Source organism: Stenella coeruleoalba (assembly GCF_951394435.1).
Source record: "Stenella coeruleoalba genome assembly, chromosome: 19".
NCBI lineage: Eukaryota > Metazoa > Chordata > Mammalia > Artiodactyla > Delphinidae > Stenella > Stenella coeruleoalba.
The window spans coordinates 4,155,069-4,226,757 of record NC_137165.1 but is presented as its reverse complement, the minus strand read 5'-3'; the positions used below and the strand labels follow the sequence as shown (position 1 = coordinate 4,226,757).

General features: G+C 48.5%; 1 protein-coding gene across 1 annotated transcript; it reads left to right on the top strand.

Moving 5' to 3' along the window:
• Nucleotides 1–22,866: 22,866 nt before the first annotated feature.
• On the top strand, nt 22,867–57,501 carry LOC307177096 (heparan sulfate glucosamine 3-O-sulfotransferase 3B1; the record flags this gene model as incomplete). The annotated part of the gene is made up of 2 exons (XM_079903878.1): nt 22,867–23,420; nt 56,883–57,501. The coding sequence occupies 2 exons, from the start codon at nt 22,867–22,869 to the stop codon at nt 57,499–57,501; spliced, it is 1,173 nt and encodes a 390-aa protein (XP_079760004.1).
• Nucleotides 57,502–71,689: the final 14,188 nt, after the last annotated feature.

Sequence of the window (71,689 nt, the reverse complement as noted above, 5' to 3'; positions counted from 1 at the left end):
TTAATTTTTGGCTGCATTGGGTCTTCACTGCTGCATGCATGCTTTCTCTAGTTGGGGCGAGAGGGGGTTACTCTTCGTTGCGGTGCATGGGCTTCTCATTGCGGTGGCTTCTCTTGTTGCGGAGCACGGGCTCTAGGTGTGCGGGCTTCAGTAGTTGTGGCACGTGGGCTCAGTAGTTGTGGCTCGCGGGCGTAGTTGCTCCGTGGCATGTGGGATCTTCCCGGACCAGGGCTCGAACCCGTGTCTCCTGCATTGGCAGGCAGATGCTTAACCACTGCGCCACCAGGGAAGTCCCTCAGTAAGTGCTTTTTGAGTGAATATCCCCATCTGGGCTACGAGAGGCCCCTGTGGTCAGAGGGACAGGGTCTGTTAGCCTGGGATCAAGAAGGAACTGATTCGGAAAGCTGTTTGTAACAGGCGGTTTCGTGAGAGAAAATGGCTTGTAAACCGTCCTTATCCCACTGCTGGGACAGTCCCCGTTCCCACCCCACCCGCAGGACAGTCCGGGGCTGCACCGACCAGAGCCCCCCCCACCCCCCCCCCCCCACTTCCAGACCAGCACCCACAGCTTCGCTTGTTTCCGGAATCTCCCTTCTCTGACTTCAGACCATCCCCCCCACCGTTCCTGCTGTGTCTCCCGGGGCACCTGTCAGTGTGCAGCCTGCAGGTGTTACTCACCTGTCCATGCACCGTCTCCCTGCCCCACCATCAATCCTAAGCCCAGTAAGGCAGAAGCGTCTGCTTCTCATTGCTGGATCCACGGGCACCCAGAATAGAAGGGACTTGGGAGTGACCATGAGGCGGGTGCCCCGTCAGTGAGCAAAGGAATGAGTGGGTGGCTTTAGGGCAGGTGCTGGGGCTGGAGCGACACTTGTCTCGGCTCCACTGGGACCAGCACGGGGTGGGGCGGTGAGTAGGGCACACGCCGCATGTGACTGAATCCAGGGCAGACGCAGCTCTCGACCTGTCTTGTGAAGGAAACAGCCAGGGTCGAGCCAAGATGATGACTATCGTTCCCTCCTGATGTTACTCGGTCTGTTTTCCAAAGTGTGGTACGTTTTCGCTCTTTCCTGTGGCTTCAGGGCTGTCTTGGCTCAACGACTAAGCAGCAAGGAGTTCTTAGTCAGGTTGGCTTCTTGGCCACGATTTTTCTTGCTCTCTCTTTTTGCTTTTTCAAATGCATTAGCAGAGAATCTAGTGTCTAGCTCCATCTTCTTCCTTAATCGTCACCCACCTCCAGCGGGTGAGAGCCAGCCCGTGCATCCAGGTCAGCTTAAAGGAGTGGGGCCCCGACCTGGCGCATAAGCTGGGGGGCTGCCTAGGAAGTGGAAGCCAAGAGGGGGAGGATCCCAAGTGCGAGACGGCAGGTCAGCCAGGCCGGGGGTGAAGATGGAGTGCCAGGGTCTCAGTAAAAGCCAGTGTGTCCTCAGCAGACAGCTCCTACCCGACAGCTCCTCTCTCTAAAGCAAAGCCCAGAATAGAGCTGGGGATGGGCAGGAGGGGGGAGGGGAGGGGAGCAGAGGAAACTTTGGAGGAGACAGAGCAGGGTGCTTTGCTGAGTAACCCTACCCCAAACACCTAAAGAGGGGCCAGGTGACAAGACGAACAATCCTGGGAGCATTAGCTGGGCTAACACAAACACCGCCCTCCACCCTTCCCACCCTCAACAAACAGACAGACACAAACCAAACAAAGCGTCAGTGAGGGGAGAGGCACCTGCCCCTCTGTCATCCGCTGAGCAAGTGACCGTCCACGTGCCGTGAGCCGGGCCTGGTGTGGGACAAAGGGACGAACCCAGCTTCGGCCGCGACCCCCAGGAGCTTACTCTCTGGAGAGTTCTCAGAGAGGGAGTGGAAGGCGCATTCCAGCTTCTTCCCCAAAGTCCTCCGCTTCTAGGTACTTTGGCCACAAAACTAATTGGCCGAGAGGCAACTGCTGAAAAGATAAAATAACAAAAAATAAAAGAGGGACGTTAAAAAGGACATGATGGTACATGAGGAACGAATAACAAAATTAGAAAGACTATTGCAAAATCAAAATATCTGAATACATTTTAAAGGTGTGTAGGGAATTCTCTGGCGCCAGTGGTTGGGACTCCGGGCTCTCATTGCCGAGGGGCCTGTGTTCAATCCCTGGTGGGGGAACTAAGATCACGCAAGCTGTGCAGCATGGCCAAAAATTTAAAAAATAAATAAATAAAATTTTAAAAGATTAAGAAAACTTAAAAGGTGTATAGATTCATGGCAGTACTGTGCAAATAACTTCTTTTATTTTGTGGGTTGGACCTCAGAGCTTGTCTTCCAAGTCCTTCATTCATAGTATTAACTTTTTTTTTTTTTTTTTTGCTTGGTGGTTCATCTCCTCGTTTGGCATCACACTTTTTATGTTTTGCTAAAATCTCCTCCTTCATTAAGAGAGGTATCTGTTTCCAGACGGTGGGGTCCCAGCTTGCACCCGAAGTGTCTCGCGCCGTGAAAGCCTCACCCCACTTGGTGTCCTAGACACAGTGTCACGTGTCCTCTGACCGACGTTCCGACCTCCTACAGGAAACGGGGGTCTAGCTCTGCACCTTCGGGGTCCTCGGCCTCTTTCCCCTCCAATGCAATATGTTTCAAAATAAGAAACCAACTCTGGGGGCAAAGCATCGTCACCCGTCAGCTCCAGAAAGCCATCTATAACGTCACTGGCTGGAGAAAGGCTAGCGCATTTCAGCCGGCTGAGATCAGGCACGGCTCGATCCAGGCGGCAGAATCTCTCTCCACTCGCTGTTGTCACCACTCTTGGCAGGCTCTCTCCCCTTAAGGAGCAGACACCCCTTAAACAATTATTCATTCACAAATACTTGTTTACTACTTACCTCGAGTGAGGTGCTGGGGTGCAGAAGTGAAAAAAACAAACCCCCCTGTCTTCCTGCCTGGGATATCTTGAGAAGAAAACAAAAGCCCCCGGTAACTGGTGGCCTCCTCGGTGGGCCACTGGGCGACTGCAGCCAGCTGCTTGTTCAAACCTAAAGGAAAAGAAAGTGGACATTGAGATGCTGGCCCTGTTTGGCCTGATGTAGGGTTTGTGCTGATTCCTGACCCACTCGGCCTGGTTCACATCGATCAGCCCGCGTGCGGGACGCAGCCGTCCCCTCCCACCATGAAGGTTTGAGGAACTCGGTGAGACGAGAGTGGACAAAGGGGAATTACACTGTATTGGATTGGCCAAAAAGTCTCTTCGAGGTTTTCGTCACACTTTCTGGCAAGCCCCGCGTGAGCTTTTTGGCCACCCCATAGTTTGGTCCTCAGAGAGGCCTTGGGGTCAGGGCCATGAGGAAGTGGGCCCAGGAGAGGCGCTGGGAAAGGGGTCCCAGCAAAGGCAGCGCCCAGCGGCTATGCAGACCCTCAGATGCCACTGCCCATCACCACGATAAGCCTCTCCTGACCGCCTGACACCTGTGGTCCCCGACTCATCGTAAGGAAGGACCTCCTTTATATACAGACCCGGGTGAAGGTCCACTTATTACAAGACCATTAACAAGGTGAAAACCCAGGGCGTTTTACTACCTGCTCTTTACGCCAAGTCAGCCGCACCCCCGGGACTTCCCAGGCCGGCACCCTCTTCAGGGTGGCAGAGCCACCCTCAGAGCTAAGTTAGTTCCTGTCAAGAGCATTTGCCTCAGCACCTTTCTTCTCCAAGTAAAGTGCTTCTTAGAAGACGCTTCCATTTTCTCAGGAATCGTTTAGGGAAAACTTTGGATTAAAGAGCCAGGAATGAGCCAGGCAGGTCCGTTTTCCAGTAGCCCCAACCCTAAGCTTCCGTGGGCATTGGGGTCCCCGTGCTCCCTGGCTCCCCGCCAACCACCCGGCTCCTGCCCAGACACACGGGACAGGAAAGCATCAGCCGCAAGCGGGGCTCCCTCGGAATTGTCCCTGCCCCCCCCATCTAGAAAGGGACACTTGGCATTCTCGCGAGGCATTTTAATGCTAATTTGTTTAGCCCAAAAAGAGGAGCCCAAACAGATGTGGTCCATTTGGCGGGGATGTCGTGCATTTGTTAGTCAGTGCGAAAGCCTCCTTGGCAGGAGGTTAAATATTACCCTGGCTATTCACGAACACTTCATATTTCAAGAAAGGAAGGGAGGCTAAGGCTGCGTCCTATAAATCAGCCTTTCGAAGAGGCAGAAAGAGGCAAACATTTGATAAGTCTATGTCGTCGTGCTCGGAGATCAAAGGCGCTACCGTCTGTACTCACGCATCCGGCGTTCCGGCAGCAGCTCTGACACACCGAGGCTGGGCCGGCTGGGGAGGAAAGGATTAGCCAGTTCTGATCTGTGATCAGCTGGGTCTCGGGAGAAGTAGGAGGGTGTTACGGCCGAGTTCTGGGCTGGCTGCGGCAGGAGAGGCAGAGGGCCACCCCCTTCAGGCTCTCGCTTCGGACGGTGGTGCATCTGCTCCCTGAACCCACTTCACTTGGAGACAAACGTGACCAGGGATAGACCCGCAGCCCCCAGCATCGAAAAGCTGAAAATACCTTGGCTGTTGGGCACAGCAGGAGGCCAGGTGGCCAGCCCCCTCTCCGGAGGGGCTCCCTGGGTCTCAGGCTACTCTCACCACCCTGGGCCACCCCTGGGCCTGTCCCACAGCCCCGTCCCTTTACTTACTCTTGCATCCACTTTGCCTTCCCCCAGCTTCTCTTTTACGCAGGGGTACCATTGGGAGCCCCAAGGAATGTGCTCCAGAAGCCCTGACCCTGGTGCCCATATGGACAAAAGGACAGTGAACACGGATGGACGGACATCTTCATGCAAACACCACGGGTTAGAATTGAGCCACTTGGTTCATCTTCCCCAAGAGCACAGACCAGTGCCCGCCATCTGGTGTATTCAGCTCTCGCCTGTGATCTAGATTTATAGGGTGGCCACTAGGATTTTCCCACCTGATTACTTGAGATCTGATACGGTCCCTTCAGTGATTATAATTCCTGGTTCCCAGATGGATGCGGCTGGAAGGTTGGCTCCATTTCCAGGAGAGTTAAGGGAAGCAGGATGGACCCAGGGCCTCTCGCCCACCTTGAAGTCCAACAGGTGTTCTTGAGCTGCAGGAACGTGAGCAATCTCAGCAGACACGGACAGAAATCTTTTTCTCTTTTTGGACGACACCGGTCACAGCTCCCAGACGCAGACTGAACCGTATCATCGGCTCTCCTGGGTCAACAGCTTGCCGACTGCGGGTCTTGGGACTTTGTCTCCATAACTGCGGGAGCCAATTCCTATCAACCAGCCAACCCCTCAGTCCTCTTGGTCCTGTTCCTCTGGAGAGCCCAGGCTCATCCAGATGGGTTTTGTCAGAACAAACGTGTAAGGATCAAATCTCTGCCCACGCTGACTCAAGCTTTCTCTCCCTTACTTGTCTCTGTTTCTCTGAGGTAGAGGGGGCCGCCCTGTTAATTAACCTTTGTCACCTCACTGAGAAGGGCCCCTCGCAGTTTAGAAAGGCTCAGGGAGATGAGTAGGGCATGTAGACACGAGGCTTTAAAGGATTTTGATAGAGTCTTTATGTAGTTGTGAATGACGTGGTAACTTCTGGGTTTCCTTTTGGGGGGCACCTTTTATATCTTTATATCATACCTACGTGTGACCAGAGCTGCCCAGACAGATGTTGCCTGGGCTGAGAAGTAAAACAAACATATGTATACGTCAGTTTTATGGCCTCTTCCCAAAGCACTGTCTTTGTCTGTGGATTAGCGGCGGCCAACTGGCATTAGATTTAGAAAGACTGATGGTTACTCACAGAGCCTGGCATGGTGCCCTATGTCTAGAGCAGCAAGATTAACGTATTTTAAGGTGTAGGAGTTGAGGCCCTTGCCACCTAGCAAATGGACACATGCCTGTACAATTTTGCAAACTATCTCAGAGGGTCCATGGGTCCCCCTGGTCTCTAATATGGGGAGGTGGCTCTCAACAGATTTCCCCTCTCTCTTTTCAAGTGTCTTAGTCATGCTGACCCATGTCTTATCTCAGGCCAACTGCTTCAGAAATCTCCAAGAGCATATATATTCATTCCCTCCACACACTGATGGAGAAATCATGCATTTAGGAGGCAGACAGATCCGAGTTGGAATTCGGGTCTGCCCCCGGGCAGGGGTCTGTTGCCACCTCTACGAGTTCCCTCTGTGATGCGGCACGATTCCCGCCATTTCCGAAGTTGGCGAGGGAGGCTCGGGGACGGGACTGGAGAAAGTAATTCACGCGCTTTGCTCTGTACTGTGCTGCCCCGCTGAACTGTCTGACGAATGATTTTCCTGAATTGCCCAGCTGCTCTGGCCTCGAGCAGACACAGCCCACGGCTCTGAAGTAGAGCAAGATTGGAAACAGAACGATGACGCTTCCGCGTGTGGGGTACGGGCGTGCGCGCGGTTTGCCCTGCAGGGTGTCTCGCTCTGTCTTCCCACCGCCCCCCTCCTCGCAGGTCCTTTCTGTTTCTGTTTCGACGCCTGAGTTCATCTTCACCCAACAGTGCCTCCTATAGGGGACCCCGGTCTTCTACTCACCCTGCTTCCTCCTGAAATCTGTACTGGGCGTTCAACACGTCGTACTTCTGTCCTCGTTTTTCAAGGGTGAGCGTGTACAGTTCACGGCGTCAAACAGCATCTGCTACAGAACTTGTGTATGGAGGTGAATCGTCGTCCGTTCCACTTTCCTTTCCTCTGCACGTGCCCCTGAGTTCTCCTGGTCCCTCCTTCCTGCAGGAGCTATGACTTAGGGCCAAATCAGCCCTGACTTCCGCCCCATTTGTATCAGCGTCCTAGGGCTGCTGTCACGAGTTGCCACACACCGGGGGGCTTAAAAGCAACAGAGATGTGTTCTCTCGCGGTTCTAAAGGTCTGCAGTCTGAAGGCGGTCGGTATCAAGGGCTGAAATGAGGGTGTCTACAGGAGTAAGCCCCCTCCGAAGCTCCTAGGGGAGAACCCTTCCCTGCTTCCTCCAGCTGCTTGTGGCTCCTGGTGTTCGTTGGTTTATGGCTTCATGACCATCACACTCCAGTCCTTTCTCACACAGCCCTCTCCCGTGTGTGCGTGTGTGTGTGTGTGTGTGTGTGTGTGTGACATCTCCCCCACCCCCGACCTCTCTCCTAGAAGGACATGGACATCCTTAGCCAGATCCCACCCAGATAATCCAGGTTAGCCCACCCATCTCAACATCCTTAACTTAGTCCCATCTTTTGCTATGTAATAGTCACAGCCTCTGGGGAGTAGGGCCTGATATCTTTGGGGGACATTTTTCAATGTTATTATCAGCACCTAAAACTCCAGCCATTCATCTGTTCAATACTTGCCGGATAATCCCTGCCCACAGCCCCTTCCCACGAGAGCTCAGCTCCCCCCGAGACCATCTCAACCCTGTGTTTATCCCTCTTTTTCTCTTCACATCCCCTGCCGTCATCCTCATGGACAACAGCATCCGTTTTTAATGAACTGGTGACTCCCTTTGATCTGACAGCCCTCAGCCTCCCCACCGGCTTGAGCCCCAGCCTCACACCCCACCTCCACCTGCCAGCAGACCTGCGTCCCTAGGTCCCCTGTTCCCTCCACACAGGTCTGCAGCAGGAGCTGGACGGGACACACGGTTGCTCACCTCGAATCTCCGCAGCGGCCCTCTTCCTTTCCCGGTCTCTTTGTGGACAGCCCCATCGGTGTATTTGTTGGTCTGTGTTTCCTAGAGCTGCTGTAACAAATGAGCACAGACTGGGTGGCTTAAAGCGGCGAAGTTTATCCTTTCGCAGCCCTGGAGGTCCCAGCGTGGGCAGGCCTGGCTGGCTCCCGAGCCTCCGGTGGAGGATGGGCCCCTGGCCTCCTTCAGCTTCTGGGGATCCCTCGGCTCGTGGCAGCAAAACTCCAGGCTCTGCCTCTGTCTTCACTGGCCTCTCTTCCGTGTCATCCTCTTCTAAGGACACTTGTCATTGGATTTAGGGCCCGCCCTGATCCAAGATGATCTCAACTCAGAATCCTTACCTTAATTACATCTGTAGAGACCCTTTATTCAAATAGAGTTGCATCACAAATTCCAGGTGGACATACCGTTTGGGAGACCACCACTCAGACCCCTGCACCTCTCCAGCTTCCAAACCTGAAAAACACAGCGTGCTGCCGGGCGCGGGGGCTGCTTGCTGTAGCCAACAAAGGGCCAGGTGATGCGGTCTGGGACTCCTGAGGAAATAACTCACAACTGATGGACCTTGACCAGTGGGGGACAAGAGAAGGAGGAAACCCCCTGCAGTGGTAGATAAACCCCCGTCCCATCCTGTGGACCTCCTTCCACTCTTCTGAAGAAGGCTAGTGAAAAAAAAGATAAAATCAAATAAAAATAAAGAAGGCTAACGAGCCAGCCTGCCTACCTCTTCCAAGCTCTTCTCCAAGTCGCCCACAAAGTACAGCCTCTCCTCTCTCCTTCCCTAGCCTCACTTCCCGTGGCCGCTGGTCTGCACCCTGTGGGCTTGTGCCTCTCCAGTAGATTGTTAGCATGTTGCTGCTCGCCTCAAGCCTTGTTTTCCAGAGGAATGAAGCTGCAACTCTGTACAGCTGTGCCCTGAGTTCCCTTCGAAGGGGCTGGGGTTAGGATGTTAGCTGTGGGCTTTATGTATATAGCCTCTATCATGTTGAAGAAGCTCCTTTCTATTCTTAGTTGATTGTGTGCTTTTTATCATGAAACTATGTGGAATTCTGTCAAATGTTTTTTCTGCATCAATTGAGATGATCACGAGTGTTTTTAAAATTTTTTCCTTCATTATATATATATATATATATATATATATTTAACATCTTCATTGGAGTGTAATTGCTTTACAATGGTGTGTTAGTTTCTGCTATATAACAAAGTGAATCAGCTCTACATATACATATATCCCCACATCTCTTCCCTCTTGCGTCTTCCTCCCTCCCACCCTCCCTATCCCACCCCTCTAGGTGGTCACAAAGCACCGAGCTGATCTCCCTGTGCTATGCGGCTGCTTCCCACTAGCTATCTATTTTACGTTTGGTAGTGTATATATGTCCATGCCACTCTCTCACTTTGTCCCAGCTTACCCTTCCCCCTCCCTGTGTCCTCAAGTCCATTCTCTAGTAGATCTGCGTCTTTATTCCTGTCCTGCCCCTAGGTTCTTCATGACCATTTTTTTTTTTTTTTGGATTCCATATATATGTGTTAGCGTACGGTATTTGTTTTTCTCTTTCTGACTTACTTCACTCTGTATGACAGACTCTAGGTCCATCCACCTCACTACAAATAACTCAATTTCGTTTCTTTTTATGGCTGACTAATATTCCACTGTATATATGTGCCACATCTTCTTTATCCATTCATCTGTCGATGGACACTTAGGTTGCTTCCATGTCCTGGCTATTGTAAATAGAGCTGCAGTGAACATTGTGGTACATGACTCTTTTTGAATTATGGTTTTCTCAGAGTATATGCCCAGCGGTGGGATTGCTGGGTCGTATGGTAGTTCTATCTTTAGTTTTCCTTCATTATATCAATGGAATGTGTTACACTGATTAATTTTCATATTTTGAACCACGCTTGCATTTCAGGAATAAATGCTGCTTGGTCATGGTGTATAATCCTTTCAATATACTGCTAAATTCACTTGCTGTTATTTTATTGAGGATTTTTGCATCAGTATTAATAAGGGATAATTTCACTGCATCCTGTACATTTTGGTGTTTTTTTTTCATTTGTTTCAAGGTATCTTTAAGTTTCCCTTATGATTTAACCTTTGACCCAGTGGTTGTTGAGAATGTACTGTTTAATTTCTACATATTTGTGAAATTTCCTATTTTGCTTCTACCGTTGATTTCTAGTTTCATTCCATTGTGTCCAGAAAAGATACTTTGCATGAATTCAGTCTTTTAAAATTTATTAAGATTTGTTTTGTGACCTAACATACAGTCTATCCTAAGAATGTTCCACATGCTCTTGAGAAAAATGTGTATTCTGCTGCTGTTGAGTAGGGTATTCTGTATGTCTATTAAGTCCAGTTGGTTTATATTGTTGTTCAAATCCTCTATTTCCATATTTATTGATCATCTGTCTGATGATTCTATCCATTATTGAAAGTGGGGTATTGAAGTCTCCAACTATCACTATATAACCCTCTTTACTTCTGTTGATATTTGCTTTATAAATTTTGGGGGGAGGGTGTCTGTTGTTCAATGCACATATGATTTTAATTGTTATATCATCTTGATGAATTGACCCTTTTATCAATATATAATGTCCTCCTTTGTCTCTTATAACAGTTTTTAAACTTAAAGTCTGTTTTGTCTGATGGTAGTATATCACTATCTCTTTTGGTTTAGCTATTTGCATAGAATATCTTCATTCTTTCACTGTCAACTCATTTGTGTCTTTAGATCTAAAGTGAGGCTCTTCTGGACAACACATAGTTGGATAACGTTTTCTTTATCCACTCTGCCAATATCTGCTTTTTGAAGGTCTAATCCATTTACATTTAATGTAATTACTTATAAGGAAGGACATCTGCCATTTTGCTATTTGTGTTCTGTATGTCTTATAGATTTTTTGGTCCCTCACTTCCTCCATTGCTACCTTCTTTTATGTTTAGTTGATTTTTTCATAGTGACACACTTTGATTTCCTTCTTACTTACTTTTGTGTATATTTATAGATCTTTTCTTCATGGTTACTATGATACATTTAAAATCTTAAAGTTATAACAATCTAATTTTAATTGCTATCAACTTAACTTCAGTAGCACACACTCTGCTCTTATACAGCTCCTTACCCACCTCTTTAATGTTGTTGTTGTTACAAACTACATCTTTATACACTGTGTGTCCAACATCATATTACTTTGATTTTTATGCCTTTGTCTTTTAAAACATGTAGAAGATAACAATAATACTGGCTCCTATATTTGCCCATGTATTTACTTTTATCAAAGATCTTTATTTGTTTATCCAGCTTTAAGTGGCTCTCCAGCATCCTCTCATTTCAACCTGAAAGAGTCCCTTTATTATTTCTTGTAGGGCAAGCCTGAATTCACCAAAACAAACTTTCTCTGGAATTACCCAATGGGATCTAATTGCTTGAATCATTACTTAGGTAGTACCTGTGTTTATACTCAGGAGTCCTTGAGGCCAAAGACAGATGGAAGGTCATGAAATGCTGCCTTCAAAGGTCAATAATTCCTTCCTGGATGGGGCAAAGGCTCACCAAGGTCTCTTCTGGATCTCTGCTCCTCTGGTGCCAAGTCTGTGCAGGAATCATTCAGGCTTCCTCGGTTGCTTTAGGAAATAACTATTTGTTTCTGAGCCACCAGATAGGAGGCCTGGAGAGGGGGAAGAGATTCCTTGTGTACAGCTGTCTCAGTTTCCAACCGAATTCCCCCTGTGTATCCATGTATTAAATTAATCTGTCCTTTTCACTTGTATAATGAATAGATACCTTTATAATATCTACACTTAAAGCTATCAAGATGGTCCTGGAGATTGTGAGCGGTATGAAGGCATGGACTGCATTTCTGTTACTAGCACAGGGCCTAGCCACAGGGGTAGCTCAAGAAAGGACAAATAAATGCATGAATAGATGTGAATCAGCGAAGGCTTTGAGCTAGTGAAAAATCCAGAAACTCACTTACTTTATAATCTAGGGGCTCCAAAGCAGACCACAGACTGACATTACAGAGTATTTAAGTGGCCATTAAGTAAGCTATTACTCTAATGCAGTAACCCAACGTGCTTAATTACTTTAATTACTTTGAGCAGCAAGAATTCGTTGGCCACCGACTATCAGTCTGGGACGGTGCCTGGCGCCAGGGCAGGGTTGGAGGAGGGTTTACACGAAGTGGGAGAGTTGGTGTATGGATGGTGATGTGTATAAATAGGGAAACATGAGCCATGCGCAAGCGGTCTGGGCGTCTCCCCAAAGGCGGCTGGATTGGGAGGCTCTTGCGTGGTGGGGAGGGAGGCAGTGGGAATCAAGCTCTGTCTGGCCCCTTTTGCTGCGGTTTAGATGACCTTCGCTTTGCTGAAAATCAGTGCTCGCGTCTGTAAACAAGAGTCAGAAGTCCTCTTGCTCTCAGGAGCTCTCTGGAAGGAACAGGGGTTTGTAAAGGTCAGAGGTTGGCAGTTGGATTTCCTCCGTCTGAACTACCTGTGTTTGGCTCAGATATTAATGACCCCCAAGGCTGTTCTTAAATTTTATCTCAAACATGTAACTTTTAAAATCTCCTCACATATAAAATGCAGGCAATTTCACATAAAGATCCAGTTTTCTAGCTTTGCTGGGAAAAATCGGGAGATCTGGCAACAGCGACCCACTAGCCCAGAGTGGCGTCTGCTGCTTTCCTGTTCACTCAGCCTCTCAGTCCTTTCTAACCTGGCCAGGCTTGGTCTAAACTATCGGCCAAGTTTCAGGACGGGTATCTGAACAGGAGGGGTTCACGTGATTCTCATGAGGGAATGCCAGTGGGGTTGGAGGGCGGGAGAGTGCTCCCTAGTGAGTTAGATCAGAACATCTGAGTGTGTTTTCAGCCCCAGAGGTTCCGAAGGTGCCCTCTCTCCGCTTCTTCATCTGAGAATCACGGGCCATCATGAGCTACAGGACAGAGGAGAGCAGTGGGGCAAGGGAGAGGGCTGTGACAGTCATTTATTTACGTGTGATGAAGAGAGCTAGCATCCCTTTAATGCCAGCACGGGTCTGGCATTGCTCTCAGCCCTGACAGCATTACCAACCCATTTTACAGACGGAAACTGAGGCACAGAGACATTAGTAACTTTTCAAAGAGCCCTAGGATGGCAGGTGACAGAACCAGACAGCCTTGTCCAGATGAAATCAGAGTTGAGTGAGGTGGACACAACCAAGAACCACGGAAAGTCTTCGAGTGGAAGAGTGACAGGTAGAAATCAGTGTCGGTGAGCGCAGTTAATCAAGGTGGGCAGAGCAGAGCCTGCAGGTTAAACACTCATTGAACAGATGGTCAAACAATTTCCACAAAGAGCTTTTACTCCAGAACAGTGTGTTACTTTCAGCATACTGGTAACCTCCTCGGGACACAGTCTTAGGGAAACCAAGTAAGAGGCAGCTCTGGGTTTTAAAACCCAACCTCATTTTTTAGGTAGATTCACCTTTGTGCTGTTGCACCTTTCAGATGGATACGGGATTGAAAGTGTGATACTGGCCCCTGGAATTTTGAGAGGTGGGCAGACCGCTATGGAGACAAAGCCCACCTTCAATGTCATAACTAATTGTCATGGGTGGCCAGTGGAAGTCAGCATCACTATTTTATACTCATACTCTTACTTCACAAAAAGTACCAGGCGTTCCTATTTCAAACGGGTTTCCCAAAGGCTCAAAGTTAAGAAATTCATCAAGCGCTAATGGAAGTCAACAGGAAACCCATCTTCTTCCTAAGGCCAGTTTTTCCAGTAATGCACTTAGCAAAGCCAGGGAAATGGCCGGTGGCGTTTATGACAACGGGAAACTCACTTATCTGTTACTTCAGCCTCTTTGTGGACTGTTGGGAATCGGAGATGAGGAATAGGTTATGGAGGTGATCTCCAGAGGGAGAAAGTGAAAAGTGGAAAAGAAGGGTCGGATATGGAAGAGGAGAAAGCGTCCATAGTGAAGTGGATGTGACATTAGAGTCCACACGACACTGTACTCAGTTACTTCCCGCCACTTGAAGAGGGACCGGTTTAAAATACCTGAGAGCTGTACACAGACCTTTGCGAGATAAGTTATAAGAAGCACTGGTGCCCCCAGATACCTCTGAAGATTTTCTCTTCAATTAAAACAGGATTCCTCTCTAGCCAATAAGTAAGGAGGGTCTGGTTCAAAGGCTCTCAGGCTGCCACCTGCTACTTCAAAAGCGCTTTCAATCCCCTGAGCAATTGACTATAGGACATTTGCACTCCTGGGTGCCGTTTCTACCATTTTCTAGACATGCTGTCTCTCTCTTTTTTTTTTTTTTTTTTTTTTTGCGGTACGCGGGCCTCTCACTGTCGTGGCCTCTCCCGTTGCGGAGCACAGGCTCCGGACGCGCAGGCCCAGCGGCCATGGCTCACGGGCCCAGTCGCTCTGCGGCATGTGGGATCCTCCCGGACCGGGGCACGAACCCGTGTCCCCTGCATCGGCAGGCGACTCTCAACCACTCGCCCCCAGGGCAGCCCCATGCTGTCTCTCTCTGCCTGAAGGAAGGAGCAGTCTGTGAAGGTGGGCTTCAGTACAGACCTGATGCATATCTGTCAGCCTTTATGGCTGTGATGGTAGAAGTGGGACAAAAAAAAAAAAAAGTCCTATTTTGATGGCTGAAAAATACAGATAGGTCAGGATTTTAAGGGCATTGATAAGGAATCTGGATTTGGGTTCTACGTTTAATATTAAACGTTGAAGTGACTGAAAATTCCCCATCTGTGTTGCGGCAGGTACTCTGCCATCCTATAAACAGGGCCTATAAACTACAAAAAGGTTATCCTAGAAACGTGTAAAAGTACTCTAAAGCACGCTAATTATTAGAGAAATGCAAATTAAAAAGAAAAAAACACAGTGAGCTCACCCATTAGGATGGCCGCTATCAGAAAAAATAAAATAACAAGTGTTGACAAGGGTGTGGAAAAAGTGGAACTCTTGTGCCCTGCTGGTAGGAATGTAAAATGGAATAGCTGCCATGGAACACGGGGTGGCGGTTCCTCAAAAAGTGAAACGAGAGAATTACCGTAGGATCCAGGAATTCCTCTTCTGGGTAGATATCCAGAAAAATTGATAGGAGAGTCTTGAAGAAATACGGGTACACCCTTGCTCGTAGCAGCATCATTCATAATAGCCCAAAGGTGGAAGCAACTCCACTGTCCATTGATGGATAAACAGATAAACAAAATGTGGTTTATACAATGGAATATTATCCATCCTTAAAAAGGAAAGAAATTCTGACACATGGTACAACATGGATGACCCTTGAAGACATAATCTGAGTTAAATAAGCCAGACACCAAAGGTCAAATACTATATGATTCTGCTTAAATAGGTACCTACAGTAGTCAAATTCACAGAAAGACAAAGTAGAATGGTGGTTGCCAGGGGCCGGGGAGGGGGAAGAGGGAGTCATTATTTAATGGGAGCAGAGTTTCGGTTTTGCAAGATGAAACGATTTCAGGAGATCGGCTGCATAGCAGTGTCAATGTAGCTGACACTACTGAACTGTACATTAGGAAATGGTTAAGATGTAAAGCTTACCTTATGTATTTTTACCACAATTCAAAATAAAAAGAGAACAAAACAAAAAAAAATACCCTAAGGCAATCTGCTCCAAGGGTTCCATAAAGTGTATCTATTTTCTCTTCCCAAAACAATGGGAATTTGCTGAAATTTTCACCAATAACACCTAGCACCTTTGTAGAAATAACCTCATTCTCACTGAGGTGGAATTTAATCATTGCCAAACTTGTACAATGTGTCAGGCACGTTATTAGACACCTTATATGCATTTTAATTCAGTCCTTACAGACTAATTCATTTATTCAACAAATACACATTGAAAGCCTACCCGGGGCCCAATGCCAGGTGTTCAGTGATAAACAAAGCAAGTATGTTCCTAGCCAAGGGCGGTGGGGTGTACAGTGATACAGTGAATGAACAAACAAAATAACGACAACAGTTATAAATTACTGAAAGTGCTGGGAAGAAACAAAGTGGAGCTGGGCTCGAAGAAGACCTACTTTTGATAAAATGATCAGACAAGGGCTCTGAAGGTGTGATATTTAAACCGAAAACTAAGGATTAGTAGGAGCCCAGTCATGCAAAAAGGAGGGAAAGAGCCAGTATAAGGAGAGGAATCGGCGTGCGCAAAGGGCACGTGATGGACGTGGGAGGGGGGACTTGGGATATTGAAGAAGTTGATAAAGGCCGGTGTGGCTGGGCTGTCATGGTCATTGGAGTGTAGAACAAGGTGAGCTGGAAGGTCAGCAGAGCTGCAGCAGATGGGGTTTGTAAGCTGCGGTAAAGGGTGAGGGTTTGATATGCGTGTTGGGGAAACGCTGGTGGCTTGTGAGCAGTGTCAAGGAAGACCCAATGGTCACCCCAATCTAACGCCGCTTAGACCTCATGGAAAATTCAGACAGAAGCATGTCCACTGGATTTGACCTCCGGGGGAAGCAGGGTGTCTTCGTCAGCTCGAGCTGCCGTGACAAAATCCTATACGCTGGTTGGCTTCAACGACAGACATTGTTTTCTCACCATCCTGGAACTGTGAGAGTTCTGGAACAGGCCGGGAAGTCCAAGATCAAGATGACGGGCGATTCAGTGGCTGGTGAAGATTCTCTCCCTGCCTTGCAGACGGCCACCTGCTGCCATGTCCCCACTTGGTGGGAGTGGGGGTGGGAAGGAGGAAAGGGGGAGTGTGTGTGAGCCCTCTGATGTCTGTTCTTCTTGACAACATGAAATAAAGTATACACTAGTTAATTTTTTTTTAACTTGGAAAGGGTGAAAGCAAATATAAGTGTGTTAATTATTTCTCAAAGCAAGGAGTCAATAAATACTGTCTAGAAGTAAGATATGTAGTTTAGAAAGTTATTTTATTTTCTTCTTAACTTTAGCAGAATCTTTTAGGAAACTGTACTCCCAGGGATAAAGAGACATTTATTACTTCAATAATTCCTTCATTTTCAAATGGAAGTTATCTATAGTTAGCATTTTTAAAAACTCACACACACACACACACACACACACACACACACACACACACTGACATGGAATGATCACCCATATCATGGCATTACTATTTACTTAATGCTCCCATTTGAAAAAAAAAGACACAGTAATATATACTCGTTTACTTGTATTTGCATAAAATGTTTAGCAACAGTGGTTGCCTTTGGAGAGAGAAACTGGAGGATCTGGGTTAGAGAGTCATACTCTACTCTGTATTTCTTACAGATTTTTCAGTGTATGCATAAGCTGTTCATTGTTTAAAAAAAAAAAGATGGGACTTCTCTGGTGGTCCAGTGGGTAAGACTCCGTGTTCCCAATGCAGGGGGCCCAGGTTCCATCCCTGGTCAGGTAACTAGATCCCACATGCATGCCACAACTAAGAGTTCACATGCCGCAACTAAGACCTGATGCAACCGAATAAATAAATATTTTTAGAAAAGAATAACTGGCATTATAAAGTATATACACACTGTGTGTATACATATATAGGAGTGTGTTTGGATACTGATTTGAACCATACCATAGGGAGGGAGGGACACAGGTCAGGTCGGGTTCCTGGGCGATGCCCTTGGGACCAACACCTGTAGAAGGAAGAGGAGGGGGAAGGCTTGGGCAGGGGCTGATCCCAGCTGTGACACGGGCCCCTCGTCCTCTGCCAACTGGGCAGGAAGCCCTCAGAAATGCCGGGAGCCTGCTGGGACGACCAGGCCTTTTCTCCCTGCTCCGTCATTGGATGGGGCCCTCCTGGAAAGGGGCGTGACTTCCGGCCCTCAGTCTGGAGGTGCTGACAGCTGGAGGCCGTGTGCTGACAGCACTCCCGCAGCTGGGGCAACACGTCCTTCACTAACGGGGTCTGGCTGGCACATCCGTGTCCACACCGCAGAGACTGGTGTCAGGGACAAGGAGACGGGAGGGGAGAAGGGCTGAGGTCCAGAGCAGTACTGGGGGTCACTGTGTGTCAGGCTGGCCCGCAGCTTCTTCCACTGCAACGAGAGGGAAGAAGGAGGGGTAGGAAGGAGTTGGGTGAGTGCTAATGTGCGTGGATGTCTGGTGGTAGGAAGGTGTAGACAATCCCCGTCAGCATCTACGTTCTCAAAGAGGCTTTGAGAAATGCTGGAGGGATCAAAGGTAAGAAACGCTGTCTCAGGAGCTGGGGAAGTGGGCCTCCTGGGGACATTTAGGAGAGTTGCGCCCTTCTGTGCCCGTGGAAGGCTGTGGTGGGGAAGTTGAAGCAGGACCAACCATCCCTAAGGCACCATCTCTTCCCGCAACTCAGCAGCTCAGGCCCAGAAGGTTGAAGGCAGGATTGGCCTTGCATTTCCACGGCCAGGAGAGCTTAGGGGAGGAAGAGGGGGCTGAAGGCTTCTGTAGGAGAGGAGCTCAGGCTCAGAAGAGGTGTGGACCTTATTCAAAGTCACACAGCCGGTAAGTGGTTGGGAACCAGATGAGAGAAAGTAATGCAGCCCTGGCGTACCAAAGTCAGGGTCCTGGCAGGAAAGACAGGGCACACTCCCACTGGGTAATGTGGCAGCTACTTAAAAGATGCTGGAGGGGAGAACACAGGGAGGGCATGTGCCTTGACGCTGGAAAGGGGAGGTGTCGTCACCCCCCTAGGCCCGCAGAGGCCAGGCGGACAGCCATTCCAGAACCTGGTGACAGCAAGGCTGTGTGGGAGGACTTCCCAGCAGGAGCTGTGTCTTGCCGGACAGGAAGCCACCAGCCTCTGATGACCCAGCGGAGAGGGATCCTGGGGCATAAATACCTGTTCTGCAGTCTCCCCACCACGCCCTGCCCCTTGGCCGAGGGCCAGGGAAGCTGTGGGCCCAGAGCAGGGGGCCACGAGGGCCAGGGAGCCGGAATCAGCACACGACCTTGACTCCTCTGGACACCAGCCACCAAAGCAATCTGGGCACCAAACTTCTTTTATCCATAAGACAAGAGCCATCATCCCTCTTCTGTGATGTGCAGAGGGCTCCTCTTAGACGGCCACGCGCCTGCGACGTCGCGAGGCGATGTGTCCAACTAAGCCCGGTGGGCACACGGTCCCCGAGGTGCAGCTGGAGCGCAGCCTGGGAAAGGGTTTCCTCTCGGCGGAGCCCTCAGGCCACGCGGTGTCAGATCCCGCGTCTGCCTGGCCAGCCTGAGCTGCGGGCCCGGGCAAAGGCCCGCCTCTGGCCGGCAGCTCCCCGCAAGGAGAGGGTGGGTCCGGGGCGCGCCGGGGACAGGTTCCCTCCTCTGGGCGCTAGGGCGCCGCGACCCTCTCCCCACCGCCGCAGCCGTCGGAGCGACCCCTGCGGGCGGGCATCTGGGCGCAGTGGGGCACAGGGCGGAGCGAGCCTGCAGTCGCCAACCCGGGGCCCGCCTCGCTGCGGAGTCGTGGCGGGGGGACACGGGTTTCGGTGACGGGAACCGGGCTCCGGGCCAACAGCTCAGGCAGCCCAGGAAGTGCGACCCTTGCGGCGGGCAGCTGGGGGGCCGGCCCCCGGGGGAGCTGGAGGGTCGGTGGGCGGAGCGGCGGGGGCTCGAGCCCAGAACCAGAGAACCTTCAGGCGTAAGAGATCTTGGGCATCTTTCGGCTCAAGTATCCTACTCTACAGGCGGGGAATTTTAGGGCCAGAGAGTGACCCGACGGGGGTCGTGGGCAGCAGGACCTGGGGGAAGAGGGACAGGAGGTGGCCCGTGAGGCGGCCTGTGCGTTTCTGAGGGAGAGGGGCTGCCTGCCACGTTAACCCGACGGAGGCCCGAGGCGAGCACCCCATTAGGTAAGCGCAACAAGCCAACCGAAAGAAAACATAAACCCTACAGTTGTGCTCAAATTCAATTCGCTCCTCTGCAGGTTTCTCGAGGGCAAAACTTCTGAATAAGTTTATCCAAGGGAACCCTTTCTCCGGGTCTGGGTGGCCGCGTTGTGCTGACGGCCAGGCTCGGGCGTGGGGCACCCCTGACTGCTGAGCCATGATTGGGGGCAGAGGCTCCAGCTGGGTTCACGGTCAGCCTCGCCACCAACACCACACAGGCTGGCCTCGGGTTGCGCCTCCGCAGAACCTGCGGCGGCCCCCACGCCTGGAGATTTCGGGGCGCGTCTCTGGGCTCCAGAGCGCAGCGAGCGGACCAGGCGAGTGGGCGGAAGGGACAGAGCGCGGGGTCACTGTGCAGGTCCGCTCCGCCCGCCCCGCCCCGCCTCGCCCCACGTAACGGTCCGCCGGGCGCTGCTCACTGCCGAATCACCGTGCGCGTGAGGCCGCGGAGCCCAGCTCTGCGCGCTGCCGATTGCTGGGCGGTCGGGGCCGAACGCGCTCGGGTGGCCTCGGCGGCGACTTGGCCTGGGGAGCGCTGGGCTCCGCGGAACTCTCCGGGCAATTTCTGATGCCCATGCCTTTGCTTCCTCTCTCTCCTTCCTTTCACCCCCGGAAAAAGAAGTCCTAAATATAGCCGGCGGACTCGCTCACTCTTTTTTCTTTTACACTGGACTTTACTAACCCGTAGGACAGACACCATTTTTGTTAGGATTATCAAAAAAACAAAAAAATTTAAACCATGGCATTCACACCCAACCAGGCCTGAAGTTAGCCATGTGGGAGCTACAATTCGCCTGAACACGCACAAATCATAAACCACTATTCCCCTCCCCCCAAATCCACAGAAGTCCACAAACTCTAAGCCGCCTCAGGATAGGAGGGACTTCATTTCCCCCCGAAATAATGTGAATTTGAAGAAACCCTTCGGAGACACTAACATTTTCCCTGTCGCTTAAAAAAAAAAAAAAGTCCGTCTAAGCTAACGCTCAGAAATATATTCTCATGTTTTAGAAGTTTAAAATAAACTTATAATAAGTTAATGTAATTAAAAAACTAACGGTAGATAAATCACTTCCGAAGAAGGAGAGGGGAAAAGAGGACTGGAAAGAAAATTTCCCTGAGAATATAAAAGGAGGAGGAAATCCTCCTCCTAAATTATTTTCCCCTCAGCCATTCTATAAGAAGATGTCTTGGGCTTGAGAGTTACCAGGGGGTCGCGCAGAGCACAGCTGGGCGCGGGGGCCCGGTGGGGGGCCGCAGGGTCACCCAAACCCTCCCGGGTCGCCGCCCCCTCTCTCGATCAGAGATGCTCATGGCCTACGGGCTTCCTCTGTGTGCTCCCGACGGAGGGGAGCCGGGCCCGGGGCGGGACTGCGGGACTCGGGACACTACCTCGAGAGGGGACAGCGAGGGGACAGCGCAGCAGGGTGCCCGGGGCTTGGTGGTTCCGCCGCCCGCGCGGACCGGGAAGGTAGCGGGGGCAGCGCTCAGCCGGGAGCCGCGCGGGGGTCGGGATCGGAAGGAACATTCTGTCCCGGAACCGCGCGGGGCCAGGCGTGGGAGGCCCGCTGGCCCCTCCGGGTCGCCGGCATCCAGAACTTCCTGAGTGACACCGGGGTGACTGGAGCACCCGAGCTTCCAACCGGAACGCGGGGCAAGAATGCAGCAGAGTTCGGTCCCCGCCCCGACCGGGAGGGTCACTTTGCGGAGGAAAACCCGGGAGACAGGCTTGGAGTGGACTTGAGGTGCAACTCGGGGATCGATTTGCTCCGAGTTGACGTTTGACTTAGAAAAAAACATCGATGGTAAAAAAAAACCACCACCTAATAATTCGTGTAACAGGTCAGCAAACCGAACCGTCTCCTAAATGAAGGCGAATGTTGGCTTTGATATTTATTCATGGGAAGGGAGAACATTTTCTTCACCTAACGTCCTCAACACCCTCATATCCGGACAAAACTTTCTACACGTGACTTTCACACTCACTTTTGACCAGGAAAATTTCCCCCAGCCTTTAACTCCTTGTTAATTTCTCCCTTCTTTCTCGCGACTTTTTTTTCCTCAGCACTTTCGGAAGCGAGGAAAGAATTTTTCCTGAGGATGGTTTACACCGACCCCAGTTAACCGGCAGCTGGAGAGAGATCAACTCCTGGCAAAGAATAAGTAGGAAAGACTTAGGGCTTCCCTGGTGGCGCAGTGGTTGAGAGTCCGCCAGCCGATGCAGGGGACACGGATTCGTGCCCCGGTCCGGGAAGATCCCACATGCCGCGGAGCGGCTTAGCCCGTGAGCCATGGCCGCTGAGCCTGCGCGTCCGGAGCCTGTGCTCCGCAACGGGAGAGGCCACAACAGTGAGAGGCCCGCGTACCGCAAAAAAAAAAAAAAAAAAGTTTGACAGCGATTTCCACTTAAACTTCCTAAACCGGTGCCAGTCCCGGAAGGGCCCCCCCCTCCGAATCCCGGCGTGGGGTGGGCGGGCATCTCCGGCCTGACTCTCGCTCCTCCACCGCCCTCCCTATTTCTAACACACGCACACACGACGATCCCGCCCGCGAAACATCTGGATGGGGACTCGCGTCCCCACACAGGGACAACTGCAGCCAAGGCTGGCTCCTGGGGAGCAAGTGCGGAAGTGCGCGCGGGAGCCGGGGCGCAGCGCTAGGTCTCTCCAGCATCCTTCCTTCCAGCTGCTCCTGTCACCAGCCCCCTGGCTCCGCCCCTCGGAGCCCGCCCCTTGTCTCAGCCAATAGCAACCTCCGACTGCTCTCCACTGCTCCAAACCCTTTCCACACCCCCACGTTCCGTGAGCCGGTTGGCTGTCGAACCCTCAGCGGAGCGGCTGGATTTGCATGGTGCTCCGTGTTTCTGGTAGGTGGAGCGACCCGTCACTCCCGGTGGCCGGGCCCGCCCACTCTGCCTGGGTCCCCGGCTCTCTTCCTGCGCAGTTCTACTTCGCAGCCTCCGCGGGGAAGCGCCGGGGCAGCAGTCAAGGCTCGGTTCGCAGGACCGCGGGAAGGCAGCCCCGGCGAGCGGCCGTGCAGCGCGCACCGTTTGGAGGGGCCCGGGCGCGCGAGTGAGGCGCTCTGCTGGCCCCGAGCGCGGCGTCGCAGCCCCCGACCAGCAGTTGCCGCCACCCGACTTTCGTTCCAGTTGCGGCTCCTCCGGGCAGCATGTCAAAAGCCGCCGCCGCTACAGCTGCCGCCGCCACCTGGGGAAGAGCAGCAGCAGCAGCGGCGGCCGCGGGCGCGCGGGGGCAATAAGCCGAACCACTCGGCGTACAGGGTACTCTCTCCGCGCTCACGGCTCCGGCGGGACCCGCGCCATGTGCTGAGCCATGCTCCTCGCCGCGCCCGCGGGCAGCGCATGGGGCAGCGCCTGAGCGGCAGCCGATCCTGCCTCGATGTCCCCGGCCGGCTTCTGCCGCAGCCGCCGCCGCCCCCGCCAGCGGTGAGAAGGAAGCTCGCGCTGCTCTTCGCCATGCTCTGCATCTGGCTCTACATGTTCCTGTACTCGTGCTCCGGCTCGTGCGCCGCCGCGCCCGGGTTGCTGCTGCTGGGCTCGGGGTCCCGCGCCGCCCTCGCCCCGCCGGCCCTGGCCTCAGGTCGCGACGGACCTCCCTCGAGGCTGCCGTTCCCGGCGGCGCCAGCCACCCAGTTGGCTCCTGGCGGGGAGACGGCCGAGGGCGCCGCGAGCCAGGAAGAGCAGAGTCCCGAGGCGCCGGACTCCCCCAGCCCCATCTCTAGCTTCTTCAGCGGGTCGGGCAGCAAGCAGCTGCCGCAGGCCATCATCATCGGCGTGAAGAAGGGCGGCACGCGGGCGCTGCTCGAGTTCCTGCGCGTGCACCCCGACGTGCGCGCCGTGGGCGCCGAGCCCCACTTCTTCGACCGCAGCTACGACAAGGGCCTCGCCTGGTACCGGTGAGTTTCCCCGGCAGGGCCAGGGCTGGGGCCTGGGGCGCCAGCCGCGATCCCGACGGGCAGAGGAGGGAGACGTGGCATGTGCTGGTGGAAGTGACAAGGGTACAGCTTCGGACCACCGGGGTCCGGGAGGGGCCGAGCAACGACCGCGCGGTGCTGGCCCGCAGCGCGGTACGTACGGGGTGCGCTGGGCTCCGCTCTCACCACAGTCCGGAGAAACTTCTCGAGGAGCTCTGGGGGCTCAGCGGCCCACGGTGCCCAAAGATTAATCGGGCGATCTCTCCTAAAAGAAGGAGGGCAGTGACTGCGACGGTGTTCATGGGAGCGCGCGACCCTCTAACTGTGGCCGCGGCCCAGACGAATCCAGCCAGCGTCGCTCGCATTTTATTTTTCCTCTCGGATCCGGGACGGTCTGCGCCCCGCCGGTCGCCGTCTCCGCCCCAGACCAACTTCTAGAGCAGCTTCTGCTGCCCAGATGGGGATGGGGTGAGAGCAACGCCGTCCTGCGGAGGCCAAGGGGAGTCTGTTCACCTTCCGAAGGGGGTCAGACCGGCTTGCGGCCGGGCAGCCTGGGCTCCGGAGGGTGAGCCAGCGGGCGCGTGGCGCGTGGAGCGGTGCTGGTCCCTGTCGGGCAAAGGCGCGCACTGCAGCCGGCGGGAGGCGCGCGGCTTTGAAGGCTTAGCGGCGCCTGGGGCTCGGCCCTCCCGTTTCCGCCTCCCAGGCCGGGGTGCTGAGAGAGCCAGGGCAGGGAGGCGTGTCTCCGCGGGCCCTTGACACTAAAGGGTGCAAAGAATATTCGGGGCCCATTGATTGAGAAATGCGGGTTGCCCAGAGGTCGGGGCTTCTGTAAAGTCGGTTCTCTGGTCGGGTTGTGGGTTCGGTTCCAAAGGGACAGCGGCCCCTCGGGGTCATAATCACGACCCCTGCTCAAGGCTTCCCGCAGTCTTTGGGGTGAGCTGTGGGGTCGCTCGAGTTTCCGGTGAGGCGCGGGTGGGCCCGCGGTCCAGACTCGGGCCTTGGGAAATCCCGTCGCCAACCAGGGGCCAGGCCACCGGCCCCCACCCCTTCTCCCCGGTCACCATCTCCGAGCCCCGCAAACGTGACTTCCTCTAGCCCCCGGCACCCCTCCAGGCCCAGTTAGCCTCCAAGAGGGTGGAGACTTCGGAAAACAAAAGGGGAGAGTCGAACCAAACCCCATTCCCTGACCGTAGCCCCTCTTTGGGGACCGGGAGAGCTTGGAGGATAAAAGGGGGCTGACCGAGCGGATTAAAACCGCTCTCTTCCCAGCCTCGCCCTCCCCCTCCCTTTTGTCCTAATGTTTTTATTATTGTCAGGAGTTGCCCAAGTCTCGAGGTTTAGCCAGCTGTGACAGTCACCCTTCCCACTGTCCCCGGGCCCTCGACACCGGTTGTTGCGAATTCGAGCTCTGGAGCCCGAGCCTGGGTCCACGTCCCGGCCCTGGCAGCTGGCTTGTCGTGCGGGCCTCACTGCTCTCACCTGTGCAATGGGCGGCCCGGTTCTCCGACGCGCGGGTCAGGTGCCTGCCTGGCTGGCAGATGGGGGCCTCTCTAATTGCCAGCTATTGTCATCGATCGTATTGTTGTCATTTCTGCCACCACCAATCCTCCTCCTCGGATGGCGATGCCGGGGGCCGGGACGTCAGGCTGTAACTAGCGCCCGTCCAGGTAGAACCCACCGGAGGCCGGAGGCAGCCGGGGATTTTCTGAGATCAGACGTAGTGGGGGCCGGCCTGGGAGGAACTGGCAGGAAAAGAACTGAATCCTTAATGTCGGGCGGTTCTAGAAGCACCTGGGTTGGGCAGTGGAAGTCACCACAAGCAGATTCGCGCAGTCTCTTAGGCGGCCGCCCTCCACCTGCCACGTTCCTTCTGATCGACTCAACAACGCAGAATAAAGAACGGAGTCGCCCTGGAAAGGCTGGCGGCGCGCCTGCAGCGGGGAGCGCAGCCCGGGAGCTTCGGGCGGGCGGGACCGGCGCCCGGGGCCGCTCGCATCGCGGCCCGCGAGGCGGCTGGGCTTGGGGGGCGCTGGGGCTTGGCCGGGCCGCGGGGAGCGGGAAGTGCATCCTCCTCCCGAGCCGCCTCCCTACCCTGATGATCCGGACTGTCTGGGCCCGGAGGCCCAGGGCCCGCGGCGATGACCCCGCGGAGCTCGCGGCTGGAGGAGCGAACTGCAGACGCAGCGGCTCGCCCGCAGAGCTGCGATCCCGGGCTGCTCCAGCCGCGCCGGGCGTGGCCGCAGGGTTAGTGGTTTTTTGTTTTCGTTTTTGTTTTAAGGAAAAAAGAATCTTTTCAATGCCATCTGCTTAATTACAACTTTTAAAATAATTTAGAATATTCTGGATGTCTGGGCAAATGTGTGGACTTAATTATTTTGAAGGCGGCCGTTTTAACTGGAAAAACAGACACACCGGAGAAGAAGCCTGACCCAGAAGGCTTTTCCTAAAATCCGGTGTCTAGGGAGCACCCTTCGCCCTCCTCCTTCCTCCCCCCCCTCCCCAGAGTTCAGTCTGCGGGGCCCAGCCCAGCTGCTCGCCAGAGGTGCGCTGCTCGGCTTCATCTGTGCAATCAGGCAGCAGATTGGAGAAGGGTATAAATAGTAATTAGTCAGAGTTGCAGTTCAGAAACAAGTAGTTAAAGCAAGTCCTCGACGCTAGAAAATAGGAGACAGGAGAGACATCTTGAAGGCGTTAAACAACTACGGGCACGGATGGTTGAATCCAAGGGTCAGCGTCGTCGTCGGCTGGAGAATGAGATCTTGCCTATGTCTGAACGAGTGATTAGTAAATTTCATCGACTTACACAGCCCGGCTCCGGGCCTAACCAGTAACCCAGGGCCTGGGCGGATTTGCTTGAAGTCTCCCCAGTTGATTGTAGTTCCTTCCACGTGGCAGAACTAGACGCCATCAGCCCCAAAGGGACGTATCGCGGTGGGATGGAGCCTATCGTGGTGGCCACGCGGAGCTGACCCGCCACTGGCCAGAGGGTGGGCGGTTTGCCGCTGCCTTCCCCCGCTGCAAAAATCAGACGGTCCACCTGGAACCCGAGTTTGTTTTAGTCTGGGACGAAAACTCTTCCGGGTTTACTTTTCCAGTTCATCATCCAGCTCACTCTTGAATCAGGCCTCCCAAACTGAGCAGGTACTTACGAGGACCCCACGGAGTGGCTTATGAGGACTTCCGTTTAAACTGGCCCTTACCTTCTGTTGCAGGGGGTGATGGTGTCTGAGAAACGACAAACAGGTTCAGGAGAACCTCACACATACCAAGATGGAGAAACACCCACCCGGTACATTTAGGCATTCAACATTGATTTAAACTCTGAATGGTCTAAAATGAAGTATATACATTTCTTTAATAAGTTTCTCTTTTTGATTTGGCTTAAGTTTGGTAGATTTTCACAAATTTAATGACCTCAGTTTGAGATTTACTTTAGCCAAATATTGTGGAATTACTATTTTTTTGTATAGAAATATTCCTTAGACTTTACAGTGGCAGAAACTCCTTTCCCGCCTTGACTCTCCTTTCCATTTTTGGTTGTACAAACTAAGCTGACACTTTAATGCTGTGGCCACATGAAAAAAAGGTGCTGTGTGTGTGTGTGTGTGTGTGTGTGTGTGTGTGTGTGTGGTTTAATCATCTTGGTAGCTAACACTTACTGAGTGTTTTCTCTATGTGCCAGGCACTGTTTCAAGTTTTACAGGATTAGCAGATTTAATCCTCATTACCATCCTGTGAAGTAGGTACTTTTACAGATGAAGAAGCACAGGCCCAGAGAGGTTAAGCTACTGGCCCAGGATCTCACAGCTAGAAAGTGGCAAAGCTGATACACCAACCCAGGCAGTCCTGCTCCAGAGGTCACTCTGGGCCATTCTCCCTTGCTTAAATGACAGAACGTGATGTTGGTCATAAATGATGAATTCAAAACTGAGTTGTTGGGGTTTCTTTGTTTTTGGGGTTTTTTTTTTTTTTTGAGTTTTCTATTGCACCTCCAGTGACCTCAGTGAAGGTTGCTCACTTTGTCATTTACTTTAAAAGAAGACCAGCTCCAGAACAGGATAGTGAGGGCATCCAAAGTTAGTTTATAACCAGAGTGAGGATAATTACATCACTGTGGCAGTTTCCTTTCTCTGCCTGCACAGGACAGTGAGAATCAATGGAGTCATTAAAATGACAAAAATATCCTCAAGTATAAAGGCTGAGAAAACATGGCAAGGGTCCCCACCGAGAGGAAATTTATTCTCTTCTATGTGTCCTTTTTAAGGCTGGGAGACATGGGAGAATACAGGGTTAAATGAGATGTTCCAAAAGCTCTTGGAATGAATTTATTCATTTAAAAAAGTACAGTGCTTCAAATCAAGACTGAAAACTTGTATTTATTAACCAGAAGACAATTACAAAAATTACAACTAACACTTGGATAGAGCTCTTTAGAATTAGAATCTGAAACCCAGTGACTTTAGAAATCTCTGTCTCAAAAGAGAACTTTCCCTACATTTTAAATTTAACAAATGCTGAGAAAACTAATTTCTCCCCTCTTTTCCTACTCTATTTCTAAAAACTTGGTGGCAAAGACTGTTTCAGTCTTCCCTAAGGGAAATTTAAGATAAGATCTGATTGGGGATAATCCTTTTTGAAGTAATTGCATTTTTTCAGTCCAGGAGTTTAAATCAAGTATGCAGCTCACTTCAGGCTGCTGGGTGAAGATCAAAAATCTACATTTATATGCAACAATTTGAAATACAAACCATCATGTTACAAAGCTGTCAAGATTTATTAGCAAGACAGTGTAGCATGTGTTGGACTCTGTTTTCAATTAGGCACCTAAATTAGACCATAAAATGGTTGATTAATCTTTTACAAGTTGAGGGGAAAATATAACATAAATTAACCTAATCATAAGTGTTTTCCCAGATGCTCTGAGTTAATAAAATCGTCAATATTAAATAGCAACCTATTTGTTTTAGGTGAATAAAACGCTGAAGTGCATGAATTAAATTACACTTATCTTCCAGATGATATGCTATTATTGAACAGGTCTCTAAAAATCAGGTTGCAGCCCATGTCTTAAAAATATATATATCAAAATAGAATACTGCAATTTGACTAAGCTACTAAACTAGATTTTGTTTTTTTAATGGAGCCTGATTATTGAAAATTTACAATTTAATATAGACTAATATTTATAAAGGATATTTTTCCCAGCTAAAGTTGTATTACTTGCCATTTTAAAGTGAGCTGTCACAGCTTCTGTTTTTTTCTGGTTTGGTGTGTTTATTTTTTGTCTGAAGAAAAGCTTTGAGATAGTTTGAAAAATCAATATGTCCCAAAAACCTCATTTCAAATATCTATGCTGATGTACCTTTTGGTTGAAAACGTTGTAGAACGTAAGGTTTTCTGATTATATAAGATAAGCCTTTGAATCACTAAAATTATTTAGAATTAAAAGCACACCAGGAATTTAAAAAAAAAAAAAAAAGATTCACCAGTTGGTTATTGTTATGAATCAGGGAAGTGGCATTTATTTAAAGCTTCAGGACTGAAATACGTGACGAAGGCTGCCTGCTCACCGCTTTCTATGTCAGTAGTTTTTCAATACTTTATGCTCTCAATTCTATGAACATGGAAATTAAGTTGATTGACAGAAACACAAAAAGTCCACTCTAAAGGCACAGCATAATGAGTGCTGCCTTTGCTGTGAATAGACTTAGTTTCCAGATAGGGTGCTACCTCTCTCTTTTAACAGTCAGTGATTTCAGACAGTAAGGGAAATTTCAGTGCTAGGCTGTCGGGATAGTCAGGAATCCCAGCAAAATGAATTCCCCAAGTATGTGGCATATTTTCAAGGGTAATGAGTACAATATGCTACCTACCTCAAATGAAAACATTTACCATGACTGAAAAGAAATAAGATACTGATATCTTTGAAAACTATTCGGGAGTAGAGCATGAAACATTAAAAAAATATATATTTAAAAGATTACCTTGTTAGAGCTCTCCTGTTCCTCTCAAACTATACCTAAATAAAACTAACATCAAATAAAACTGGTATTAGCATATATTCCTTTCTGATTTTAGATTTGGGGAAAAGTTTAGGATGCGAGGAGCAATTACTAGCCTACTAATATGATAATAAATACTTTTCATTCCAGCCAAGAGACTGTGTGAAAATACTGCTAGTGCTAATAATATCCCCGATTAATTTTCTCTGTACATAGATAAGGGTGACATTGGTTTCCTTTATATTATATCTGAAAGTATTCCTTTAAATATACATCTGTGACTTGAAAAATATTAAAAATAGCCTAAGTTACTGGGGCATTAAGAAAATGTGCTTCATTTTGTCATGGATGAAGCATTTTAAAATAGCAAAGTTGGAATGCAGTTTGTTGCCTCCCAAAGAGAGCTGCTTTTAAAAATTACGAGTCCAGATCTGGGGAGAGGGAGCTGGTATAAAGAGTACTGCCAGCAAGGCATTCATATTTTCTACCTGCATTTTAAAAGTATGTATGTGTGTATACACATACGTATTCACTGTGACTTTAAATTGATACATTTGTTACAGAACAGAGAAACTCTTGGCATAAAATATTTTTGCCCCTAAGTACCTATAGCAAATGTGTTAAAATAAGGCTCTGGTTTTGTAAATTGCGTTTCAGCCCAAGCTAGACTGTTTTGTGCCAAGGGGTCACTTTTAAACCCCTTTGACTAGATTGTGAATGATTCCATGTGCGTTCAGCAAGCAACTTGGGGGCATATGATTCAGAATCCCTGTTTTTTCCCCGGATCTTTGCCCCACAATACTTAACAGGGTTACACTTACTTAGAAACCCACAAAATGCTGAAAGATGGTTCTGGGCAATACGAAGCTTGGGGCAACAAATGGAGAGTGAAAAAAAACCGCACGTACATAGTGGGAAGAGAAGTAGAAGAAGCAGATTTTTCACGCACACTCGATTTAATGAATGGGGGCAGGAGGGAGGCACTGGTGACAGAAGTGTCCAACATGGCCCAGCAGGCGCGACGGGCCACGTGTCTGCTCTCTGGCAGCCAGAGGGGCGTCCGCGCGGACTCCCGGCTCTGTAAGGGTGGGCGACGCGCAGCCGAGGGCGCGGGACGTGCTCCGCGGCGGGCATGCCTCGGGGACCAGTCAGCACGGCCCCTGGGTCGCGTGGGACCCCCGCATCTGGTCCGAGGAGGCAGATGGCGGTGCCGCCTCGTGTCGGGGGCGGGGCCAGCGGCCTGGCTGCCCCTCCGCGCCGCGGGTCGCCAGCCGCGACCACGTGACCAGCCGAGCCCCCGCGCTCCCGCCTCACCTGTTGGGCGCAGCTGGGCCTAGCATCCCGCGCTCGCAGAGGGTGATGCCGGCGGTCCCGGCCCCGCGCTGATTGGCCCTAGCAGCTGTTAGGAGACCAATGGCAGCCCGTCTGCATGATGGCCCCGCCCAGAGGGGCGGGCAGAGGGGCGCGCCCCGCCGGGGCCAGGCCCGGCTTCCCAGCTGCTGCGCATCCTGTCCGGGAGGCGAGCGGATGCTGAAACGCTCTCCAAGGCCGGCTTATCTGCTGATCTCTGTGTCTCTTCTCTGAACATTTGCCTCTGTTGGGTGGAGCAGTGAGGACGGAGTCAGACTTCCCCGTCCCTGCAACCGTGGCGTCGGACGTGGGTCTGAATGAATGAATTCTTCAGAGCCGGACTTGGAAGCTTTGTCTTTTTAGGGCCATAGTTTGGGCGCGGAAGAGGGTGGGGTCGGTTTTCAACCGGCACGTTTCTTTTCTTTCTCCCCCTCCGCCCCTTAGCCCCCCTCCTCACCTTTTTCTCTTTTGGGGAAAGAAATATATAATCCTCAATTCACCCACTTCTATAAAGGGTACTTAAAATGCGATTCAGCAAATTCAATAGATAACCAAAAATAAGTTAGTTCCCATAATGTGACCCGTTAAGTGACGGGATGAAGAGAAAAAGTGGGAAAGAGTCCGACGGATCGGAGAGGAGGGAAAGGAAAAGCAAATAATTCTCAGCCCCCTTCCGATTCCTGAATCTCCGCTCGACTGAGACCAGGGGCCCGTCCCTCCGCAGCCCACCCCCGCTGCTCCCCTAGGGCCCTCGAAGACACGCACTCCCGGGGCGCCCGCCCTCCTTCCCTCTGCCCCTACCCAGAGTGGTAACGCATGGCTCCCCGGGCAACCTGGAAGCCGCCTTTCTGCTCCCCCAGCTTGGGGGAGGGGGCACTGACCAGCTGACCCTCCCCTAGTGCTGTCCAGGCAGAATCCCAGCTCGAAAATGCCTCTTCTCGGGGTGGGCTTTACAGGGTGGCGTTGAGAATTCTGCTGTGTATTTGGATGAGGCAGCCTTGTCCTCCGGAAGTTTTTTCGGAGGTGCAGGAGATGACCTGTCTTAAAAGGGCAGGAAGCTCACTTAAGATATTGCTTATTGCTGCAGGAGATGTTGAAGAAATGCAGGATTTGGTCCACATGTTCATTAAAGTAGTCTCCCTGGAGGAGAAGACACACCCAGCCAACAATTAGAGAACAGTAACCTCCAGATCACTCCCGGTGCCTGCCGCACCCCCCAGCGGGAAGGCGTCTCCCTCCCCATCCTCCCCTCTGGCTGGAAACCCGTCCTGGCTCAGCCCAACCATTCCTCTCACGCGTGCTGGTCCTTGGGTCCCTGATGCCCTCCATCTGACTGTTCCAGCCTCCAGACAGTATATGTTGGTGCTGCCAGTTAACACAGATACACAAAGAAATAAACATCCTGTCCCACCGAAGAGCTTTTACAGATAGATGCCCAAATGTGTGTGGTAGAGGGTAGGAGAGCAAGGTAGAGAGGTCTCATCACTTTGTCATTGATTTGAAATACTTGATGGAGGAAGGGAAAGGTGACCATTTGAAGTCTCTTTCTGTAGTCGAAGTCATTCTTATAAGTCGTGTTGACCTTTTTTTTTTTTAACCTATTCCAGCAAGGATTTGTTGAGCACTTAGCTTTTAAAAATATATAGAGTTTATTTTTTTAGAGCACTTTTAGATTCACAGCAAAATCGAAAAGACAGAGTTCCCATATACGTCCTGCTTCTCACAGATACGGCTTCCCTGCTCTCAACCTAAAGCCCCAGAGCCACACACTTGTTTTTGTCTTTTTGATGAACCTGATGAACCTTTCTGATGAACCCATTGATGAACCTGCACTGCTCATCACTGTCGTCCAAAATCCATAGTTTACATCAGGGTTCACGCTTGATGCTACACATTTTATGGCTTTTGACGAATATATAATGACACGTATCCATCATTATAGTGTCATACAGAAAGTATCATTGCCCTAAAAATGCCCTGTTTGAGCATTTACTTTTAGCAAGGGCTCTCCCGGGCAGCACTTGAGGTCCCAAGGAGGTTCAAGAGATGTGAACTTGTCCTTGAGGTGCCCCGTTAGTCGGTGAACTATACAGGCTTCAAAGAGGTCTCAAAGCAAGCTCGGCATTGGCTAAAAATAACCATTAGTCCTCCTGAACCACGATTACATCTAAAAACCATTTTAAGGAGATGAGAGTACGTGTGATAAAATATTCAATAGTCAAAATTAAGAAATGTGATTTTGTATTTTATTTTCCGGGAACCTTCCAGAGAGAGCTAAGGAGAAGAAGGAAGGAGAGGGAATGTCAGTCACTAGGTGATGTAATAGGAAAAAAGATATCTCCGCCTTAGCGATTGAGGCCTGTTGTGTGCAGGCCAGTGGCCAGCGTGCATTTCATCTTAGCAGTGATACTTCCTGTGTGATTTTCCACATTCTGCAGAGGAGGAAAGGGGACCTCACAGAGATGGCCAAGGTCATACAGCTGTATCTGTAGGTGACTTAGCGTCCTGAACCCAGTGCCTCCCTGAGGGCCCTTCAAACTCTACGACATGGAGCTTCTCTCCGTGGCTGAAATGTGACAAGATGTTCCTTCCGGACCAGTTTAAGCCATGTCTTTTGTTGTTTCTTTCCTCCCCTCAAACACAGACTTTTCCATATAAAATATCCCCAAGATTATGTTTTTTTCTCTCTTTTTCTGTCCCAACTTACACTCACTCTCTGCCCCGTCTCTGTTGCAAGGATGTCTGCATTGAGGCTGGTAGTTTTCATGCCCGTCACCCCTGCACCGACCCGGGGCTCTGGCATCATCCCTGGAGCCCTTCCTCGCGCGATGAGATCTGTATATTTGATGCCCCTTTTCTGACCTCAGCTCCCTCCAGCTCCTCGTCTGCCAGCCCATCTCTCCTCTCACCTGTCCCTGGAAGCCGCCCTGCCATGAGCAGGGCACTCAGATTCTTAGTTCTCAAGATGATACCGAAACCTTCTCCACTCACTTCATATGGTCTCTTCATCTGCTGTGTCATCTGACACCCTAAACACCCTCTCCCCCCACTGTGCAGACACCCACTTTGGTAGTGTCCACAGCAGCTTGCAGGAGAAGGTCTTATCCCAGAGCAGCCCTGGCCCACTGAGTTCCTACCCTCGCCCAGAACTCGGACCTTATAGCTCGCCAGCCCTGCTGGTCACCAGCCCTGACCCATGCCAGGAGCCCCGTGTGCTCTGGTCCTTATGAATGATGTCCTCTAACTTCAGGCATTGGTTAACATGTCTCTCCACACACAGGGGGAAACTCCAGAGAAATCGCAGCATCTGTAGGACTTCCACTGGTTCAATCACCTGTCCATGTGGCCTTAATTTCTACTTTGCCCAAGACTTCCCTCCATCATTTCCAGGAAGTGCTGTATTCTGTCTTTTCTATATTATTTGAAGAAAATACAGACATCATATTATTTTACCTATATATCTGGCCTATATATATTTTTTTTAGTAAAATTTTATTCACTTGCCTATAAAAAAGTATACCAGTCAGAAGTGTGCACCCTGATGAAGTTTCACAGCCTGCATCCCCATGTAACAGGCGTTCCAGAGTCCCCAGAGCCACGCCTAAGATCCCTTCTAAATACCGTCCCTGTCCCAAGGATAACCACTGTCCTACCTTTTACTACCATGGATTGGTTTGCCTGTTGTTGGACTTAATATAAATGAAATCCTTGACTGAATATTTTTAGGGTGTTAAAAACATGCAAATTTATTGCCAATATTGACAGATTTGCAGATTTCAGATACAAATCAGATTTTCTGGGTTTTTCTTAATTTGTGTTTTGTATTGGAGTATAGTTGATTAACAATGTTGTGTTAGTTTCAGGCATACGGCAAAGTGATTCAGTTATATACGTGTATCTATTCTTTTTAAAAATTCTTTTCCCATTTAAGTTATTACAGAGTATTGAACAGAGTTCCCTGTGCTCTATAGTAGGTCCTTGGATTTTAAATATAGCAGGGTGTACCTGTGAATCCCAAACTCCCTAACTATCCCTCCTCCCTGCCACCCACCGCCACCCCGATTTTCTTTTTTTGATAAGGGATCTGACAGTTCTAGGCCCGCCTTTCTCATGGCAGCAGCTGGCTGGAGCTGGAGAACAGCTGTGTCTGTGACCGGAGACATCTTCTCTTCCTTGGACACAGTTTCCACTGTTCCTTATTGTCTCACACTTGGCCTGCTTCGCTCATTTGTCACCTGCCTGGTCCAGCTCAATGCCGGACAGTGGGGAGCTACAACCTGTCCCCCCTTCCTTCAGGTATGTGCTGTTTCAGGCTTGAATTTCCTCATGGACACTCTCATCCGATGCTGGCATTAGCCTTTTTTCTACTTAGTTTTCATTTTACACCTCTGTAGGGATCCTGGGAGAGGATGCGCGGAGGTCTGTTGGCTGGGTGCCCGTTAGAATCAGAATCACCATCATCAATGATTTTTAATGGCTGCTTCTCCCATTTAAAATTTTTTTTAGTTCTTTAACAGACTCTCCTTCCTTGTGGCCTCTTGTCGGCAACCCTTAGGGTCAGCTCCTTGCTATGGACATTCTGTGACCTCGAGCAAGTCACTTTATCTCTTTGGTGTCAACACCCATACTGATCTATCCCCTGCCCAGTGAGTTCCTTGATCAGGGCCTTGGATTTCGTAGCCACGTCAAAGGACTTATAATAGCTTTAAACACATACTCTCAGGCCTTATCTTTATCTCCTCGAGGACCCTTGGCAGGTGGTCCACAGATCACACTTTGAGAAGCACTGCCTCAAGTTTCTTCAGTGAAAGAAAGTTCTGAAAGGTTAATAGGTGATGTAGAAAAAATGGTTCCATGTTAGCACAGTAAAGGCCCTGATAAGTACTGTAACCAAAGAAAAACCCCCAAATCTGTTTAATTATGTTGAACCTAGCGTTTCCCCCGAGTACAGAATCCTCTTTTCATTCAGTGCCAACTGATAACCTGAGGAGGGGTGTTTGTCGAATGCCGGTGTGGGGCACGTTATCAGAACAGGTCTCCAAGGTCACTTGCAGTTCAAGAGTTTGACCCCTGACCCTGGGCTCTGTCTGTCCACCTTTACCCCTTGGAACAGGCTGCCCCTTCTTTTTTTTTTGGCCGCTCGGCACGTGGAATCTTAGTTCCCGGACTAGGGATTGAATCCTCGTCCCCTGCAGTGGAAGTGCAGAGTCTTAACCACTGGACCACCAGGGAAGTCCCAGCCACCCCTTCTTATTGGGAGTTAGATTCCATACTTGTGCCACTGGGACATCATCTCAAATGTATTGTGTCTGCACCCCCTTTGCTCCTGGGATGATGGGTGAGAATTTCAAGCTGGGTCTTGCTACAAGCTTCTTTAGCTGGGTTTCCAGCAGGCTAATTGCTGGTTCAGCTTTCCAAGAAGATTATTATGTCTCTTTTCAAAAGTAAGCGCTCGTCACTGTGCTGTTTATACGGAGCAGGATGTCTGATGATGCTGGATAAAGGGGCAAAGCTGTTTTGCACCCTGCCTGGTCCAGGGTCGCCCCTGTGGTCCGCATGCGTGTTATCATCACACCAGGCTGACTGCTTGCCCTGCACGGGATCCTGAGAAGTAACAGCAGGGCCACGAAGAAACATTGGCAGCCTTGAGCTGCAAACAAAGCCAGTCGCTTTTTTCTTTTCTTAAACATGCATTTCCCCCTCTTTGTGTCGGGGCCAAGGGGGGACACTTAAAAGTGTTCTTTAGTTTTACAGCACCGGAAACGAAGGAAACTTTCAGATTAGGTGTCGCTGGGAAAGGAGATGAGTGGAACCTTTTACAGAGAGAGATGGGGGATTAGTTTACCTGTTTGTACAAAACTTAAGTTACAGGAGGATCTGGATTTCCCCTCCACGCACTCTGCTTGCTCGAGCGATCTTGTTATCTCCAGACACACTTAGCAAGGACCCTTCCTCGTATTTGGCGAAATCCGAACTCCTGTTTGTGCGGCCCTCTCACCTCGCTTCTGGGTCTAGGGGTGTGTCTGGCTAAGGTGTTTCCCACGATCTGGAGGTGAACAGTTTCACACCAGAGTGGGGTCCTGGATGGTGTCCTCTCGACTAGTTTTTCATTCTTATCACACTTCCTCTCCTATAAAGTTACGTAGCTTTTACCAGGACACTTAATACCCACCTTCTCTTCCTACGGGGCCTGTGAACATCAGGCAGTAACGACGCAGACTTCTCGCCAAGTCGTGACCAGAGCGTCTAGATGGCGGTCCTAATGGGATACCGTGGAGTCTACCGTTCCTTCCTCCATGATTTAATTTCATCCACCAGACAGTCTGGAACAACTAGGATGGGCCAAGCAGTATGAAAGCACTTGGGAGAATCAGATGTTAACCCGTTATCAGACGCCAGAGAGAGCTCACGATCTTCCTCAAGGGGCCATAGTGAGAGATAATATAGAACAAAGTGAGAAATACCATGGGAGCAGAGGAGAGGTCACTGTTGAGCTGGGCTTTGACGTATGGATAGGAGTTGGCTGGCTGATTGTCCCAGAAAGCTGATGAAAGGATTCAGGGCAGAGCAGCTCTGTGGGAAAGGCCCAGAGCAAGGCCTGGCCAAGTGATGGGGACATGCGGGGGGATGGGGAGAGGGCCCAGGAGGGCAGCTCGGAGGTGGAATGTTATGTTGAGGATGGGTCTTCAGCTCACTGGAAGATTTTTGGGGCAGCAGAGCCTCCCATACTGAAGAAATTCAGACGTGACATGAATTATGCATTTGAATCATATGAATGTATTTTTGAGGAAAAGGAAATGCTTCAGTCTTTCCAAGGCAGAGAAAGCAAGAAAATGTATAGATGGTTTTCTGGGGTGATCAACACCCAGCCCCACTGCATGGTTTCTATGAGGCTCTTGGAATTCCAGGACAAGCATGTGTCCCCATGGTGCTCAGGAGAAGGGACAGGCCACGCCTCCTCACTCGTGACAGAGCCCACACACCCCTCTTCCCTGTTGTCTCTCTGGGTGACTTGAATGACTGTCCCACAGGGCTCTGGGGGAAAGAGGGCCCTTCTTCCCAGGTCCCAACTGGGCTGGTAAGGACCAAATGGCCACAGCCTGCAGGCAGGGCCGCCCACCTCCTCCTCGGGTCCCTAGTTCTGCTGGGGGTCGGGGAGAGCCCTGTCATTCCTCTGGGGGGGGGGGACTTCTGAGCGAGCATAGGAAGCCAGGGGAGAGAGATGCCACGTGGCCCCCACTGCCTGGGGCTGACCCTGGCTGCTGTCTGAGAACCCTGGGCAAGTTGAGAGAAGCACACTGGGTTCCTGGTTGCCAGCATCCCCAGAGCGGTTTAGTTTTAGTCCCATCACTCACCGCGGAGGAACTCAGTTAAGCTTGGGAGCCTCCCGTGTTAGCTTATAGAAGAGGTGGCACTTACTGATCAGTCCCGGCTTAGAACTGCGTCTCCCTTGGATCCAGGGGCTGCTTCTGTTTAGAAGAAACAGATCCGAGAGGCCGAGGGGTGAGCTCAGGAGAGCCCGACTAAGGGCTCCTGGTTAGGGGGCTGCCAGTGTGAGCGGGGGTGGGCCCTGTGCACTGGCCCTGTCTCTCCCCATCTGTCCCCTCTGGTGGAACGTTCTGTCACTCACATTTCTAGGGTTGTCTTCTTCCAGTCCCAGCTGGAAACAGAAGCACGGAACAGGCTCATGGTTTTTTGTGTTCTGTTAAAGGAGCATTTGCCAGGGAGAAATGTGTACCAGCTTCTTCGAGCCTTCAGCTTGCATTCATTTGAAGGCCTCTGATCAAAGCCACCTCATCTTACCCCAGATGGTGTCTTTGGGAGATGTTGGTTGGGGGGGATGGGAAGTGCAAGGGCATGGCACCTATGGGCGTGTGTCCTCTGTGGTTGCTCAGGCACCAGCTGTGTTGGGGGACGGGTCCCAGGAGCTGGAGCTGTGGACCCAGCACTAGTGGACCCAGCGTTCTGGGCTGCAGGTAAAGATGCTCCCCACGTGACTGCATCATTCAGGTTCAGCGGTGTGCTTGGGTTAGTCAGTCCCACTTATTTTTATTGCACGTGACCGCCGTAGAGAATTTTCCAGCTGCTGGTTGCTTGCCAGTTACATTCTAATTTAGATTTGGTGCTGTTTTGTCTTCATAGTAAAATCCTTTGTCTTTTCTCTACTCAGTGGAGTCTATCAAGAGGATAACCTGGGGGAAACAGACATTATGGACACCCCTGGGGATTGTGTCCATTGGAAACCAGCAGTGGGGACAGAGAATTGGGGACGAATCCAGTTGATTCCACTCAGCTCGTGGTGTCCCTGGATTACAATGGCCAATGATGTCAGTTTTGCTTCTTATAGTTACATATTGATTTTGTCAATTAATTGAGCAGCTACTCTGTGCCAGGCTCTGGGGATGCAGAGATTTATTCATTTCACGATTATTATTGAGTGCCTATTTTATGAACACTGATCCTGCCCTCCTGACACTGACATTCTACTAGGGAGATGGGCAGGAGACTGATACACAAACAAACTAATGAAAATAGAAGTTCTCCTGCAGTGATCAGAACCACAAAGAGGAATAAAACAGACAGAGGGGATGGAGAGTTGTGGGAGAGAGGGTGATGGGAGAAAAGGGCTATTTTAGGGCTTTTTAAAGAGGTGATGTTGGGTAGAGACCGGAAGGAAGAGAAAGGGCATCTGGGGGGCCCAGGGATGGGATCACGTCTCTGTGAGAAGTCACTGTGATCAGAGATCAAAGAAAGAGGGCAGGTTAGGGGCAGAGAAGAAGCTGTCTGTGTTCTTAGTGTGTTCTTAGTGTAAAGGGGTGCCAGTTGGGGGTTCCGTAAATGAGGGCGGGGACAGGGCCTGGCCTACACCATGGATATTGACTACAGAGCTCGTGAGTAAAGCGGGGGTTGAGATGGCTAAATAAAGTTGTGCGGTGCGTGATACAGGCAAAAAGAGAAGGATGCTCAAGGCAAAGAAATATTGCAGAGGAAGGAGCGATTAAATCTGTCGAAGTGGGGAAGGATCTTTCCTGGAAAGGTTTCAGAGAAGAGGTAACGCAGAACAAGGTTTTGACGGATGAATAGAAGTTCGTGTACAGACCATGTGAGGAAAGGGGAGTCTTCTTGCCAGAAGGAACACATGTGAAAAGCCAAGGAGGTTTATGTGAAAAAGTGTCGTGGACGCAGGGAAGGACCAGCAGGGGAGAAAGGAAGGCAAGTGGGACAGCGTCAGGGGGACTGAGGGCTTTGGTGAGTGAGCCTTTAACATCATGACTTCAAAGGATAACTAGTATGGTTCATTATGCATCTTTCCTCTCTCTCTCTCAAGCATTTCAACTTGGAAGTGGTATTTACGAAGTGCCACTGACTAGTGTGAAATAGGAATTGCTTTTGCTGGTGATCAGAGAATATGCCCCACCCCCCAGAAAAACAGGCAAAGGCTGGGATCCTCTTGGGATGTGCTCGGGGACCCACATCCTCTAAGCTGGGTGCTTTCTGCTTGCCTGGATGGAGCCCGTCATCAGGGTAGAGCCCAATGCCGTGTAATTAGAAATTCCACTTCTCAGCTCGAGGACCTGCGCAGCAACAGCCCCTCGGATGCTGGGTTCCCACAACCTTAGAAGCTGCTCGGGGCTTGGCTGCCACAGCCAACTGGCAAGCCTGGTGATTGCAAGGTGGTTTTGCAAGCACACACCTGTTCTGAAGGTGCGGGTAGGGCCTGCTGCCTCCTCACTGGAACGTATGCCTCTGCACAGACCATCCGCAGGGATGCCGGGTGCACATGAGTGTTTATCCCCTGCCCCCATTCCCTCTCTTCACCCTCCCCCTTCCTTTCTTTCTAATCTGAACATTTCTTACTGTCTCTTTCTGAATGCCACATTTCTTACCATTCCCTCTCTTCACCCCCCCCCTTTCTTTCTTTCTAATCTGAACATTTCTTACTCTGTCTCTTTCTGAATGCCACATTTCTTACCATTCCCTCTCTTCACCCCCCCCTTTCTTTCTTTCTAATCTGAACATTTCTTACTCTGTCTCTTTCTGAATGCCACATTTCTTACCATTTTGTCTCGTGAGGCCACCTCTCTGGCTGTTTTACTAGGAGTGACCCCAGTGGACTGTGCTTTTCTCTGAAAGCCAGAACCAGGAAAGTCTCACCCCGTGGGCTGCGTTGTGCTTCTTACCGGTTCAGAAGAGCCACTGCACAGAAGGGCCCAGCTTGGAGGATGGAAGGATGCTGCGTGACGGGGTGGGGTTTGGTGGTGGAGTTTTACCCCAGGATCGCGCATCAGATATTTTCCACTTGACGTTCCTGGTTTACAGCCAGGCTAATTTAATTTCCAGCTGACGGGCGACTCCCCGCATGATGGTAATCTCAAATAGTTAATGGGCTAGAACAGGAGGCAGCCTATCGTGTTGATTCTTGGGGGCTCTGCTCGGCGGCTTCCCAAGACTTATTTATCAGCCTGTTTTTCTTGGTTGGAGTGGATTGTCCCGCCTGGCACAGCTTTCGTGTCTCACTGCTTCTAACGATGGATTGAGTCATGACTTCTGCCCTCTGGACGTTTAGAACCAGCTCGCTTTGCCTTCTACACACCTGGTTTGTTGAAAGGGAAGAAGGAGGGCAGAGCGGGTATAGCCTCGGGTCAGCTCCTCTGTCCGAGATACCTGAAAACACCTTGTGAGAAATTTTGATTCTTTCCATGGCCTCAGCAGGGTGGTAACAAAGCCTTTTGGGCGAGCCGTATAGAGCCGCCCTGGTCTGTGATGTTGGTCCTATAGGATGGGAGGGCGAGTGCTTTTTCTCCTGCAGGACACTGGAGTTTCGAGAGATTTCTTTACGAGACAGATACTGTTGAAAAAAATCAGGGCTAGGGCTTCCCTGGTGACGCAGTGGTTGGGAGTCCGCCTGCCGATGCGGGGGACGCGGGTTTGTGCCCCGGTCTGGGAAGATCCCACAGATCATTTGTTTCGGTTGGGTTGGGTGAAAAATGAACTCCTAAAATAAAGGCTAAAGGGCAGAAGTGCAGGGAACCAGTGAGACATTTAGCTTTCACTTTCTAAATTCTCTCTCTCCATATATATATGTTTATATATATATTTATGTTTATTCCATTATAATTTTTACCCTTATAATTCCCCATTTATTTATTTATTTATTTATTTATTTATTTATTTATTTATTCGGTACGCGGGCCTCTCACTGTTGCGGCCTCTCCCGTTGCGGAGCACAGGCTCCGGACGCGCAGGCTCAGCGGCCATGGCTCACGGGCCCAGCCGCTCCGCGGCATGTGGGATCTTCCCGGACCGGCGCACGAACCCGTGTCCCCCGCATCGGCAGGCGGACTCTCAACCACTGCGCCACCAGGGAAGCCCCTATTTTTTTTTTTTTTTTTGTCTGAAAAAGAGGGGAGATGGACGCCTCTTTAGAAAGGGGGTAGGATAACAGATGGGTCAGATGGGTCTGGGGACATGGTTGCTGTATTTGAGCATTTTAATCCTGGAGGTTCTTAGAACTGCTGAGAGCCGGGATGAACGTGACGTTGGGAGTTGAACCTTCTGAAGCCCGAGTCCTTGCTTTGTCGTGGCTGGATACTTGGGGCAACTCCATCTAACCGCCCTCAGCCTCACTCTCCTGGCTCTAAAGTGGAGCAGACGCCCCACGGAGAGCCTGGGCGCCCAGTCCTTTCTGGTGGATGAGGTGCCGCGCGCGGGTCTTAGAGTTGACCTCATAACGGCCAAGGGAGAGAGAGACGCATCTTCTGATCACAAGGAGGCCTAGTCACTCTTGCCTGGAGGCAGACTGGCTTCCCTGTTGAGCATCACAGTGGGCCGTGTCTTTGTGGCTTTACAGGACCACGTGCAGACCACTGTCATGCCAGCTCATCATATCGATGTCACTAAAACACAGAGGCGTATCCCATTTGAAGGTAGTTCAGGCAAAGCTTTGGGGGGGTGAGCGAAGCTTGGGGGTCCTAACTGTGATGCTGACCTCACAGGTGGATGGAGAACACGTGTCCACCGTGCTGAGTACGCTGACTGCCTAACACACCACCTCGTCTGGGCTTCTGATGGTCGAGCAGCTGGCTGGTGGCTGGCGCCTTGCTGACGAGCCTTCTCGGGGCTCTCCACCTGGGCCCGTGGATGGCCCCCACGGGTCTGTAATCCCCCTGAACCTGGGTACTGAGGCTCATATGCGTGTCACACACGTGCACTCCAGCACCCAGCTCTTTTCCCAAATTCTCTGTAACCCCTAAAAGTGGAAGTGCCCTGCTGTGAGGACGCAGCTCTGGGACTTGCAGCCTGTCAGTGAGGGTAACATTCTGACATGATCATTAACAAGCCCCATTTCTGTTCTGAGTAAGAGGAAAACCCTCTCTCTTCAGAGGAAGCAGGGCCCTGGGAAAGGGGGTCCTTCCTTGGACAGACACTGTTCGTCTCGTAAAGAAATCTCTTGGAATTCCAGATTCATGGGGACAGCTTAAGGAGATGCAGTATATATGCAGTGGAATATTACTCAGCCACGAAGAAGAAGGAAATCCCGCCATTTGCGGCAACATGGATGGACCAGAGGGCGTTATGCTGAGTGAAGTAAGTCAGAGAGAGAAAGACAAATACTTATGGTATCACTTATATGTGGAATCTAAAAAATAAAACAAACTAGTGAGTATAACAAAACAGAAGCAGACACAGAGAACAAACTAGTGGTTCCCAGTGGGGGGGGGGGAGGGGCAAGCTACTATGGAGAAGGGGATGAAGAGGTACAAGCTACTATGTATAAAATAATCTACAAGGATACACTGTACAACACAGGAAATCTAGCCAATATTTTTTTTTTTTTTTTTGCTGTACGCGGGCCCCTCACTGTCGTGGCCTCTCCCGTTGCGGAGCACAGGCTCCGGACGCGCAGGCTCAGCGGCCATGGCTCACGGGCACAGCCGCTCCGCGGCATGTGGGATCTTCCCGGACCGGGGCATGAACCCGTGTCCCCTGCATCGGCAGGCGGACTCTCAACCACTGCGCCACCAGGGAAGCCCTAGCCAATATTTTATAATAACTTTAAGTGGAGTATAATCTATGAAAATACTGAATCACTATGTTGTACACCTATAACTTATATAATATTATAAATCAACTATACTTCCATTTTAAAAAAAAAGGAAAAGAATAAAAGAAGATGGTTGGGGCATCAGCTCTGGGCACCTTTATACAGTGAGTTGATTCCACGCCTCTTTTTGTTAGCTGGTCGTCCTACCTGCTTCCACGTGAGAAGTTAATCGATGTGCACTCAGCCAGCCCAGGGAAACAATGTCTTTGAAGGGGTTGGGGGGTTGATTAATTTCCCAAACGTGCTAATGGGCAGCCGAGAGAGTGTCTCTTGTTCTCTCCTTTAGTGGGTGTTTGCTCACGGGCTTAGTGCTGCGTGTTCCCAGCCCGGGATTTGGAAGTGAATTCATTTGGGAAAGTAGCAGCTTAAAGGTCTTTATTTGGTTTTGTGGGTGAATGGAGAACAGCGCTGAGCATCTCAGGGAGAGGTGGCCATTGTTCGCGGCCCCCGGCCTCCGGCTGGCCTCCCAGGAAAGCTACCCCACCCCAGGCTGACCTGCCTGGACCCAGAAAACCTTTTCTAGCTTAGAAACTGGGGTGATGCTCACCTGCTCTCCATTTCTGCTTTTTACATACGGACACAAAAACCTAAACCCTCATTTGTTTATAACGTTTCTGGGATGAACACCGACCTTGTGTTCTGAGTCTCACCCCAAACACTGTGTGGGAAGCTACAGTTTCTGTGGGTGAACTCAGAACGCAGAAGGACTCCACCCTCAGTACATCTTGCTTAAAAACTGAAGGTCTTTCCTCGTCTCAAACCTGTTACCAACATTTCTTTTTTCCTTCCGTCTGCGTGTCTTCGAATCAGCCGTTCTGTGGTTTTCACCCCAACACCGCTTTCCCACTCAGATCTGTGGAACTGCATTTATTGTGTATCTGCCCTTCTTGAACACATACTCCAGGTGGCTTGTGAATGATACCGAAAGAGCCACAAACACATAAAATGTGAGAGTAAGACAGGAGAATCGATAGCGGGGCCATAAAATGGAGCCAGGAACTGGCCTGAGAAATGTCTCTCAAATGACAGTGGACATGACCCTCAGCTCCATGACAGCCTTCACAGGCAGACACGCCTCAGTTACACAAATCACTCAAACAAGCTGTTTGCTCAAAAGAAAGTATGGCTGTTCTTGGTACTAAGTTGGGGACGGGGTTATATATAGAGGATGCTGTGGGGTAACAGCCACTGGTGTGGATAGCACTCTTATTTTTTTTTTTAATTTATTTTACTGAAGTATAGTTGATGTACAATGCTCTGTTAATTTCTGCGGTATAGCAAAGTGACTCAGTTGTACATATCTATACATTCTTTTTCATATTCTTTTCTACTATGGTTTATCACAGGATATGGAATATAGGTCCCTGTGCTCTACAGTAGGACCTTGTTTTTTATCCATTCTATATATAGTAGTTTGCATCTGCTAATCCCAACCTCCCACTCCATCCCCCCCCCTTGGCAACCACAAATCTGTTCTCTATGTCTGTGAGTCTGTTTCTGTTTCGTAGATAAGTTCATTTGTGTCATATTTCAGAGTCCACAGATTAGTGATATCTTATGGTATTTGTCTTTCTTTCTGCCTTACTTCACTTAGTATGATAATCTCTAGGTCCATCCATGTTGCTGCAAATGACTTTTTTTATGGCCAAGTCCATTGTCTATTATGTACCACATCTTCTTTTGGATAGCACTCGTAAAAAGCACATGGCTAATCCAGCCTTTTTGGTAAAGGGTAATTTTCTAAAAGCAAAAGGTAAAATCAGGACTCTCATCCAGTTATAATGTTAAGGTTTATATTTCTTTAATGAGCACGTTAAGGATTTTATTTTACTTATTATTGGGTTGGCCAGAAAGTTGGTTCGGGTTTTTCCATACGATGTTACAGAAAAAACGGAATGAACTTTTTGGCCGACCCAATATTAGTGAGAACCAGACAGATGTTACCATTGGTCCAAAGGAAGTCAAAAGAACTTAAGTTTCCTTGACATAAAGGAGCATTGAGATGAATTACAAATAGGTGGAATCTGGCTTTTTCCATGTAGTGGGAGGTGGAAAAGGAAACCCACAGAAGTTCCACCAGAAAGCACTTATTTGCATGCCAATGGTCCAGACTTACATTGCCTTTTGCTATGTTGTTGCCTATAATTTACAGAGTTGCAGAATATCTCAAAGGCAATAAAATGGCTAGCTCCAGATAACACACGGCACAGTTTTCCACTGGAGATATCCAGTAATCTTTTCTGCCTATTCCAAATGTCTTTACATCTTCTTGTATCAGTCCTCAGTAGCCTCATGGAATTTATCACCAGCTAAAAGCCCAGATCTGTTTAAAATATGCTGCTAGGAAGCACAGTCTCCCCCACTCCTGATACGTCTTGAAGCCACTCACCTCCCACGTTTGATGTGGCTTCTCATTGCCTCAAATCCAAATTCTGTCTGGCGTTTGTTCGTTTATTCATTTACCCTTCATTCATCTAAGAGCCATATATTTTGGCCACAGTGCAAATAAGGCAGAGCCCAGTCCTCAACCCCCTCGAAGTCTATAATAGCAGCTAGAGAAAGGTTATGCTAACGTTTGTGCATGTGCGCGCGCACACGCATATGTGTATTTGCAGGGAGGGTGGTGGTCCTAAGAGGGGAGCAGAATTGCTAGCCCAGCCTGGGGAAGGAATGAGTGCCATAGGAATGTACTAGAAGGAGGAGGGCTCTGCTTGCCCATGGCTGGGGTGAAGGGTGAAAAAGGAAGGTAGGGGACATAGCATGTCCTTAGGGAAAAGCAGGGAGACACCTGGGCAGGGAGCTTGAATGTCATGTTGAACATCGTGAGAGCAGAGGGGAAAGGGGACCACTCCAGCCTGCTTTCCAATCTTTCTTGCCTTATTTCTCACCATTCCACAAACAAACTTCAGTCCAAGCCCAATGTTTTAATCTCTGTCTTATGTTCTTACACTCGGGTATCTTCTGTTCTTGATATCTTCACTTCCACCCGCCCTTGGGACCAGCTCAAGGAAGCTTTAGATGTCCCAAAGGACACGATGTCTGGGTGCTTCTTTTCCACATTTCAATGTAATATGTATTGGCAAACTTCCTGGATGTGGAATTTCTCTCTAAATACACAGCAAGCCCCTGGAGGGCAAGAATCATCCCCGTGAATGATAGCTACGTGCCATTTCACTGATTCCTTAACCATCCGTGAGAGAGACTATGTCCACATTCCTGGTCCGTTTTCTTTTTCAGACCCAGGGGAGAGACATGTGGGGTATCTCACCCCACCATCATTTGATGAATGCAAATGAATTTTAATAATGTAAGCAAAATAATAAGTAAAATGACAATGAATAGACATCAGCTCATTAGAGTCATTTCTTTTTTCTTACTGTTGTTAAAGCGACCACTTACCATTTTGAGAGAAAGTGGTTTATTACCGGCCCCAAGAGGTGGTGCATCTAAAGTTCGAAAGTAAGAGGCGCCCATGGCTGGCTTCTGTTCCACAGGTGACATAAGGAACTTGTTCTTTGCTGTAGCTCAGCACTCAAGGTCAAGACCTTCTTTATGTGTACGGCCTCGTAATGTAAATGTGTCACCTAATATAATGGGCAGGATGATACATAAATGTTGCTCTAGAATTAACTCCTTTGAGCATTGGGATCCTGAGATGCTCACCATTTTCAAACCTGGTCCACATGGTAATTTATGATCCCAGATTGCCCCCAGTTCTCTTTACATATTTGCATTGTGACCTCTAGTCATTGGCTTTAAGCACTGCTCGTTCACTTCCTTTCATTCATTCGTTTATGTGTTCATCCAGCAGATTATTTTCCAGTGCTTCCTATGCTGGGTGTTTTGCCGGGTTTTGTTCTTGTATTTCTTTTGAAGATAAAAATCTTTACAATTCACCGTCCCTATAAATACAAAACAAAACATGGCGGGCCATAAGAGTCAACCAAACATTTTGTTCTTAGAAATCGTCATTAGGGCTTAAAAATAGTTACAGGGTTAGTTTTTCACTGGGGCTAATGCAGGGTAAAAGGCTAATCTTGCTTGTAATTCTTAGCAGCCCTCTCACTACCCATTTGGTTATTTGATCTCCCTGGCGCTTACAGTTTTGTTCCCTTGTGCGAGTTGTGGAGTCGGGGGGAGGGAACGCCTTGTCTCAAGCACAGAAGAATCGCTGGAAATTTTAAGACTCACCGTCTATCAGGAAGTTCTCATAGAATTTGAACAATCTTGATGAGACGTGCTCAAGTAATACAGAACACTTGAGCAGAGCTTCAGCCGCCAAGACTTTCCATCTGTCCTATCTTTGGACACGAAACACACAAGCAAGTTGGACTTTATATAGTAATCTGTTACAGATGCACTGAGTTTTTATTTAAAAAATGGTGACCTGTGATAATGAATGGATGCGACTTTCTCCTCCTGAAAACTGGCTCTGGAAAGCTTCCGTACTTCACAAGCTGAGAATCCCCAAAAGAGTAGGAGAGAGGGCACTTTGATGGGTGTCTTTATTTTATTTTTTAAATAATTTTATTTATTTATTTTGGCTGCGTTGGGTCTTCGTTGCTGCGCACGGGCTTTCTCTAGTTGTGGTGAGCGCGGGCTACTCTTCCTTGTGGTGCGCGGGCTTCTCATCGTAGTGGCTTCTCTTGTTGCAGAGCACGGGCTCTAGCTGCGCGGGCTTCAGTAGTTGTGGCACGCAGGCTCAGTAGTTGTCGTTCGCAGGCTCCAGAGTGCAGTCTCAGTAGTTGTGGCGCACGGGCTTAGTTGCTACGCGGCATGTGGGATCTTCCCGGACCAGGGCTTGAACCTGTGTCCCCTGCATTGGGAGGCGGATTCTTAACCACTGCACCACCGGGGAAGTCCTGATGGGTGTCTTCAGAGTTTCCATCGGCCTTGCCATGTCACTTCCTTTCTCTAGACACCTTCCGATCAGCTTCAAGCACTAGGTCAGACCAACTGGGAAGAAATAATTGCTACTGATTATCGGCGTGCAAATAAGAAACTGAAGGGTTTTCTTTGTCGGCAGTGTCTCCAGGTTTATACACTCCCAAGGATGTTCTCTAGAAAGCACCTCTTTTCTTCTCTAAAATGTTCTCGAGCTATTTAAAGCCTGTGATAAGGGAAGTTTTTTTGCTCTCGTTTCCCTTCAGTTTAGCTTAACTCAAACTTACATCTGGGGTTTTTATTGACCTAATTTACTTTATACTTTATATCAACTTTTCAGTTGATAACCATAAAGTAGAGTTCTCTTTGTAAAGTAGAAGGGGAACAGGGAGAGGGATGGGGCCATTGTCTTGGACTTAAGTCGAGGATTGACTGGGATTTCTCTCTCATCTCAAACTCCTACTGTCCCTGCAGTCAGGAGGCGGGAAGGTAATGGATTATATCAACTCTTCATTCTGTGAATCTGGTTTCCGCAGTTGGGTTGTTTCTTTTCAGCAGCCAGGGATGGACCCCTGCCCCTAAACGGGCTGTTTTACTTCAGGTAAACCTCATTTTCTGCCATGGAAAGAAAGTAAGAAAGAAAGAGAGAGAGAGAGAGAAGGAGGAAGGAAGGAAGGAGAGAAGGAAAGAAGGAAAGAGATAAAGAAGGAAGGAAGCAAAGAGAGAGAGAGAGAGAAAGAAAGAACCCTCCAAAGTAGGATGCGTTCAATGAAACACTGCCTCATTTCCTGCTCCCCTTTGGCTTGGATCATCACATCCGTTCAGTGATGTCAACCCAAGAAGGGGAGTTTGGTTTTTCTTGGTCTCCAAGGTCCTACCAGGGAACTAAGAAGGAAGGTCCAAACATGGGATCCTTCCTAGCACAAGTGAAGAATTTCAGGAAACGGAGACTCTTTCAAATATTTGTTTTACAGGAGACTTTGAATTTAAGAACCAATGTGGAATTTCTTTTTCCTTAGCAATATTTCCCTAGAAATATCCCTACTATTTAGAGCCATAAGTCAAAGGAGATAATAAAGAGGGGACATAAGTGGGGTTCATTCCACCTTACCCATAGGAAGGGTTTTGCTGCTTTAAGAGCTTATTCACATATGAACTACATTTGAATCTCATTTTTTTTTTAAAGCAGGACAAATACCTCCATTTTACAAATGCAGAGAGACAGCTCAGAGATGTTAGGCAACTTGCCTGAAGACACACAGCCTGACCTTGAACCCTACTTTCCTTTCTATTCCACCAGGCACCAGGTTGCCTAACGAGTGAGTGCCTAGTTTTAGGACACCCCTGACATTGACTTCCACCTGACTTGCACTCTTGGGGTTGATCTGTACCCCCAAGGTACACTTTGAAGTACACTTTGTACCAATTCAATGATCGAATATTTATATAGGTTCTCCTTTACCAACTTGTGCCAACCTATGGCTGGCTGGAGGAGCAGGGGGTGGCATGAGGGTGGGGAGGAAGAGATGGAGATTGTAAGGGTCCCCGTACAGAATTTTAGAGCCTAAGAACCCCCTTTTAAACCAATCCATTATTTTTTTAATATTTATTTTGTTTATTATTTTTTTATTTTTTGGCTGCGTCAGGTCTTAGTTGTGATATGCAGGCTCTTTCTTGTGGCGCGCGGTCGCCTCTCTAGTTGTGGGCCGCAGAGCGCGTGGGCTCTGTAGTTTTTAGCACTCGGGCTCTCTGGTTGAGGCGTGAGAGCTCAGTAGTTGTGGCGCATGGGCTCAGTTGCCTCGTGGCACGTGGGATCTTAGTTCCCCGACCAGGGATCGAACCCCTGTCCCCTGCATTGGAATGTGGATTCTTTACCACTGCACCACCAGGGAAGTCCCCCAGTCCATTAATTTTTATACACAGGAAACTGAGCCCAAAGCTTTGAGTGCCTCGTCCGAGGTCTTAGGCTCTTGTCAGTGGCAGGGCAGGAACCAGAGCCCAGGGCTTCGTGTGCCCAGTGCCCACTGGGCTTTCGCTGGGCCAGGAAGTCCCTCCCCTTGCCCTGGGAGAAGCGGGGGTGGGTGGGGTGGGGGTGGGGGTGGGGGTGGGGGTGGGGGGGCGGTGCTTCCCTGGTGGGGAAGTGATTTTCATCCACGCTGTGTTGACGGGCGGTGTGGAATGGCTCAGAAGCTCTGGAGTAAGGGTCTGTTTACAAACATTTGCACCTCGTTGCCCAGGGCACAGGGTAGGCAGACTTTCTTGGGATGAAGCAGGGAGCTGGGAGAGGATTTACCGGAGCCTGTGACACACACCAGTCAGTGTAACAGCCTGAGGGCTGGCCCTTTGTTGCCTGGGAGGTAACCCAGGCAGAGCTGGGGCTCCCACCGCCCCAGGGAAAAGGAGCCGGTTCCAGACGGGAAGCCCGCACTGATGAGAGTTCATCTCTGATGAGCAGGTCAGGTCTGCACAGAGAAGAATTTGCCGAAGCAGGAAGGAGCAGAGCTGCTTCAGCGGCAGCCTTTCCGCCTCTGCATCTGGTGCCCTACTCTCCCCTTTCTGGGTCCCCTGCTCTGCCCTGTCTGCCCAATGGCAGGGCTGATTTTACTTTTACTTTCGAGAGAGTGTGCTTCCCGGAAAACTTTTTTCTATTGATGAAAAAAATTTTTTTCTTTTTCTTTTTTTTTTCAGGAAACGGGACACAGATTACTCTGATTTCACATGATTTGTGCCCGCACACAGTGAGGTCCGATAAACACGAGCAACGCCCCACAGAGCGCAGACACAAAAGGCTATTAGCTTTTAATTGAAACCCTCCCTCCACCCCCCCCAGCCCCCCAGCCCCTTCGAGGAACAGGAACTCAGGCCTTTGTGAAGCAGGGTCTATAACAGAGGACTCTGCCAAAATGAAAGGAATCTTGAGTTGACCCAGAGGAGTGAGATGCTCTTTTGAGCCCCACCCCCTTATGGCATTCAAAGGCTTTTCATTTTCTGAGCAGTATTGAAATTCTAGGACAATGGAGGCCAAATCCTTGCAGTGGGGTTGGGGGCTGGGCAGGGAGAAAGGAGAGAGGGTTGGCCAAGGAGGGGACCCGGGGGAGTCCATCCTTTGTTATTTTTCTTCTTTCCTACCCATTACCTTAAAAAAAGAAAGAAAAAAAAAGAAAGAAAGAAAGTAAAAAGACCCAGTAAACTTTATAATGAATAATGACATCACTTCCGGGAGCCCAGCTGCTCCTGGGGACCAGAGAGACACGGAGAGCAACAGACTATTTACAATTTCATTTTAAATTATTTGAAACCCTCCCAGAGGAGTTCTTTGATATGCAAACATCTCACCCAAATGGAGATAATTATTTATGGAGATGTGGCCCTTTGAAGGGGAGCTCCGATCTGGTGGGCTCAGAGACTTCCTACAAAGGAAGAAGGTTCCAGATAAGAAGGGGCTGAGCTGATCCCCATCTTCCTCCCTCCCCCCCCCACTCCTCCCCTGGGAAGAAAACTGCTTTAAAGAAGAAACTTCCCAGGGTTACAACTTACAGCTCGAGTTGCAAGTCTCAGGAGCTGCCGGTGTCTCCTTGTCCACAGTCAAGTTTACAGGAAGAGTTCCTTTCTCATCCCTGGGTGTCTCATCTTTCTGTCGGGATGGAAGCTACAAGGCTGGACCTTTGTCTTTGCCCCCCTCCCCTCCCCCTGAAGTCCACTGTAATTTATAAGGTCACAAGGTAGAAAGGCACCGCCCCGGGGGAGAGTTTGGGGTGGATGTTCAGGGCTGGTAGATGGGACTTCAGAAGAGGTGACAGCCGTGTGGCATCGGTGGTATCATGGTGAGCACGGCCGCCTTCAGAAGAGGTGACACCAGCTTCCCGCACACTTGTCACTACAGAAACCCCTCTGATTAGGTCTCTAATGACCCTGGGGACTCCAGAGCACCCGCTAGCTTCTGGGGACATGTGCCCTCTCCTCGCCCCCGACCCTGCCAGTGTCTGTCACCTCCGGGACTGTCGGCAGCTTTGCAGTTTGCTCCTTGGCAATGTCCCCTCCCTGTGACCCCCCAGCTACCCTTCTGCCCTTTTCAAGTTAGCCAACTGAGCGCTTCCCCGGCCTCTGTGATGGGGAGATTGACGCACTCAGCTAACCTCAGCCTGACTGCCTTCCTTGGGGACCAGGCAGGGTGGGCCAGGCCTCTGGAGGAGGAAAGGATGAGGGAGGGGCTTGGGCAGCCGAGCAGTCAGATCCCAGGAACCCAAGGGCATCCTTTCATAAAAGAAGACTTGTTATTTTTTGTTCGTTGTCTGAGTTTTTCTGGCATGTATTTTCCAGGCAGGAAGTTGGCTGTTTAGTCCCTGATCTTGCCTGTCACAGGTTAAGATGTGCTACCTTTGACAGCCCTCAGTGTTCCCTGGGAGGAAAGGGTTTTCTTTTTTCCCGAGTGGTCACAGGTGCCGTGATCCCAGCATCCCAGGGAGAGCCCTCGACTGGAGCTGCAGAGGAAGGTGAGGGTTAGGAAAGGACCCCGGTGAGCGTGCTGCACCTGCACTTGAGGCCCGGGCTGAGGGTGCAAGGGTGTGCGACCCCGTTCTTCCCAAGGAGGAAACCATCCTTCACAGACAGGAAGCCAAGGAGAGAAGGGATCGCAGCGTGGTCGGGGTTGCTGTTTTTTTTTTTTAAAAGCAGATTTTATTTATTTATTTTTTAGAACAGTTTTAGGGTCACAGCAAAATCAAGCAGAAAGATCAAAGTTCCAGAAACCGAGCACTGGCGCGTGAATTTGGGGTTCAACCACATTCCTATAGGTCTCCTGCTCCCCGCGAAGCACAGCCTTCCCCCATCAGAGTGGTCCACTGGTTACGATGAGCTTACACTGACACATCAGTCATCATCGCCCCAAGTCCATAGTTTACATACAGCAGGGCCCACCCTTGGAGATGTCCGTTCTGTGGGCTTGACAAACGCATAATGACACGTATCCGTCATGACGGTATCACTCGGTATTTTCACTGCCCTAAAAATCTTCTGTGCTCTACCTGTTCAGCCCCACCTCTCCCTGCATCTCTGGGGATCCCAGCGTTTTTGAGTTTTGTTGCTGATACTTGCGGGTTTATCAGCTGCTCAAAAAACAGGGGGCGGGCATCCTTATTCCCCATGTGGATTTCGGACTGTGGAGGTTTATTTATTTAGTTGTTTCCAGGGTGGGGAGGAGAGGTGTAACCTTCCTAGAAATCCTGATTCTTCTGTGTGTAAAGGTTTCTCCTGGCTGCTCTGTTGTTTTTTGAATTCTCAGGGGCCAGACGTGGGCTTTGGGAGCAGCTAAAAGTGATGCAGCCTTTCGGCTTCCTGGCCGGTTACCAACCTGACCCCACAGTGGGATCGTCCTCAGAGCAGTTTGTCAGAAGGCGACCTCCTCTTCGGTGCTAATTCACAGACCAGGAGGCTGAGGCCTGGAAAGGCAGGCATGTGGCCAGGGATGTTCACCCTCATGAAAACTTGTAGCTTCTTTTTTTTTTTTTAAGCAACAGTAAATAGATCTGTGATGTCAAAATGTCTAAGTCTCTATTGACCATTTTCTCTTTTCAATCAAGATTTTCCTCCCAAGGGTATCCAAACAAGGATTTGGGCAGCCTCGGGCTATTTGTAAGGGGATTTGCCTTGTGGAAGGTGCTTGCTTTAAGCTCTTCGTTGGAAAGGGGCAGCACAAGGGGAAGATTTGGGAGTGATAGAACCGGTGATGCTGGTTGTTAAAGATTTCTATGTATGTGTCCGAAGTCATGCAACTGGACACCAAGAATGATTGTTCACTGTATGTAGGTTAACAAGTAGATCTTTAGAATTAAGAAAAAAGATTGCTGTTGGAGGTCAGGAAACGTGTGGGTATTTTTTTTTTTATTGGGGTAAAGTTGATTCGCGACATTGCGTTAGTTTCAGGTTACAGCACAGTGACTCGCTTATACATATATCTGTATCTGTCTATCTATATTCTTTTTCAGATTCTTTTCCCTTATAGGTTATTACAAAATATTGAGTAGAGTTCCCTGTGCTCTGCACTAGGTCCTTGTTGGTTATCTATTTTATTTACAATAGTGTGCATAGGTGGGGTATTTCTGTAACCAAGCAAGAGGTCATTCTCCCCCAGGAGAGGGAAACAGGGGACCGGATGTTTCCCTGACTCTTCCTAGTTTTGCTCAATCCAAGGGGGAGATGGGCCCACCCCAACCCAATGTGGCTTGCCGCTTGTCCCCTCTCTGAAGTTCAAGTTCATTGACTTCCATCATCTGCTTTGTGTCAATGTCTTGGCCTCTGTTCGGCTGTAGTGCATTGGGTTACATCCATTTCAATAACCTTCCTCTTTGTTGTTGTGTAATTTGCCAGTTCAAACAGTAAGTTCACTTGCTGGACCCTGGGAGGAGGCGTGCCACCTGAAGAAAGAAAAGAGGCAGAAAAAGAAAATTAAGGCAACCTTTGCTACTGGAGAACATCAGAATTATAAGGCTTTTAGAACTTCTCTGGTTCATTCAAAGTTCCTACGCGTTTAGACCCTCTGAAGACAGACCCCAAACCCACTCCATCTGCCCTGGCCCTGGAGAACTTGGCGGGTCGGGTTTCCCTCAGTCATAACGGTATAGCACTTGGATTCTGAATATTAAACCCTTTCTTGTAGATTCAGTCTAGGTACAAATGGCTGAACACTGGAAACAGCTCGGACTTGATCAAACTCGATCTGCTTTTGAGTGAAATGCAAAATAAGTTGCGAGCCGGGCCCCTCTGTAATCCTTCATCACGTTAGCCTGATGACACGGCTACGTTTGTCTAAGTGGTTAATGGGCAAAGTGGGTCAATCCAGCTTTAGCTTAAGCCGGGGGCAGCTGCAGGGCTGCAAGGCAGTCCTTCGGGGAGAAGCATTCTTCCTCTAACTAGCTGTGAAGGAGGAGCCCGTTGCCCTTTCTGCCTCTTGCAATAGAGTTTATATCATCATTTCCATAAATGTCTCCCTAGAGGGATTTTGGTCTCAGTAGATTAGGGATGGCTTGAAGCTGGAAGTTCAGAATGTCCTACTGAGAGGTAGATATTTGGTCAAAAATGATGTGGAAATTGTCTTTTTTCCAATTTCTGGGCCCAGGTTGGAATCAATCAGAAATCTCTATCCCGTAGCAAATGGAAGATTGTACATCTGTGACCGCTACTTAGTGTCCGATTAGGTAACACATCGCCTTCCGATGTACACACACCAACGTGTACACATGCATGTTCAGCATGGTCCTACTGTGTGCTATAAACTGTGTACTGAACACGGTCCTAATGATCATAATAATGGAGTAGTAGCCGCAGCTAGTGAATATCGAATATATAACGTATGCCAGGCACGTTCAAAGCATATTATGATCATTAATTGTCTTAATCCTCATTAAACTCCCATAAGGTTGGTGTTATCATCTTTATTCTTACAGCTGAGGAGAGAAGGCCAGAAAGTAAGTTGCTGAAGATGAGACACCTTATAAGTGACCGAGCTGGGATTTGAACCCAGGCGGTCTGATGTCCAAGCCCACAGTGCTTAAATGTTAAGCTAAATACTTTCATTTTACAAACCCCGCAACAACCAAATGCAGTGGGTGGAAATCATTCTCGTTTCACATATTCGGATGCTGGAACTCAGGGAGCAAATCAGACGCAGTCTTACATCGTTGATGCCTGTGATTTTTAGTGCTCATCACCACACAGAACTGCTTTTTGGTCCAAATATCATGTCCTATCTTTCCTGTAGGTTATAGCAGTTTTGCCTACGTAGTTATGTTTAAATTATGCTAAGAAAGATATCATACAAGTCTCCCTGCCTATGCCAGGCACTTTTCTAAGCTGTTGAGGTATATGAATACGTTTAATCATCACAACAACCGTAGGAGATCGGTAGTGTTATTATTTCCCATTAAGTACATCCGCGAGGAACCAGGGGTGCACAGCCTTGCGTCTGTGCGACTTCTCCGCGATCACGGTCACACATCTAGTAAGCGGAGCAGTTACCTCAACTCAGGCTCCGGGTCTGTAAGACCCTCCCTCTGCTGGGAAGGAGCTCAGTTTTCAGGCCCTAACGTGCCTTTCTGCTCCGCGCAGGGACCTGATGCCGAGGACCCTGGAGGGGCAGATCACCATGGAGAAGACGCCCAGCTACTTCGTGACGCGCGAGGCGCCCGCGCGCATCTCGGCCATGTCCAAGGACACCAAGCTCCTGGTGGTGGTGCGGGACCCGGTGACCAGGGCCGTCTCGGACTACACGCAGACGCTGTCCAAGCGGCCCGACATCCCCAGCTTCGAGAGCCTGGCCTTCAGGAACCGGACGGCGGGCCTCGTGGACCGGGCGTGGAGCGCCATCCAGATCGGCCTGTACGCCGAGCACCTGGAGCGCTGGCTGCGCCACTTCCCCGCCCGCCAGCTGCTCTTCGTGAGCGGCGAGCGGCTGGTGCGCGACCCGGCCGGCGAGCTGGGCCGCGTGCAGGACTTCCTGGGCCTCAAGCGCATCATCTCCGACAAGCACTTCTACTTCAACCAGACCAAGGGCTTCCCCTGCCTCAAGAAGGCCGAGGGCAGCGGCCGCCCTCACTGCCTGGGCAAGACCAAGGGCAGACCCCACCCCGAGATCGACGGCCAGGTCCTGCGGCGGCTGCGCGACTTCTACCGGCCTTTCAACCGCAAGTTCTACCAGATGACGGGCCACGACTTCGGCTGGGACTGATCAGACCCTCCCGCCCCGCCCCCCTCCCCACCCGGGGCTTAGGAAATATTGAGAGAGATTATATGTATGTAAAATGTACAGAAATCTATTTTATAATAATTTATTTTTAATTCATAAGCAATTAACTCACTAAGCTGCCTAGCCACGCTCTTTAGAGTCACGTAATCTGTTCACATTCCAAAGTGTTTCTAAGATTTTCTTCTCGTCTTCACAATGGATGGTGCTTCCTTTTTTTTTTTTTTTTTTCTTTCTTTCTACCCATTGTATTTAAAAAGAAGAAAAGCACAACTTGAGATTTTCGTTGTTACGGGTATGCAGCCTTCGATCGCTGTCTGGATGCACTTGCCCACCTCCTCATACGGAAGCTTCCATCTCCCCTCCTGCCTGGGCACCTCTGGGAGCTCCGAGCTGCCAGACCTTCACATAGCAGCTTCCTCGCTGACGTGCTGACACATCCGAGGGCGTAGACTCCAAACCACAGCGCTAGCTTTTCCCCCCAAGTCCGCTCAGCACGCGGGGGAATCACTACCTTGGCAGGGACATCCACATCCTTTTAGAGTCTGCCTGTCAGGGCCCTTGACTTTACCTTTTGATTCTGAAGGATGCCCCTGCCTCATCTTCTGCCCCATCCCTGGTTCAATAACTGGCTTGAAGCGTAAGCAAATATCAGTCCCCACTTCTGCAGGTCCCGCATCTGAGATGCTCGGGTGCTGCCTTAGAAATAAAGACGATCCCTTCTAATTTGCATGCGAGTGCATCGTGTTCCGTTCTCCAGGCAGACGGCTCTGCTTTGACACACCAAAGAATCCCCTAGGCTAGCAGAACCCCCGGATCGAACCAAGGGTGTCGAGACCTGAAGGGGCCGGGTTCATCCCACGCCATCTGAGTCTACCAAGGTGCCGCTAGGTGCAGAGCCAGCCCCTGTTTGATGTCTGGAACTCCCCTCCCTGGAATTCCTAGCTCATCTCAGACAACACGGTCTGTAGCCCACAGGCAAACAGCGAGAACCAGGAGAGGCTCTTGTAAAGAGACTGGGAACGCTGGCCCGTGTTGCCTATGAGCGCTCGAGCCTGTGCCGCTGTCCCTTGTTTTAGCCAGGCCCTGGCAGAAGGAGTTCCAGCACTGTTGCTGCTGATGCAGAATTCTCTCCCCTACCTCTTCGTGGAGGGGGCACTGGAGGGGTCATTTGTGATGACCAGCTAGTGGCAGTTGGGTAACCGTATAGCAATATCAAAGAATTGTCATTTGTGTTATACTTTCACTAAGGAATATATGGGAAGATATTGTCAAAATGGTTGGGTTGTGATATTTACAAAGGACACTTTGGTATGTTCTATGGGATAACTTGCTCGCCAGTGAAACAAAACACTGGTCTTTAAGGGATGTCTTATTGATAATCTGGTCTGTCTTTGCCCACAAGTTTTAGCCCCGACGTAGCTAGTTCGTGCTTAGCTGCAAAGCTAAGGTATAGGAGGATGGGCGCACGGGGACTGGAGGCGGGAGCTCTGTGCATTCCTGAGATGCTGTGTGCATTTCATAGCTTTGTTACTGCCTCTGCCAAGCCGTGTAGACCTGCACTTAGGGGAATGCCCATGATCATGGCATGGCTCTTCCCTCTTGCTGCTTGGGTGTCAGAGACATCTTCAGAAGGGTGCTAATTGATCGTGCATTTCTCCTATCAGAAGGCTCATTAGAAATAACACTGGGAACACCTCTTTTCCATTATAGCATAACATCGCTTAAAGTCAAAGCCAGCCCCCACCTGCCACCTGATCCTGCCCTGTCCGCTTTCTGTCCACTCTCGTGCTCTGACACGGTGCGTGATGTCAGCTTGCAAAAAAAGTTCAGAGGAGGGTTTGCCACGAAGCAGTGGGGAAATGCACGTGAACTTTTCCCTCCCCTCCAAGGCCCTGCTTGCCTTTCTAAGCTGGACCATTTTCGATTAAGTTGTTTATTCCCTGCCTTAAAACTAAAACAGGAAATCCTCAGAGAGAAGGAGGGTCATTTAGTCATGAACACTGAAGTGAGTCAAGATTCTATTCTGGGTCAAATCCTTGAATCCAAACAGATGTCGATAATTAGCACTGAAGGACTAGAGCGCGTTTTTCTGTGGAAGACAAATAAATCAGACTTCCTGTGCATCTCTTCCGAGGAGTCTGACGGCTTACAGTTCCTGACGGCTCCTGACTCAGCATCGGCCCCAAGGTTACACCCCATCGCATGACACTTATTACAGGGCACACGTGTCTTCCTCCTGGAGAAGTCTGCACGGCCACCGACTTAACCTTTTAGCTGCTAGAAGACAAACACCATTTCTGGTTTGGCAATTTGTCCTAACGCGTTCTGGTTTTCTTCCGCATTACAGGAGAAGCTCTGATATTCATGGGGTACTTTATTCCGCTCAGTTTGTTTAAAAACAAACAAAAAGGTTAACAAAATATTTGGAGGTTGTTGTTGTTCCTGTCGAGCCCACGCTGTCTTTGAGGTGTTCGTACTTGGTAAGTGGTACCTGGAAGGGTGTTTAGGTGTAGTAACTGCATCATAAACGTTTAATTGGAAGATGAAGGAAGAAAAGTTGTCTTCTTCATGGGATCCTCCTACGAAGTCATTTTGAGTGACAGGTACATTGTAGGCCTTTGGAGAAACGCAGTTTCAGATCCCACCAGGATATTTTCATGAGAAAGGAAAATGGAAGGTTCCGCTAAAGTAGAAACACATAGTGTCTAAAAGGCTGACGTGGAAGTCAATGTCCTTTTTCTTTTCAGTTGATCAAGAAAGATGGTCAGTAAAACTTCAAGGTGTGGTTAGATTTTTTTTCTCACTTTTGTAACATTAATTTATGACTGAGTTTCATTCAGCCCAGTAATCTGGAACACTGCACATTCTAGCAGTGTGTCCTCTATAACCTGGATGTTAGAATAACCAATATGTACAAAAAGAAAAAAATTAAATCAAGTATTTTGTCCTATGTATAACACAAATTAATTTTACACAGAGAAAGATGTTTCTAGGAAAATGAAATTCTGGTAATTCATACTATTTCTTTTTATGAACAAATAAAATATATTTTACCAACTTGTGGGTAACTCTGTGTTTTATTATATGTTGTGGATGGGTAAGGAGATGGTATTTGATTGAATAACTAATCGCATGCGTGCACACACACACAGAGGTATTCCAAAGGCACGCCGATCTTTCATATTTTAAAAGATTTGATCCAAAATCCAAATAGTCTGCAAGTATTTGGGGTAGATTTTTTGTAAATGACTCTGAAGGCTGCAAGATCAGTGAACGGGCTCCTGCCCGCTGGAGTCTGTCCATGGGACCCCAAGAACACCAAGTGCTACAACTTCAGTGCCTCAGGGTCTGGCCAGGGTGGGTGTGAGGGGCTGTCCTGCGTGGACATGTGTCGCACTATGGGTGCCTGTAGCAGGGCACTGTGGCCTGGGTGATTTGGGGAAAGGTAGCTTTCCCTTCTCACATTTTCAGTGTGTTCTCACGTCCGTCATTTGGAGTTCCTCGTTTTTGGGACGGAGTGGAAAAGGGTTTGGACGAGAGGGCATTTCCGTATCTGTTTTCTCTTGACGTAGCACACCACCTGCTCCGTTACGGATTATTATTTACTACTTGAAACGTATGATTCATTCTTTTCCCTAATTTTTTTTCAATTTCAATTGAGATTCGTTTTCATTTGGTACACCTCTGGTTGCGTCTTAAAGTAGCCGACACTAAGTTGATACATTAAGGCTCAAACCCAAGAGTTCTGACTTCTTTCTTTTTCTTTTTTATAAACCACTTGATTGAGGTGAGATTGGCATACAAAAAGTGTACATATTTAGTGTATACCACTGGATGAGTTTGGTACTAATTATACACCCATGAAACCAATGCCACCATCAATGCCATAAACATATGCATCACCTTCAAAAGTTTCCTCCCACCATTTTTAATTACTTTTTTTGTGGTAAGAACATTTTACACAAGATCCACCCACTCAGCAAAATTTGAAGTATTCAACATAGTTTTGTTAACTATAGACACTGGGGTGTATGGTAGGTGTCTAGGACTTAATTCATTCTATATAACTGAAACTTTCATTCAGTTTAAAAAGGAAACATATTACAGTTTTAGGTAGAGAGCCATCATCTCTTGCCATAAAGAGGAGGTAATAATAAAAAACGTAAATACAGTGAAAACAAAGAGACGCTAGTAATTTCTAGTTATGTATAACTCAAGCCACGTTGGCCATAAGCTGTCCACTGCTCCCGGCAAAGGTCACTCCTGTTGAAGCCTAGCACGCACCTGAGATATGCATCTTGCCATGAAGGCTGGAAGCGACTTGAAGAGGAAATGATTGCTCATGCTTTTTGGTGTTGAGTCCAGCCTAGCATTTTGGAAAGGCAGTGAAAAGAATGCCCCTCCAAATAGGAAGATTCCTGCTGGTCGGTCTAGAGACAAGTCACCTGTTGACACCTGGGTTTCAAAAGCCTGCAGTTTATAGAACGTGTTCTTTCAAACCTAGGAGTATGCCACTAGGTGATATATGTGTGGGCCTTGAGTGCTGACCTGACTTTGCACCTCATCCCATCAGTTTTTTGCTTTTTCTACAGAAAGGTAATCAAATGGACCTCAAATCTACTCATTAATCTGATGGTACAGTTTAGAGCAGTACTTCTCAAGCTTGGGCAAATACTCGAATGACTGAGAGAGGTCTTAAACACTACTGAAGCTCTAACACACCTTAGACCAATTACGTTAGAATCTCTAGGGGATGAGGCCCCGACACTGGTGTATTTATAAAACTCCCCAAGCACGGACCTTGAGGGCATTATGCTTAGTGAAATAAGTCAGACAGAGAAAGACAAATATTGTGTCATCTCACATATACGTGGAATCTAAAAATGGCAAACGCAGAGGAACAGAGCAGAATGCTGGTTGCCAGGGGCTGGGAGATGGTGGAAATGGGGAGATATTGGTCAAAGGGTACAAACTTCCAGTTATAAGTGAAAAGTGTGGGTATCGGGGACTTCCCTGGTGGTCCAGTGGTTAAGACACCACGCTTCCACTGCAGGGGGCACGGGTTCAATCCCTGGTCAGGGGAACTAAGATCCCGCGGCGTGGCCAAAAATTAGAAAAAAAAAAAGAAGTTTGGGTATCTAGCATATAGCACAGTGATTATAGCTTATAATACTGTACTGTGTATTTGAATGTTGCTAAGACAACAGATCTTAAAGGTTCTTACCGCAGAAAAAGAAATGGTAATTATGACACAGGATAGAGGTGGTAGCTAATACAATGGTGGTCATCAATTTGCAGTTTATTTTATTATTTTATTATTTTTTAATTTTTGGCCGTGCCACACTGCATGACATTCAGGATCTTAGTTCCCTGACCAGGGATTGAACCCGTGCCCCCTGCAGTGGAAGCGCAGAGTCCTAACCACTGGACTGCCAGGGAAGTCCCTAATTTGCGATTTATAAACATATCCAATCAAGATGTTGTACACCTTAAACTTACACCATGTTATGTGTCATTTATATTTCAGTAAAGCTGAAAAAATTAAATAATAAAATGAAATTAAACAGAAAGCTCCCCAAGTGATTCTAACATGTAGCCAAGATTGAGAGCCTTGGTTCTCCAAGAGTGTGTCCTGGACCGTGTCAGCATCCCCTGGGAAGTTGATAGACATGTAAATCCTCAGGCCCCATCTCAGACCTACTGAGTCAGAAACTCCGCATTTCAGAAGCTTTCCAGATGATTGTGATTCCTGCTAAAGGTTGAGAACCACCGTGTTAGGGCATAGACTTCATTTCCTTTCAAAACTGGAGAGCTTGGATTCCTATTCAGGCACCTTTTCCCCTGTCCCATGCTCTTTACCAAGTCCATTACTAAGCAGTCACCCCTTGTAACTCTGGGTCTCCTGTAAGGGAATGTCGATCTCACAGCATTGCACACAGTGGCCCTGGCTGTTTGACTTCCCTCACTCTGCCGGGTCCTATTTTATCGGGCAGCCCTCAAGCTATCATCGCTAACATGTTCCTGAAACTGGCTAAAAGGGGGATGATAGACTTATATATCATAAGGGATTTTTAAAAGAGAGCTAGAATCCTTTAAAGCCCTAATGCAACTTCCCTTCTCGATTCAAGGTTCAATAATGTATTTCCAGCACTTTGTGTAGGATCCATAATTATTTCTCCTATCCCTCACAACCGAATACACAACTGACTCCCTCAAGGGCACTGATGGGCCATTCAAGGTGGAAGAGTCCCCCGGGGGTCACGTTCTCAGTTATAAAAAGCTCATCTAGGGCTTCCCTGGTGGCGCAGTGGTTGGGAGTCCGCCTGCCGATGCAGGGGACACGGGTTCGTGCCCCGGTCCGGGAAGATCCCGCATGCCGCGGAGCGGCTGGGCCCGTGAGCCATGGCCGCTGAGCCTGCGCGTCTGGAGCCTGTGCTCCGCAGCGGGAGAGGCCACAGCAGGGAGAGGCCCGCGTACCAAAAAACATAAATAAATAAATAAATAAAAAGCCCATCTAAACCAACCATCACTAGCATCTAGTTTTATTTTTTCATTCCCACTCTTGTTTATTATTACTGAGGGTGAAAGATGATAAAGTACTCCCGAGATAGCACAAGATTTGCTGTAGTAACATATCTGTGGGCTCAAGCCTGCATTCCTCCTTTGAGAGCTTGGGATAGTCTGTTCCCATCCAACAGTCTGTTTTTCTGGGAACTGAAAGGGGGTTGAGGTCCCCAGGGTGCAGTGTCCTGAGAGAGGTGAGTAGAACGCACTGAGGAGCCTTCCTTCAGCCTTCATACTTGTGCAGGTGCTAGAGGCTCATTTATATCTTTAAAGATAAAGATGAAGCTGTTATCCTTCCTCCATGGAATCCTGGCCTCAAAACATCTAGACCTTGCGTGCTTTCTCTTTTGATATATTTAGCAGAAGAAGGAGCCATGGAGGACACCACATCTCCGTGGGAAGCAGTCAACAATAGAAGACTCCGGAAACTCTTGGGAAGGGGAGTCGTCTGATAGGAGGGACGTTCAGAGGCTTGTTTGGGATACGCTATTCCGTGTGACTTGAAGCAAGAAGAAGCTGGGGGCAGAGATGAGTTCATGCATTCAGTAAATATTTACTGAGTGCCTACCACTGCTCGGGACATAACCTAAATAAGACACATGTCTTGCCTCAAGTAATTCCTGGGGGAGGTGAAGATGCAACACAGCGTGACAAGGGGGCCATGTGGAGGAGCTGTGGGAAAGAAGGAGAGCGGGGACCAGCCTGATTTGGGGTGGGGGAAAGGAAGGGTCAAACCCATCCATCCGGTAGGATGCAGCCAGGTGATTGGCTGGAGGGTGGTCGGGAGGCAGAGGGAGAGAACCATGGCAAAGATCTAGATGGGTAGGAATCCGGCCAGTTGGGAACTGCAGGCTGATCAGTGGGGACGTGCATGGAGTGTGTGGGAGAGGGGCGAGAGAGTTCCGGAGGGACCAGCAGAAGATGGGACCACAGGCAAGTTCACCGCAGTCCAGCTACTTCTGAGCCGCAGAGCCACAGATCCCTCCAGCCGGCTGCCTACCGGACACCTATCTGGACGTCTCCCTGAGCATCTCAGATAAAAACATGCTCCCAGCTAAACTCTAGGTTCTCTTTCCTAAATCTCCTCCCCTCATCTCACCTGCTCAAAAGCAAAAACAGTGCATCCCTGGGGCCGAGAGCTGCTCCCTCCTTTGTGGCCAGCTCACAGGATAGACCACGTTCCTGGCTCTGCTCTCGAAGCTCTCCTACAGATTAGGAAACCCTTTCAAACTCCTCACGGGCCATTAACATCTTTCCTTCTTTCAGGGCGTTCTTTGAACGGACTGCCCTGTTTTAGAGGCAAGAAACATAAATACGTCCCTGAAAAAATAAATTTTGACTTGAAGAGTTTGTAAAATCCAATTCTTTATCATCTTGATCATCTGAGTCCCTAAGTTGGTGAAATAACATTTCAAAACTGTCAGAAAGGAAAAAAAAAGTGGTCTGGATACACAGTGATTGATTTGAAGGGCCTGACAGCTCTAGTACTTAGCTTGGAATTTATGAATCAAAAGCTTTAAAACTTAACCCAAGAAAGTTTTTTTAAGTACTACTATTTCCACCTAATTAAGGACTGTCATACAAATATGATTTATTCACAGTTATCATTCATGTATAGTGTGGAATTATCCAAGTTTTTAAAAAAATTTCTAATGACTTTTGTGCATTAACTCAATCAAGAGACTTTATTAAAATATTATCTTTCCCCTCCTGGATAAAGAAATTAATGCCTACTTATTACATGAAATTTAGAAACGATAGAAAAATGTAATGAGAACATAAAAATCACTTGATTCCTACCACCTGGAGTTCAGCGTGGTGAACACCTGAAGGATCATATATTCAATTTTTTCTCTGCATAGTTGTATATAAATTTATGTGTGTATAACATAAAGACGATAAAAATATATAATTTTGTATCCTGCTTTATTTATTTAACAGAATATTTTTACTTACTAAACATGCCCCTAACAATATGCTTTATTAGAAAACATAATTTTTAGTGACCTCAAGGTAGTCCATCTTATGGACTTGTCATAATTTGCCTTTTTCCTGTTATTGGAATTTGTGCCTGTTTCTAATTTTATACTGTTATAAATAACGCTTCAATGAAAATGTTGTACATAAATACTTATCCATTTTGGATTATTTCCTTAGTCTAGATATAAACAGGATTAGTAAGTGAATACAGAATCAAAGGTTATGACCTTTATAAAGACTTCAAAGAATTGCTTTCTCTCTTTTATAGCCATAGTTATACGGGAAAAATGGTTCTTCTGCAGTATCAGGTGGAAAAGAGTAGATGTGAAATTGTATCTTCATCGTTACCTCAGTTATTTAAAACACATTAAAATGTGTGTCATACAAGAATATATTGGAGTGATTGCCTCTGAGTAGTGAATTATTTCATTCACTTCTTTAGACTTTTTGTGTGTGTGTGTATGGTACGCAGGCCTCTCACTGTTGTGGCCTCTCCCGTTGCGGGGCACAGGTTCCGGACGCGCAGGCTCAGCGGCCATGGCTCACGGGCCCAGCCGCTCCGCGGCATGTGGGATCTTCCCGGACCGGGGCACGAACCCGTGTCCCCTGCGTCGGCAGGTGGACTCTCAACCACTGCGCCACCAGGGAAGCCCTACTTCTTTAGACTTTTAAACGTTTTTGTGGACAGTCTTTCTGCCCCCCGCCCCCCATGACATATTTTTACGGGCCACCTGTGTTCACCTCTATCCGTGCACTGCTTTCTCTTGTTTTAAATTCTTGATTTACTTTTTTTCTTTCTTTTTTCAAGATGGTTATTTTTATATATGAAAGGTATGCACGCCAATGAATTCTTCAAGGCTTCTAACCTAAATGACGTCCCCCTGAGTCACCTGCCTCTTTCCACGCCTCAGAAGGCAACTCCGTTTCAACTCGTTTTGTGGATTTTTTTACATTGTATTCTCCTTCAAAGTCTTCTGATGACAGATTACTCCACGGTCGAAGTTTATTAGTAGACACACAATTAGTGCTGAAGCCTTAAAGTTTTCTTCACATTATTCACGTCAAACTAAAAGTTCAAGTTAAGTTAAAATGAGCTTTCCTCAAGCTGGGTGCATGGACAGGATTAGATCAATCCATGATTCAGAACCATTTAATTTTAAAGAGAAAAGTACAAATTATAAGTACAATTACAATTACTTAAGTTATATGTAATTACTAAAGAGTTTTAAAGCATACTGCCTTTTAAAATGTTTTAATTAGTAAGTTTATTCAGAATATATTTATTGATGACCAATGATATTCTGACAGTGGGGGATTGAGATGTGGTCCTTGACCTCATGCAGGTGACACTCTGTTGAGAGGTAAAATGATTCTGGTACCCATTCTGGTGTGTGGTGTGGGTTTTCCAGCACCACCAAGGAGATGGCATCATGTCCACAGGTGAGGGCTCAGTCCTATTAGGCTGTCCTACCTCTTGCTCCAGATGCCAATCACAAGTTCAGGTTGTCCCCTGGGCTTCTGACCAACTGGCTAGAAATGGGAGGTTCCCATGAACCCCCTCCTTGGATTCACTTAAATGTCTGGAGCAGCTCACAGAACTCAGAGAAGGATTCTACTTACTAAATTTCCTGTTTATTATAAAAGGATATTGCTTCCCATAGGAACTGCCGGATGGAAGAGAGGCACAGGGCAGGACATGGGAAAAGGATGCATGTGTGGGGTTAGTGCCCCTATAAAGGAGATGCCGCAGAGCTGCTCGGCTCTTCCACCAGGTGAGGACACAGCAAGAAGTCCATGACTTGGAAGACGGCCCTCTCCTGATCACTCTGGCACCCTGATCTCAAACTTCCACCTCCAGAACGTTGAGAAGTAAATTTCTGTTGTTTAAAAGCTACCCAGGCTGTGGTATTTTGTTATAGCTGCCCGAATGGACCCAGACAGCTTGTCAGTTGCATCACCGGAGACACTCACCTGGTCCCTGGAAGCACTGAGTTTCTAAGCCCTAGTGTGGAGGTGTGTGCTTAAATATTCTTTTTTAAAAAATGAGTGGTAAAATGTACATAAAATTTACCATTTTAATCATTTTAAAGTGTATGTTCAGGGGTATTAAATTCATTCACATTGTTGTGCGGCCATCACCACCGTCCACCTCCAGAACTTTTCTCATCTACCTAAACTGAAACTCTGTCCCCATTAAACACTAATTCCCCATCCCCTTTTCCCCTGGCCCTTGGCAACCATCCTACTTTCCGTCTCTATGGTTTGGACTCCTCTAGGGACCTTGTAAAGTGGAATCATACAGTATGTGTCCTTTTGTGACTAGCTTACCTCGCTTAGCACCCATCCTCCAAGTTTATCCATGTTAAAGCAAGTTACAATCTTCTTTCATTGGCAGAATAGTATTCCATTGTGTGTATGGACCACATTTTGTTGATTCATTCATCTGTCGATGGACACTGGGGTAGCTTATGCTTTTTGGCCACTATGAACATGGGAGTGAAATATCTGAGTCCCTGCTTTCAATCCTTTGGGGTATCTACCCTTAAATATTCTCCTGTGTAAGTTCACATAGGGAAATTCTGCCCCCCGCACCGGGGTTTGTATGCATGTTTGGCTCCCAGCTTGTAGGGACAGGCTAACACAAGGATCTTTTCTCCTAATGAATCTCAAGGGTGCACCCTGTTACAAGCTACAGGGCAGTAACGGGAACAGAATTTCATGGTTGATCTCCACCGCCTCCCCACTAAATGGTTGTAAAAATGGGGGAGTGTGTGAGTGAGAGATTATTGTTACCTTAATTATTTTTGAGTCTGAGAAATTAATCAGTGTCCCAGTGATTGTTTACATTTGGCCATATAAGAACTGATCCCAGCTCGGCCGGCTTGTCCAGCTGTTCACAGATGTTGAAATCTAGGAGGTTCATGAAAAGGGGTGCTGAAGGTATTTTCCTAATGATGTGTAACTAGTCAAAAATGACCTATGTGATTTCTACCCCAAATTTAGTTTAATCCATGACCTTTCTTTACTCAGAAAGGAGGGAGATCAAAAATATACTGTGACTACTGTAGTCCTTTGAAAATGGTGGCTTTCTTCCTGGTTGAAATGGTTATTTCTGTCACCAGGAAAAATATGGCTACAATACTATGGCCTGGATTTTGGGGGGACCTGCTTTATTTAGTAATACAAATAACTTACACATAGCATCAAATCATTCTGTGAAAATGAGAGGCAATTTTGTCCTTAAATTTCTTTGTATCGATTCTTTTTACCAAAGGCTTGTTTATATTAACAACTTCACACTCTTTGGGAGAAAAGGATTTGCCAGACACTGTTAATCCCAAACCAGGCACAGTGAGAATTTATTTGCTCATCCATCTATTCAATAAATATTTACTGAAAACCTACTATGAGCCAAGTGTCTCCATTGGGCTCACTTCAGAGCAGAGCCTGAGGCAAGGATGCGGTGCAGGTGGTTTATCTGTGAGGTCACCCCCCGGAAGTGGGAGTGGGGGAGGGGCATGCAGTGAAAGGCGGGGCTCAGTCATGCTGTGGGCACCCGAGAAAGAAAAGTCCATGTACAGGCCAGGAGGGTGGGGCATTTATCCAACCAACCCCTTATTGGTTGAGAGTTACCCCTGGGGGCATTAATTTGTCTGCATACCTCCAGCAAACTCCTAAATAAAAAGAAGCAGTTTCTTGAGATGGGGAGCTGTCAGCTTGCAGGAACCTGGGCCCTGGTGATGTGGGGTTGGCGACTGGCAGTGTCTGCTGTGCCACCTCGGCTTCCTGCTAGAGATATAGAAATGCACAAAACAGGTACCCTCTCTGCTCTCATTTTTGGGGGGAGGGGAGGACAGACACTAGACAAACACAAATTCTGGTTATAATTGTAATAAATGCCTATAAGAGTTTAGGATAAGTGCTTCACGGGGTGACTGACCCCATCTGGGGATGAAGATTATTTCAAATTCCAAATAAATGGAGTCTGAGTATACGATTTCTTGAGTATTTATTTATATACTATAAGAAAAGTTTGAAATTTGGTGTTGTAATTCCTGTCGGTTTTTGTCATCATCCTGAGAGTTATGCAGGATACCAGGTGAGAAACTCACGCTGGAACTTTTGGTGGCAGCCTGATTGTGGCTAGATTGCTCTGATTGGACTGGCTGAGCAGTTATGATGGAATGGTTTACACGTGGATACGTTTAAAAACATTATTTATTTTCTAATGATAGGAATGATATAAGTTTACTAGAGACAATAAGGAAACCTATAGAGGATGTATTACGCATAGTGATTATTGTATATAGTATATGTATTTATTATAAGTAAGCATAGTGATTTTATATATTTTATTTTTCATAAATAATAGCAATTAAATATGTTATATATATTATAAATAATAACACTCTCAAGAAAGATGCCTTGTTTAAGGGTAATTTCCCTCCGATCCTTTTTATTCACATGGATTTGCTAAGTCCTTGAGTCATCAATTTAATATTTAGTTTCCCTTATCCTTGGATATTCCTGAAAATGCATTGCATGTAGTGAGTTGTAAAACTACAGAAGTGCAGGATTGAATCACATACTAACTGAGGGAATGAGTCTCGCCAACCAACCCATGAGCAGGCCCATTTTACTAGAAATGTTCTGTTCTCTGTAAAGTTGGGGAAACACAAAACTTCCAGATAATTTCCACAAAATTTCCACAAAATTTCCATGATATGTGAATATCATAGATGTGTCATCTGTGAATGTCAAGATCACATGTGTGTGTTTCTCATATATTTAGTTGAAATTATACCAACTGTGCAGTAACATCCTATTTTATTTAACACTATTTTTGGGGCATTATTACAATTTTTTCATCATGATAATTCTGATGGCCAAATGATATTCTATAGCATGAATATATCATAATTGGCTTTTATGTCCAATTCTACTATTGGAATGTAAGTTGCTTCTAGGTCTGTGTTACTTTAATCAATACTGCAGTGAATATCTTGAGGATTAACCTGTGTCTGAATTTTTGAAATTTTCTTGGTATAGATATCTAAAATTGCAATTTCTCGGTCAAAGAGAATGAATATTTTTAAGGTCTCTAATAAATGTTGTCAAATTGCCTTCCAGAAAAATTGAAATGTGGGTGTAAATTTTTAAAAAAATGACTCAACTCTTCAATTACATTGATGAATCTGTTCTGTCAAAATAATCAATCTGGTTGTGTATTCAGAGCTTTTAGATGCCTTTGCTTTCATTGTAAAAGGAATTTTACAATGAAAGTAAAATCTTCTATTTTTCCTTTTTGGGGATTAAGTCCCAATTTTTTTAGATCACTGATACGTAAGCCTTGTTTGTGAGTCTATATGGGAAGGTGTGTACATATGTGCACATATGCACGTGGCCAATGGAATTCTGGACTTTTCCTCCACTTTTTGCCCTCCACTGTTATTATATTTTTCTTTGATGGTTTTTTAAAGCCACGACTTTAGAGGTGGTTTCAGGATGACCTATTCATTTCCTCACTGAGATAATTTTTAAAGACCTAACATACCACCCAAAGCATGGAAGCCTTCAGGAGAAATTTGCTTTTGCTTTCTAGAAGAGGTTTACAGAGTGTTTTTAA